The sequence below is a fragment of the Cupressus sempervirens genome, chromosome 6, assembly GCF_028749045.1.
Source record: "Cupressus sempervirens isolate cs-2001-9-10 chromosome 6, ASM2874904v1, whole genome shotgun sequence".
NCBI classification, from domain to species: domain Eukaryota; kingdom Viridiplantae; phylum Streptophyta; class Pinopsida; order Cupressales; family Cupressaceae; genus Cupressus; species Cupressus sempervirens.
Genome location: NC_143123.1, coordinates 624318698 through 624390786, shown reverse-complemented (window position 1 = coordinate 624390786; position 72089 = coordinate 624318698). Strand labels below are relative to the sequence as shown.

The window sequence follows — 72089 nt, the reverse complement described above, 5'->3', positions numbered from 1 at the left end:
TCATAATATATATCATTTCATGAGTATTGTCTTGTCTTTTTCAAAATCTAATTCTAATCTATAATTTTTTGCTAAACCCTACCTGGCTTTCCCTCAGAGTGCTTTGTGTCTCTCTCTAACATTGAAGGTGGGGGCATGGACTAGCTACTTTCTCCATGTTCTCATTGTTTCAGTCATGGGAGTGGCATATCACTCTAGGACCGTGGTCATTATATTCATAATGGTATGGCATGCGTAGTAAACTCTTGCTCTTCATCCATCTCATCATTCGGTGGAGGAATCTCCTCTGTAATTTCCTCCTCTACTAGGGGGTGTTGTCACTCATCTTCCCTCTCCTCTAGCTTGGGGATCTCTATTAGATAATTGAGAGAGGGATGAATCATTTATGTCCAATTATCATATAGTCCCTTTAAACTATTCAATACTAACAAAATGTTATAAACTTTAATAATAATCACTCGATGTAACCATTCAAGTTATCATTTCATTCTTTCAATAACTTTATTCCAAATTGTTAAGTCTCTATTCTCTGCATTACCAAGTATCATTAATATTACTTAGTGATTATCGACCATAAACTTAAATTATTACTAAGTTGTAGTAGTAAATAAAACATGTAAAATAACTTGCAACACAAATAACATTCACATATGACACCTTTATTTTAACATGGAAATCCAATGAAGGGAAAAACTACCTAGGACCAACAATCCAAAAATATTCACTCTTCTGAAGTGAGTTATGCTAGGAGCCAACCTTGTTAAAGGTCACATACACATTGTTAATATTACTTGGTTAGAGAATTTCACCAAAAGATCATCTAGACCTTATCACTCCTTGTTCCTGACTAAAGAGTGGCATGATTTAAAGGACTTACAAACACCACTAGTCGATGTCACCATATAGGATTTCATAGACTTGCTAGGTACACTTAGTTCTTCCAATATTTTCTACTACAATGGTTAAAAAGTAATAGTAGAACTGATATATCAAGGATAGAAACTACCTTTTCTTGTTTAGATCTTTGTTCTTGCTCTTTCTCTATCTGATCTCTCATTTGGAACTTTTTTCATTCTATACTTTTGACTGTTTGATTAACACCTTCTCTTTCTCCTTCCTCTTCTTTGTTCACTTGGCTTAAAAATCTTCTTTCACCTTCTTCAACTTTACATTCATAGCAACCTTTTCATTACTTGATCAACTTCCAACTAGCAACATTAAAAAAAATGAGCATAACAAACCAACGGCCTAAAACTATCTTGATTTCCTCCTTAATTAGTCATCTCCAAAGTTCCAAGTTCTTCCATCTTTTTCCACTTAGTCAAAATAGTCGACCTTAGGTGCATACTAAATTTCCAAATTCAAAACTTCATACAATTTATCTAGACACTAAGAAATTAAAACTTTCATATAACTTTGTGTCCATGCTTATCATTCTTCAATCTCCATCATCAAATCCTTATTGAATTTTCCTATTTTTTTATCTTGTAAAAAACTTTGACTTGTGTCTTATACCATCTCAAACTTTCCAAATTTCTATCAAAAGTCAACCTTAGATTCCAATTCTCTAAATTTGTTCATCTAGTTGTTACTCAGTAAACATAACATTTACTCGAGTAATATAAAACTTGATTATTACTAGACTTGCCCATGCAATACTATGTTTCCTTTTTTCTTTTCCAATCACTCGAGCAATATTGTAGTCACTCAGTGATTACAATTGCCCTTCATTAACCTTGTCACTTAGTTAAGCTTGTGTCCCTCTGTAGATACTTAAAATTTTCCTAAACACTATATTAATTTATTTAATATTTCCCTTGACATTATAATTAATTATTTACTAATTAATTATATTTGTCATATTCTTCTACTTATTTAATTAAATAGGTTCACTTTCTTAATGTATTTAAATTTAATTTAAATACTTCCATCCCTAATGTATTAAATTTATTTAATACATGATACCCCATAAATCCCTTTTTAAATAAATCTCATTTATTTAATTCCCTCCATTTCCATTAAATTCTTTAAATCTATGATTAAATTAAATAGTATTCAATCTATTCTTGAACCTATCCTAAAACCTAGTCTACACCCATCGCTTTCATGCTTCTAAGCCTACCCACTACTTAATCCCACTTATTTTCCTAAACACCTTGCTGAACCCCCTTTTTATTCCTAAGTGTGTGCTCACACATGTGTGAGGAACCTCACACTTCTCACACCTCTCATGCCTTCCACACTTCTTACACCTTTGTCCCCCACTCCTTCCTTCAAATTTGCTCACACATGTGTGAGCAAACTTTGAATGTTGACCATTGGCTTGACTTATCTCCATGTCTCCCTTATGGAACCTATGTGGATGCCACATAGATTCCACCTCACCAAGGCCTCTCTCAAGCCTATAAATAGAGCCCTTGTTTCAAGCATTTTCCATCTCCCTCATTTGCATTATTATCATGCTAGTTTTTTGTTAGAGCTTTTAGTTGTAATTTGCATATTTTCTACTATTTTGTGGTAGATGTTAGATATCTTGCACTTATGCTTGCATCTAATGTTGGATTATCATTGTTAGTTTAGTTTGCATTTTCCATCTCACATCCTAGAATCCTTTGAGGATTGGTTCACTCATAGCCATTTCTTGAAGATTTCTCTACTCATTTAGGTCTTAGGATCATATCATTTCATGTTGCATTGTTTATCAAGGGATTCAAATATTTGTGTTTTGGGAGAGCACACCCACATCCCTCCAATCTAAAGCACATCAACAGGACCTCTCATGGGTGCCTTTATTGATTTACTTTAGGGTTGCATGAGGACTTGTCTTTTTAGTTGCATTGAGTTGTAAAACTCAAGCATAGTGTTGGTTGTATTTTTCTTTGTTTTGAATATTTGATACATGTATTCAACTAATGTTTTCTTGTTTATGATTGCTCCCGATAGGTTCAGTTTTCATATATACATCCTCAATATATTGCAACAATATATGATTGTCAAACAATCAAACTAAAATTACATTATCAATGTCCAACTCATTCAAGTACCCATTGAATACCTTATATATCAATATTGTCTTCATCATGCATTCTTTCAAACCTCTTCATCAATCTAATGATATGGATTTCTACTGAGTTAGCATAATGTCTTGTCAAGTAAGACTTTGAAATCAATGACAATATAAAAACTAATATGACTCTCTTACATACATTCATAGCATTAACTATTACATTATTAGTTGGGATTAACAATATCCCACTTTGACATTGATGGCAACACATAATATATGATTTTACATTACATAACATTAGATAAGATAATCAAATGTATGCATTGTTAACAATACAACTTTTCAGCTCTTTTTTCTGCTACTATAGAAACTTTGTAACTCAATGTGTATCTTCAACAGTAACAATCAGCAATTGTCTTCAACATATCCCTCTCTTAGGTTATGATCTCCATTATTTCCTTCCTTCATTATATTTTGCCTTGTGAAAATTCTCTCCCCATTTAGGTATACTTCACCATTTGATAATATCTCATACCTATACTTCTCCTTCTTTTGTACACTTCTTCCCTTTGATATTCTTCTCCTATTCTCATACTTCTCCCCCTTTGATAGCAATGCCAAAGGTCATTATAAATTTCATCATAAAACTTATCAAATTTTGTAGTTATCCTTGTATCTTCATGTACTAATTACATCAGTTTCACCACAGTCACTTTTACAATTTCAAAAATGCTTGTAAAGCGTGAACTATATGCATCAACTTTATAGAGATATTACAATTCATCCATGAATTGATGCAACATGCCTCTTTACCTAATGATTTTTGGATAGGGGAAGGACCCCTAGTTCACCTCTTAGATACTCAAAAGAATCCTTAGTTAAAAGCTTGGTAAATATATTAGTAATTTTTTCCTTAGACTTCACATATTAAAGCTTCACTTTTTTCTCTTGAACTTGCTCCCTCAAATAATGATATTTGATTGTTATGTTCTTTGTTTTTGCATGCATCACTAGATTCTTTGAAATATTTATGGAACTAGTATTATCACAATAAATAGTAATAGGCTCAATTACCTCTTCTTGCATTCCTTCTAATAGTTGCTTAATCCATACAATATTTGAACAATTGGTTGCAAAAACAACATATTCAGCTTCAATAGTAGATTATGAAATAGAACTCTATTTTTTACTTATCCATGTTATCAATATTTCTTCTAAAAATAAAGGTCCACCACTTGTGCTTTTTCTATCATCAATATTACTAGCTGAATCAGCATATCTGTAGACTTTGAGATTAAATTCATTCTCTTGTTTATATCATAGGCCATAATCTTCAATTCCTTTCAAATATCTGAGTACCATTTTCATAGCATTCATATGATTCTCCTTTGCATTAGATGAAAACCTTGCAACAATTCAAACAAATATTACAATATTTAGTATACTACATATGACATATTATAGCTTTCTAATCGTAGATCTATATAGTGTTTCATTTACTTCACCAGTAGTTTCTTCTTTTGATAATTTTGTTCCAATCACCATAGGTGTACCAACTAGTTTGGACTCATTCATCCCAAATGTCTTCAAGATTTTTTTCACATACTTAGAAAAAGTTACATAGATACCTTTCTTTACTTGACAGACTTGTGATCCAATAAAAAAATGTATCTCACCAGACATAGACGTCTTTGATTCAGTACTCATTTACTCAACATATGTCTTAATATGTCATAACCTACAAATATTATGTCAACAACAAACAATTCAACAATCAATACCATATCTTTAGAATCATTTTTGATAAATAGATTATTGTTTTCTCTTGTTCTAGCAAATCCAATCTTAATTAGATAAGAGTGTAATTGTTCATACCATGCTCTAGAAGCTTGTTCTAGTCCATATAATGCCTTTTCCAACTTGGAGACCATGTTCTTCTTTTCAGGTTCAATAAATCCTTCATGTTGTTCAATATATACTTCCTCCTCAAGTATCCCATTCAGAAATGTAGATTTGACATCCATTTGACATACTTTGAACTTCTTGTATGTAACATAGGCAAGTAGTATCCTTACTCATTTCAATCTTTCTACAGGTGCAAAAGTTTCACCATAATTGATTCCTTCTTATTGTGCATAACCTTTTCAAGCCAATATTTCCTTGTTCATTTAGCTTGTTTATGAAAATCTATTTGGCTCCAATCACCTTTTTATCAGTAGATCTCGGTACTAGTGTCTAGGTATTGTTCTTCTTAATCTGATCAATATTGTCATTCATAAATTTAACCCAACATTCATCATCCAATGTAGTTTTTATTGTTCTTGGTTCAAAGTCAAAAATTAAACATGTATCTTCTCTTACATTTCTTCTTTTTTGTACTCCAACACTTCTATCTCTAATTATTTATTCAGGTGAATGATTCTTCCTCACATATTTGGCCACAGGTTCAGTTTTTTAATTTTTAACCTTTCCTTCACTCAACTTCCTATTCAGGATGTCTAGTTTGGTGCTTGGGTATAGTGGTATGTGACTTAGTTTCTACTATCTTGTTCTTGGCACCTCTATGTTGTAACTCAGGTAGAGTATCAGGTGCCTCTTCATAGATATAAACAAACTTGTTGTAAAATTTAGGGTTCCTTCTTGCTTTCCACATCATTCCTCTCTACATACTCATCAAATCTTATGTTTGTGCTTTCAATCATCTTGTTAGTATCTTTATTCAAACATTTATAGGTTTTACTCTTAGATGAACAACCAAGGAATATACCTTCAGCTCCTTTAACAATAAGTTTGTCATTCCTTTTATCTTTGTGAATATAACATCTACTTCCACAGATTTTGAAATAACTTATATTCAGTGTATGATCGTACCACAGTTCATAGGGAGTCTTGTTTGTTCCTTTCTTCAATTAAACTCAGTTGAGTTTGTAAACAATAGTGCTAATAGCCTCTCTCCAAAATATTTGAGAAACCTCCATCTCAATCATTGGTGTCCTTACACAATCCATAATTGATCTATTTCTCCTTTGAACAATACCATTCTATTGTGGCATCCTTGGAGTAGATAGATGTCTTGTAGTACAATTCCTAGCACAAAAATTAGTGAATTCAATAGACATAAATTCACCACCTCTATCAGATCTTAAACATTTCAAAGATTTACCATATTCTTTTTCAACTCCAGCTTTATGTAATTTGAACGTATTCAAAGCATGTGATTTCACCTTAATGAATGTTACAGTCATCATCCTTGAATAATCATCAACAAATAACATGAAATATATATCACCATAGTAACTATCAACATCAATTGGACCACATAAATTAGTATGTACCAATTCTAGGATGTCATTTGAAGTGTGTATCTTTCTAGAAAACCTAGACTTTTTCATCTTATTAAGCTAACAGTCTTTGCTCATATGATTTTCTAGTTTTTATAGATTCGATAAGCCTCTTTCTCTTTTCTTTCTACAAATTTTCTCTATGTTGTCAAAATTCACATGACACAACCCTTTATGCCATAACCACACATCTTCAACTCTAGAAAATAAGCATGTCTCAACTCTAGGATCAAGATACGATAAGTTACCTTTTGTTTTCATTCATGTTCCAATCAAGATACCTCCATCATCAAAGATATTGACCTTTCTTTTCTCAAATTCCATCTTGTGATCTAATTTATTCAACTATGCAACACTCAAAATATTATATTTCACTACAATATTTGGGGTTAAAATGCGATGATAATTTGTGACAGTGACGTAATTTGTGGGTGATTTTCATTTTTTTCACAGTTGTCCCTGACGTTGTCACAGTACTGATGTTAGCATCATAATTGTGATGTCGATGTGATTATAAACAAAAAAGAAAAGAAAAGAAAACATTACATTAATCATTCCCCATTTGTTTTGATCGATTGTGGAAAGTTGTGTGCAAACGAGGTGGATAGCTCCGAATGAGGGTGGATAGCTTTGATCATTGTCATGTCCTTGTGATCGATGCATTTTGTTGTCATGCCCTTGTGATCTCTACATTTTGTTGTCATGCCCTTGTAATCCCTATGCCCTTGCTCTGTGATTTCATTGTCATGTAATGCCCTTGTGATCTTTGTGCCCTTGCTTAGCGATTTTCTTCAAGGGGAGAAGAGGTACCTATGTAAATGTTCTTTTCTTTTCCTTCTAAACATGTATCTCTTTATATATACAGAGAGATCTTTTTAAAGGTGCTTATTACATATTAGCACACTGGAAAATTTGGGCCAAATACATACATATTTTAGAATCCAAATATTAAAACAATAAAACCCACTCAATCTATGCTAAGTGACTTACCTCAAGATCTTGCACAAAAATAATGTAGACCAGGAAAAATAAGCAAAGTTCGCAAGAAATTTAACAAAAACATATCATAGCAAATTTTTTAGAAAGAAACAAGCCATAACCTAATTAAATTGTTCTAGTTATTGATTAGCTGGGTTGATTATAAATTCATGTATAATTGTCATTAGATTAGGTATAATAAAATGAACAATCAGTTGTTCCCAGCTAGCAAGATCAAATATGGTTTTCCAAGGTGATAAAATTGCATATGCATGTGCATCATTTGCATATCGGGCATGAAGCACATTCCTCAACTTATAACAAATGGTTGGATATAAAGGTTTCATATGCTGGCCTAACAATGGAAGCCAAGGATGTAACCATGCATGTATTGGCACAGTCTCACTATGAGGATCCCAAGTATCTACTACTACTCTTAATTTGGGAATCATTGTATGATCCAAAATGTTATGATGTATTGAAGCCTGTACTAACTTCTCAGAGACATAGCATAGATTTAGGTCCCTTGGCTCCCAAATGTATCTTATGTAAGGTGCAACATTGACCAATTAAGTATATAAGGAAATATATGCATTGTAATACATGTGAGTTCTCATTATAATTGATTTTCTATGATGGAAAATGTAACATATCCAATGCAACTCTTTACAGGCAGAAGACATCATTTAGTGGTATATGATTGTACATTTATATGTGTGGGGAGTTATTTTTTAATCATATTCAAGGAAATTCAATAAAGGGAGGAAAATGGGTTTTTAGACAACAAAATCAATTTAAAAGGTTGTGAGAATGTTAATTGGATACAAACACCTATATCTATTTTTTACCAAAAATATGTCTATGAATGGAATTGAACTGCTCATGTTTGTTAGTAAAAAACTACCAACATCCATTTGGTTTGAGTTTTAAACATATGGGAAATCTTCGATGCTCACATTCTGACTTTCAAGTTTAATTGCCAACAAAATTGAGTGATTTGGATAGACATTGACCTAGTTTGGTGGCACATGTTATCCTTCTTGCTAGCATTGGACAAACTGTGTCAAATGTCAGCATAATGCAACAACCCCAAATATATATAAACAAATGCATTTGTTAGCTCCACTGACTTAGGCTACAATCCACGTATGAATCATATGGCTTACCTATTATACATTTTTTGGGTTCAAACCAAGAAAACCAATTGATGCATTACAAAAAACCCAATTGAAGGAATTGATTTATCTAGATCTACCAATACAAAGCATATATAAAATGGAAACCCTGATTAATGTTTTGTTTCCATACCCATGAAGAGCTACATATATTATATATTGTACTATAGATCTTGGGTCTTATGATTTCAATGAGAGGAGAGACAAGATCCTTGTGGCACATGCACAGGTGGATTTAATGGGCCTTTTTCATGAATGTTTTAATAAAGCAATTGAAGATGCAAAGCATACAAAATTTGTGTAGGATGCCCAATATTTTAATATGGTAGTCTAGTAAAATATGAGATCCTTGTCATGGCATCTACGTTGGACCTAATGAGGGAAATGATATGTGTCTTTTTCCTTTTCCATGAATATTTTAATAAAGCAATTGAAGACACAAAGCATACAAAAGTTGTGTAGGATGACCAATATTTCAATATGGCAAGCTATTAAAATATGAGATCATTGTCATGGAATCTACATCAGACCTAATGAGGGAAATCAAAACCATGTTCTTTCTTCTGAGCTAATAGTTCTTCGGTGCATTTTCTTTTAAAATGTTAATTTTGTTGAACAATTGTAAACTCTTAGAAAATGCATTGGTATTTTCTATTAGCATTGATGGGCTTCCATTGAACAAAATTAAAATGAAGAGGCATAAATTAAACACAAATTATGACATTTCTTTCATTGCACCCATATCTTCTTGTTATGTCCCTAAGATAGACAATAATGTCTATTGGTTCTCATCAACAACTAAGATAATTAGTTCTTTGTGACTACCAAAACTTATCAATGGGAAAAAGATAGTCCAAAGAAGTAATCAATATGAAATGGGAGTTGTGTTGATGCAATAGATGGAGATATAAATGGGGCATATTTATTGGTGGGAGATGGGTTGATCATTAGGTGAGAAATGTGATGAATAGGGATGAAATGCAAAGGTGGGATGTTGAAAAGGAATAATGGTGAATTTGAGCAAGGTGACCAAATTTTTCTTTCAAAACTAAATGTGCAAATATAAATATTAAGTACAACATGTCCAATATTTTTACAGATATCCACATTAATTACACAAAAATATTTATTCAAAACCATATGTGCATATATAAACATTAAGTACAACATGTCCAATATTTTTGCAGATATACACATTAATTACACCAATTTTTTCTTTCAAACCCATACATGAAGAAATAAACATTAAGTACAATATGTCCAATATTTTTGCAGATATACACATTAATTACATCATTTTTTTCTTTCAAAACCATATGTGTAGATATAAACATTAAGTACAACATGTCCAATATTTTTGCAGATATACACATTAATTACACCAAATTTTTATTTCAAAACCATATGTGCATATATAAATATTAAGTACAAAATGTCCAATATTTTTGCAGATATACACATTAATTACACCAATTTTTTCTTTCAAAACCATATGTGCAGATATAAACATTAAGGACAACCAACTCAGTAAGGGTACAAGAATAAGTTATTCCTGTGAAGAAGGATCATGTTAGATGATACAAGGGAATTTGATCAAAATAGGGAGACAATTGCTAGATTGTTGTCTAACTTTCAAAGAGAGGGCAATGACAAATGTTATTGTCCTTGCAAGAGTTTTAATGGCTTAAAGACAATAAGAATCAAAATCAAAATAGTTAAGAGACATTGTAGGGAGAATGGTCACATTTAAGGGGGGTTTGATTATTATCCATTGATAAGGTGTTTGTTATATTATTTTTGCAATTAATATACATATGAACCACAGAACGAGGGTTTGATTATTATCATTTTTATATAGGTCAATGTCCCCAGGGTAGTACATGATATGGACCACCACATTTCAGAGGAACATGGAGGTGTGAGTATTGAAGGAGAAGATCATGATCCCATGGAAGATAATGATCATGTACTAGAAAACACATTTGAAGATAATGGTATGAGTGCACTAGAAGACACATTGAAGATGATGGTATGAATGCATTGATCCATGACATATTTGGTACTGGTGTTGATGATGTTGATGATGATGATTATGATGAGGATGACATTGACGTCATCCATGATATACCTCTACTTGAGAAGGTAAACATGACCCTTTACGAAGGATTCCAAACAACTTTTCTCTCTATTGTTTTCTTGTTGGTGAATTTGAAGGTTATGAATTATTTATCCAACATAACAACATCATGTATGCTAAGGTTTGTCATATACATCATTAAAGTCTACAAAAGGTGAAATATGTACCATTAAGATTGTTTATACTAACAACTTATATTTTTTTCTTTAGATTGATAGGTGACTATTTGTTACCACCATCAAATTTTATTCCTCGCTCATATGAAGAATTATGTGCTACTATGAAACATATTGGAATGGAGTATCAACCAATAGATGCTTGTCCTAAAGTTCATGTTATTTTTCATAAAGAACATGAAAATGAAATAGAATGCCTTGAATGCCATATGAGTAGATATCGAGATGATCAAGGGAAAAAAAAGGTTCCTTGCAAGGTTCTTCATTAGATTCTCATTATTCCATGTCTTAAATGATTATTCAAGTGCAGTAGCTTGGCACAATTTATGGATTACCATGCACACAATAGAATTCAAGAAGATATTATTTGAATGCATGAAGATGGTTCATCATTTATGGAAATAGAGGAAAAGTGGCCACACTTTAAAGAAGAACCTCAAAATCTCAAGCTTTCTCTAGCAACTAATAGTGTCAATCCATTTGGAGAGATGAGATCTATTTACTCAATGTGGCATATTTTTCTTATCAATAATAACATTCCTCCATGGATGTCAATAAAGAGGGAGCACATTATGTTGGAAATGATTGTTCTAGGTATTTTATTATTTTATTTTTATCTACATGTAATTATAATTCTTGGAGTTAAATGACCACAATAATTATATGATGTTGCTCATTCAACTAGTTAAGTACCAAGTGAAAGATATGAATGTATATATTGTGCCTCTTATCGATGAGTTGCTAGTGTTATGGAATGGTTTCACTCTATATGATATCTATGTTGTGATGTGAATACCAGGATTGAACTGTGTGATTTTGAGTCAAACTCATTGACCCATGTTTCATGAGTAGTGATTCAACATGAATCCATCTCTCATGAGAATAAATGGAACACTTAGCACTCATTGGATGTAGGTGACCTCCTGGGAAGTCCCGGTGCTTCACCCCTATGAGCATCACCTAGATCCAATGAGTGCTAAGTGTTCCATTTATTCTCATGAGAGATGGATTCATGTTGAATCACTACTCATGAAACATGGGTCAATGAGTTTGACTCACAATCACATAGTTAAATCCTGATATTCACATCACAATTGACTTGTTGTGGAAATTATCTCCTACTTATCGATATCTATGTTGGTCTCAAATTGGTTTTGACAACTGGGTGTCAACACACTTAACCACTTTTCATATAGAAGCTGAGTCCACTATATATGCCAAGTTACAGTATATGCCGAGCCAAAATTCCAACAGGTGCCAAGTGATCTTCAAGTGTCAAGAAATCTTCAAGTGTCAAGTGAAGATCAAGTGTTGAGTGACATATAGATGTCGAGTCATAGTTGATGTCAAGCAAGGCAGATTGCTTCATGTGTTGAGTGAGCCAAAACTATGCATGTGCTGAGCAAGATAGAATGTAATAGGTGCCAAGCAAACTAGGATCAAACATGTGTCGAGCACCAGTAATCCAGTATGTGCCAAGTAACACAGAATCAACATATGACTTTGTGCCTTCACAAACTCAAATGTAAACCATTTTTTTAGCCAACATAGAAGGATCTCGAAGGATAATAAGGACGAGAATGAATCTTTTATATTTCCTATGCAATCAACATGCAACCAATAAGAAAAATGGAGAAGGCATGCAACCAATGAGAAAAGTGCAAGGAATGAGCAGGAATTAAAGATTCAATATGGATCATAGATCCATACCTAACCCTAAGTCTTCATAATATTTGAAAGGAGGGAAAAAACCCCATTGTATGTGTGGATGAGAATAGTGTATGGGTAAACTATTGCAAAATTTAGTGGGAAGTGTGAAAGACTTAGAGGAATAGAGCAGCAATTGCATATCTAGTTGATCAAAACTGAACAAGGGCTATGAACAAATATCAGATCAAGCAAGGATCACATCAGAATGAGAAAATCAAGTGCCTAAAATTAGAAATTGAAGATTGTAAGCAATCAGGTCAAAGATTTCTAATAATCTCTAGCAATTGTATTAGATAGTGAAAATTCTATGATAATAGGTTAGCTTAACAGGTATTTTGTAGATCCTTTGGAGAGGTGATTAAATCATTTAATAGGGTGACACTTCATGTAAAGTGTTTTAAATCCTTTAACCAGGTCACTATTGACACAACGTAAAGCCTTTAACATGGCAGGCCTTTAACAAGGCAGACCATTTGAAGTGGTCAAACAATTATTGTTGCAGTGATTTTGTGAGTATCATCCCCACCCCAGTTTTACCTTCTCATTTTGGAGGGTTTCTGGGTTACCAAATTTCTAGTGTTATGTGTTGTTGATGCATGTGTTTACTTTCTATTTATTTGATATGTTACATGCATGATGTTTATTTTTAATTAAAAGTTTTAATGGATAAAATGCATTACTTTTGATTCACCACCTACCCTCTCAGAAGTATTCTTCCCATTTGATTATTCCAACAATTGGTATTAGAAAAAGGTTCTCACAAGGAGAAACCTAACAGCTTAGAGAAAAGATGAAGATGGAAGTCTTCAAACTTGGGAAGATTATAGAGAATCAGGTGATTGATGTGCAACTTGCCCGACACAACTTGGAGCAAGCCAGAGAAGAATTGAGAAAATCCTCAAAAGAAAAGGAAGGATATAGCCATAGCTAAAAATGTCACACAATACAAGCAGATTGATACCACATAAGTTTTTTCCAATGGAGGTTCCAAGAAGTTTGATGTAGCAATAGTAGAATTGATGGAGAAGAACAAAGCTCAAGCAGAAGAAATTAGAATACTCAAGCTTGAACAAGAATCACAAGCCATAATGCTTTGTGAAGTGACTGAATAGAAGAAAAAAGCCATTGAAGACAAGGCTATGATAGAAGATGACAAGAGATCTTACCAATATACTGGAGGAGAAGACAATTGAGTTTGAAAGAATCTCAAACATGCAGCTTGACACCTTAAGCCAGATGATGAATGAACGTCATGAGTTGAATATGAAAGACATTGAGATCTCTACATTGAAGATACAAAATGATCAACAACAAAATGACTTGAAAAGAGAGAAGGAAGTTGTAGAAAGCTTCAAAAAACCAAATGAGGCTATCAAGTACTTTGAGCAGCTACTAAAATCACCGAGGGCTAGTAATAATACTTTAGGACTTGGTTACACCAGCACTAAACAAGGAGAATCATCCAAGACTTCAAAAGAAAGGTGTAACAAAGGTAAGAACACTAAACCTGCTTGTCATTTCTATGGAAAAAAGGGACACAATGCTAATGTATGTAAGAGTAAGAAGAACAATCAGCATGATAAGCCTAAGAATGTAAGCTACTTTCATAAGTGCAAAAAGCAAGGACATCAAGCACAAGAATGCAGGACTAGGACTATCAAAACACCAAGATTTGAGGGTCATTGCTACAACTGCAAGAAATATGGACATAGAGCATTTGAATGCAGATCAAATGCCATGTGGACACCTAACCATCCTTCAAGGAGAAATAATCATGGACACCACTAAAACTGGGATTACAATACTAGGCAAGGTTGTCATTATTGTCAAGAATATGGGCCTATTCCTGAGAACTGCATAAGAACACATTTTAGAGGGAACTACAGTAGGTGGTTAAGCCAAACCACATGTTTTAGTTGCTTGAAGACTGGCCATATCAGTAGGTATTTCCCAACAAGGTCCAAGGCACCCAAGTCAGAAGTCAACAAAGTATAAGAGAAAGTAGATGTTGAACAAATTAGGAGAAATGAATAAGACATAGAAGAGAAGGGATGGAGCTAGCACATCAAATGAACGGATCACTTCACCCAAGAGGTCAAGTGATCACACCTTGTCCAACTAAGCATGAATAGGTGTATGGGACTAATATACATATTTATATCATGCATAAGTCCCAAGACAAACAAGCACTTCAAAGAAGGAATCAGCATGATTAGAGATGCAAAAGTTAAAATTCAAGGTTTTCACCAGTGTTGTCGAGCTATCCTTAGATGCTAAGTAAAGCTCCAGTGGATACCAATTAGTCAGTAGCAACCAAGTTGATAGTTAGTGTTGAGTAATAGAAAACCAATGGAAGTCGAGTCAAGTTGAAACCCTCAAGGGTCGAGTTTACAGCTATATGCATTATGCATTTAATGCTAGGTTTTAAAAGGTATAAGGTTGATTTTTGATCATTTTTATGCCATTCAAACACAGAGAAAAGATGAGAAGAGCGCAAAAGAGATCAAAGAGCAACCTTGAAGCCATTTGCATCGATTGCAACAGTGATTCAGCATCATCTTCGTCGATCTAAGGTATTCATCAAGTGTCGACCTACACAGTTTTTAAAGTTTAAACTTTTGAAACCCTAGATCAGTATAATGGCATCTAGTTCTATGAACCCAAAGGATAAAGAAGGTTATGATGTCTAATTAGTCAATAATGAGGTCAAACAACCTGATTTTAGGCCAATCCCAGAAGTTGTCTACAAAAATGACCCTACTGGCACATTGTCCATCATTCCACCCAAAGTTGTCATGGTGTAGGATGTGAGAAAATGTTACAATTGCAAGATAGGTGCAACTGGAGACCTTTAGATTTTTCAAGCGTATGATAAACTATGTGATAAAAAAATACTCAAGGATGAATTTCAAATAGTTGAGAAAAAGGGTTTAACCCATGCTCTAGTTTACCCCACAAGTTTTAAAACTAAGTGAATCAGAATTGTTCTCAATAGAATACACAATGGATGTTTGTGGTTGGAAGGAGGACCAATTAAAATAATAAAGAAGATAGTGCATAGGGTTATAGGTTTTCCAACCCTAGATCGGCCCAAGAACCTGCATAGTGATTCTAAAGAAGCCATTGAAAAGAATATAGGGGCTAAATGGAATAAAAGGGGCATGACAATTGACACAATCATAGATCCCCTTCTAGAATTTGCTATAAGAATCATTTCTCACAAGTTCTACCAATCTAGAAAATTAAACAGTGTACCATGCATTGTTGTGGATGTAGCCTATAAGCTTGTAAAGAAAGATCACACATATGATCTAGTAGAACTAATGTTGCAGCAGATAAATGAGAACTTAGGAGCAATAAGAAGGTCAAAAGGAGCTCAATGCAAGTTTGGTTCAGTCCTTGTCTGCATATTTTTCTATTTCATGGAAGAGTTTCCTTCAATTGGAAAGGTAAACTAGAATTCAAACAAGTCTGCTATCACTCAAATCAATGAATACATTGAAAAGATGGGTGACAACTTTGAAGCCCAAATCACAAGCTATTTTGAGGATTTTAAGAAATCCATGAAAGAAAGAGTGAGAATACCAGTTTCCCTAGTGGAAAAACATATCAATGATATATGCTTCTTGGTAGACATTAACTACACTTATATCCAAGCAGAAGTTCCAAGGGTCTGAGCTATGAACTAGATGTGGATCAAGCATTAGCTACAATCACTACATTACTTGCAGAGGAAATAGATAAAGCTGCAAAATCCTTTGGTACATATGATGTTGTAAAGTCTAAGGTTGAAATAGAGTTGAAGATAGCCTATATAATTAAGAGGAAAGATAAAGTAGTAAAGAAGATAAAGAAGAAATTTGGTGCAGACTTTGAAGGGGCAGCAGGTGTTGAAGAGGAAGAAGAAGATGAAGATGACAATGAAGAAGAAGAAGAAGAACAAGGGCAAGGCCCTATGTAATTAACTCAAGGCTTAGGAGAAGATAAGGAGGAAGGTGTTGAGGAAGAAGAAGCTGAGGAAGCACATACACAAGCTGAGTCCAAGAAGAGAAAGGCTAAAACTCAGCCTCCAGCTCAATCCAAAGCCAAGAAGGTAACCAAGCCTGCACAAGCCAAACCAAAGACACCTGTAACAAGAGCTACCACAAGGGCATCTACACAAAAGGCCAAGCAGGAAAAAAAAGAGAAGAAGAAGGCCACTGAACAGACTAGTGAAGTGCAAAAGAAAAAAAGAAAGTATGTAGCACAACCAGATTCTGATGAGGAGGAGAAGACTGAATCAGAGGATATCAACCAATTCAGAGTGGTAAGTCATCCTCCCAAATCAGCCATAGATAAAATCTGTGATAATATTAGGAAAAATGCAGATTTTACTAATTTGAAAAGTGTTGATTTTAATAAGTTAAGTAGAGAGGACCAAAACAAGATAGAGGAATTAGTGTATGCCATGATGGCAGAGTTTAAGAACACACCTCTAGAGTTAGACAATACCATGTCTGGGGAATTATATGAGATCATTGAAAACAAATGACACTATTGTCTCAAGATGGAGAAGGAAATCAGAGAGTCAACACTAGCACAAGTGATGCCTAATCTGACAAGAGGTCAAATTACTAAGGCTACTAAGAAACATGGTGGAAAATTTGCACCAAAATATTGAGCCTTCAGTATTTTGCAAAATAAAATTGAAGATCTGATGAATAAGTCAACAAAATTGTGGAATTCAATATACAAATTGACTAATGACAAGGATGAAGAAGCAAATAAGGCTAAAGCTAGTGAGAAGGAAAAGGAAGCCAAAGCAGTGGAGGAGGAAAAGAAAACATAAGAGAAGGCAGAAGAGGAGGAAACAACAAAAGGAGATGAAGAGAAGAAAGAGGAAGAGAATAAGGAAAAAGGAGAGGAGGAAACACAAAAGGTAGAAGATATGGTAACAGTTGAGCAACAGCAGTAAGAAGAACAAAGTGTGCAAGACACACAAATGCCACCTCCTAGCCCTCCTCATGTAACCATCACACCTAAAGACACAATAACTATCAAGGATATTATTGACAAATCATGTCAGAACATCAATCCTCTAACTGTAAAGGATCTCTCCAAGATCCTTCACCAATCAACTCGACAAGCACAATTATGCACAAATCTTATATTGGTAAGTGTGGATGAGTTGAAAAAGGTTATAGCAGGACCAATAAGAGACAAGGTGAAACCACAAGAACCACCTTCCATCTTTATAGCCACTAGCACTAAGCTCCTAATGCTTCCACCACCATTTCCAACTGTTAACACATCTGGAATAGGTGATACCATGCAGAGGAAGCAGGGTGAAGCAGAGAATGAAACAACAAAGCAAACATGATAGATTGCTACATCTGATCCTACAGTATAGTCAACAAGTACACCTTAGAGTATTGTGACTAATCAAGGGAAAACTAATGAGGAAAAGGAGGATAAATCAAAAGAATAGGAGTAGGCTTCAATATAAACACTGGTAGAGTTACCAAAAATAGGCACTCCTACAAAAAATCTTCAGAAGCCAAGCACTAAAGCCATACCTTTACAAATATCAACACCAGGCTCGAGCTTAACCAAGGTTACCAGGGTACTTCATTATGGAGATCTTGAGCTAGATGAAGAGATAATAATACCTTCTTATGACTCAAAGACTATCACCATTGAGCAGATTACAGAGGTGCAAGATGCATTGAATAGAAGGAGAAGACAAGAAATACTCATAAAAGAGTATAAACATAAGCAAGCACTACATGAGATTAAGGAAATCTTTATGGATGCCTTCATCTTGTAGTAACCATATGAGTTAAAGCCTATAATGGAACAATTATCAGATATAGTTGACCAAGTGACAAGTGAAGACTAGGATACCAACACCAAACTTATGGAGTGGTCTGAAAGGAAGTTTCAAGGGAAAGTAAATGAGATAATATCCAATGGCATAGCACTTCAACAAGTTGAATTGGCCAAGAATATTGAAAAGGTAAAAACTATACTTGAGAATATCTTCTCAGTGTACAACAAGTTGTGTGATTTCACACTTTTCACATAGGAGACCAGCCAACGGATATTGAGCTTGGAGAGAAACCTTAAGATTTCTAGCATGCAGCTACCCACTAATCCAACTCAAAGTGAGAAGCATTTTTCTCAATCACTTCACACTCAAAAAGAATTAGCTACACTAGCAAGTGAAGAGGCCAATATAAAGGCCAAATTGATGTAGATATATTCCTCCATTACCCCACATCTAGAGGTCCTCCACAAAGAGCAAGTCTATGATGAAACTGATTTAAAGAAATGTCTTAATCTTTCTGCACTTGATGGGCTTGTACATCTTGCTACAAAGACCACCATCCAAAATAAGTCACTAGAAATTGCTTTGGAGAATTGGGATGCAGCTCTTAAAATGATAATGGAGGTAAAACAACACATTTTTGGCAAAATATGGTATTACTCCTTAGTACCCTTTGACATAAGTATCAAAAAGGGGGAGATAGATATAATTTTTAGGGGGAGAAAGAAAATAAAGAGGGAAATATAACTAAGGGGGAGAATACTAAGTATTCTAGTGATTACAGTCTTTCATTCATTCTTTTGGAGAATAAAAGGGAAAAGATTGCAAATAGCCAAAAGGGGGAGATAAGACATAATGTGTAAATAGTGTGGGGGAGATATGAATAAAACCTACAAGTGCAGACAGAGTAGATAGAACAAACAGAACAGCTCGACAAGTAGGCACATGAAATAGAAATAGGGCAAAGACAAAGAGTATCAGATACATCAGCACAAGAATTTTGGTTGCAAGAATGAAATGATACAATCAACTTAGGGGGAGTTATAAGGTATATTGTTCTTACAAAATCTTGAACAAGTTTTTTTTGAAATTTTGTATGTATGCATAGCAGATTGGATAGGGTACTCATAAGGTCAGATGAATAATGTCTAGATAAGTGTTTTTGACACTCATTTCAAAGGGGGAGATTGTTGATCTCAGATTGGTTGCTTAACCACTTTTCATATAGAAGCTGAGTACACTATATATGTCAAGCCACAGTATGTGCTGAGCTAGAATTCCAATAGGTGTTGAGTGATCTTCAGGTGCCGAGAAAGCTTCAAGTGTCGAGTGAAGATCAAGTGTTGAGTTACATGTATATGTTGAGTTACAGTTGATGTCGAGCAAGTCAAAATGCTTCATGTGCTGAGTGCACCAAAGCTATGCATGTGCTGAGCAAGATAGAATGTAATAGGTGTCAAGAAAACTAGGATCAAACATGTGTCAAGCACCAATAATCTAGCATGTGCTGAGTAACACAAAATTAGAATATGAGTTTTTGCCTTCACAAACTCAGATCAAACCATTTTTTTTTAGCCAACATAGAAGGATCTCTAAGGATAATAAGGATATGAATGAATCTTTTATATTTCCTATGCCATCAGCATGTAGCCAATAAGAAAAATGGAGAAGACATGCAACAAATAAGAAAAGTGCAAGGAATGAGCAAGAATTAAAGATTCAATATGGATCGTAGATCCATACCTAACCCTAAGTCTTCATAATCTTTAAAAGGAGGACAAAAGCCACATTGTATGTGTGGATGAGAATAGTGAATGGGTAAACTATAACAAAATTTAGTGGGAAGTGTGAAAGACTTCAAGGAACAGAGCAGCAATTGCATATCCAGTTGATCAAAAGTGAATAAGGGCTACAAACAAATATCAAATCAAGCATGGATCACATCAAAATGAGTAGATCAAGTGCCTGAAATTGGCAATTGAAGATTGTAAGCAATTAGGTCAAAGATTCCTAATAATCTCTAGCAATTGTATTAGATAGTGAAAATCCTATGATGATAGGTTAGCTTAACAACTATTTTGTAGATCCTTTGAAGAGGTGACTAAATCCTTTAACAAGGTGACACTTCATGTAAAGTGTTTTAAATCCTTTAACCAAGTCACTATTGACATAGTGTAAAGCCTTTAACAGGGTAGGCCTTTAACATGGCAAACCATCAGAAGTGGTCAAACAATTATTGTTGTAGTGATTTTGTGGGTATCATCCCCACCCCAGTTTTACCTTCTCTTCCCATTTGATTATTCCAACAATCTATAGACCAATTGGACAAAAAAAAAAAAAAATTCCATGCAATGCTTGTGTGGACAATTCATGATGCCTCAGGGTTGACACATTTTTTAAGTATGTTATGTTGAAATCTAGTTGTATGCGATAATATTAATTCCAAAAATGAACATATTTAATCCAATTGTATTGTTATCTTGTAGGTCTTCAAACAAAGGGAAAATTTGCATGTCTAATATATGGTCCACAGATGAAATATCATCATTCTAAAAGTTTAAGAAAGTGGGTGTTTGATGAGAATTTGCACTTCCTCCACAGAAATCATAAGTATTGAAGTTTCGAAAAACATCTTTTCAATGGGAAAGAAGAGACTACATCAAAGTCACAAAGAATGACACCTCACCTATGGAAGTTGAAATATAATAGAATTCGAGGTAGTATCACTCAACCTAATGGTTTATATTTAGAAATTATATACTTTGATTGTGTTTTGTTGGCTAATTATGTAATTGGTGTGTGTGAAGGTCGTCAAGGCACCATGAACACCTTGCAAAGGGACTAAAATGTTGTCCCAAAGAATTTAGTAGGCTTTGCTACTACAAGCAGCTACAAATTGTGTATTTGTTTGATACTATGCATATTGGAAATAATGTAATAGAGACACTATTGGATGCAAGGCATGACAAATAAAAACTTTCCAAAATTTGTAGTGACATTCATGATTCCAATCATGCAATGAAAAATATCATTGAATCAAATAGGAATGAAGACTAGATCAATGCAAGTGCCCTTTCTTGGTTATTAATGGAGCATCAAAGTAATGCCATAAAAGAATTCATACAAAAAAAATTGATTTCCTATAGAATTTGTTGTGAATATAAGAAATTTCATATCAAAGAAAAGTGAATTTGGGACAGGGCTAAAAATGCATGATTGACATACATTCATCAAAGTAAGTCATGGTCTTTTGTATTTACAATATATTTGTGAAACTTCATTCAATTTTCATTGTATTACATAAGAAAAGAATGAAATGATCAGTTGACAATTGTTGCAGTATGTACTACCCCTATCACTCCCAAAGAACTTCGACAATAATATCAAACAAGTAAAATATGATCTTGGAAAATACATGAGGTAAACAGTGATATTTGTTCAATATATCAAACAAGTAATATATTGTAAAGTATTATATTTATATGTTTTTGTATCTTGAGTCCCTTGTAGGTGGTTGTCATCTAAAGAAATCCATAAAGAAGATATAAAATATTGGAAGAAAAGAATTTGTTTACTAATGTGTGAAATGCAAAAGTGTTTACCTCCAACTTTTTTCAATGCATAAGAATACTACCTCATACACCAAGTTGAGGATATTGAATTATGTGGACCTGTACAACTTAGGTCAATGTGGATGGTTGAGAGATACTTGAAATTTTTTAGAGGTTTGGTTTGACAAAGAGCATTTCCCAAGGGTTCTATGGTTTAGGGATATATGGCATACCAGATGATGGTGTACATTACTCAATATCTTCCTAAACTTGTAGTAAAGACCCATATAGATTGCATTTGGGATCTCGAATTCATTAAAAAATTTGAAGGGGAGTACTTGGTGGGGAACGCTAGATTTAAGAAAGTGAAAGCTAATAAATTATGAGATGTTACTGTAGTTAACTAATTCTTAATATTCAAAATAAATATGTTGTAAGTCATCTATTTACTTTTTTACAGTTGCTAAAGAGTGGGATGCAATACATTTGTTTATTAAAAATAATCAAAGATTGGATGACGCTATGGATTGAATGATGTCAACATTCTAGTCATGGATTAAAATGGGAGTATGTGTCTTCGTTGGTTTGCATCTTCATTGGTTTGCATTTTTGTTAGAGGTCTTTAATTAGGTATTTTATGTTATAGACCATCATGAATATTGTAACTTTGACTCTTATAGGCAAGGGTAATGTCCTCGTCATGCAAGAAAATCAAGACTTTCTATATGTTGGCTTGTTGAGGACATTCTCTCCTCCATAAAAGCTAGAGTTCTAATGTTCATGATGGTCTATAATTTTAAAAACTTAATAGACCTATTCAATAAATGTAAACATGGTGGGTTTTTCCAGCTCTACCTATTGTCCATGCATATAGAACACAACTGCATGTGCATTCTTGATTTAGAGTGAAATTCACATGTTTATCAAATTAATGGTATGATGTCATTCACATCTACAATTTTGTATTAGCAATTTTAGTTAATTGCTATGCTATTGTTGCAAAATATACATATGCTTAAACTTAGTTTTGTGTTGTAGAATATTTTCTCGAGATTCATGATCCCTCATTAAGTAAGTGTCCTTGTCCCCCATTAATATATGATTGACTTATGTTGAAGTACAATCTAAAATGTAGGGTGGGCATCTGTAACTTGACAGATGATTCCTCTATGAGGGAGATGGTACTATCGGTTGAACCCTATAGCTTGGACACTCTATGGTATTTTTCTTTGCAATATGGAAATGTGGAGACCAATTTAAGGATGACTTGAAAAATAAATGGTTTAAGTGTATAAATCTTCTAGAACTTATGTCAATTTTTTTAATCTAAAACTTATGTCAACATTTTTTTAATTATGGTAGTTTTCTAACATTAGATTTTGTTGGTCCATTGCTTGTTGATAGTGACAAATGGATTGTTCTTGCCAGATATAATGCAAACAAGTTTACTAGGATTGCATCAAAATATGAAGTGAAATATGTATTATTTGGTACTTTTCTAATCTATATAGATAATGGTTATCAATTTTTTGAAATTGTGGATGAGTTAACCTTTTTTTTTTTAATTAATAAAATTGGGCATGTGAATCTTATTATCACATTCTCATTACAACTTTTTGTGCTGAGAAAAATGGTTATTCACAAGGATTAATGATTTTGGATATTTATCTTTATGGTTTCAAATGTACAAACCATTTATCCCAATATCTTGATTTTGCAATCTAGTTTCTTCAAATTTGACTTAATAATTTTAGCTTCTTCCTTAAAAGTGACCCAAGTCCCAAAGTATGATAATCATCTTGCCAAACTCATATGATATCTTTGAGAGCAGGTTTAAGCTATTGATTACATAATTTTTCATATTATATTTTATCTCCATTGGCTTTTCTCAACTCCACTACAAAAAATGAAGGTGTCACCTCAAAAATCTTTGCAAAAGATACCAAGTTACCTTTCTTCCATTCTTATTTCCTTGCATCTTCATTATGCAATCTATTTTCTTCATATTGAAGTTCAAAAGTTTAGTTGCTTCCTCAAGCTTTGTGCATATACTAGAAAATGATTGAGTAGATGTAAAGCGCTTCTCACCATTTGTTATTTTTTTCTCTTCAATTAGGTGTAATAGATGAAGCCATGAGAAAAATATATGACATCAAATACATTTTAAGCTTGATAACCTCTTTACATTGTGTTATAAGGGGATGAATTATGACTCATCTTGAAGCTCACTTTTTGAAAAATTCTACTAACAAGGTCATATCCTCTATCTCAAAATGTAAAGGCTTGCATTGTGTTTTGAATAATGGAACTTCCATCAACTATTGAATAGTGAGTCAGGTTTTAGGATGGGGATCTAATATTGTGTCCATTATCCTTCTAACATGGTATTTATGAAAACTAAGATGGACATTTAATTTATCAATTATATATCTTATTGTACATGACCATCAGATTGGGATCTTGAAAAGGTAGACAACTAGCCATCAAAACAAACAAAATAGCCCCTTATGACCATACTATTGAAAACAATTGATCAATTATATATTGTCTTTGATGTATGTCAATGTATGTCGAGCTCACTTTGGCGATGAAGATAATTTCCTATGTTTGTCGAGCATTCCAGTGTTTGCCAAGTTTAGAAGATAGTGTCTATTGATTTTATCGGAGTGTCAAAGAGAAGTTCATAGAAGTTGAGTGTTAATCGAGCTCACTCGATTAACAAAGGAAATTTGGATGGAACTAGTGTTAATCGAGCTCACTCGATTACCAAAGAAAGTTTGCGAAGATGTAGTGTTAATCGAGTTCACTTGGTTAACATGAGAAAATCATTTCAATGTTAGTGTCTACTAATCAAGGTCGGCTAATAAAGGATTTTATTGTTTTGGCATATTGAGTTTAGTGGATTTGTTTGTTGGTTCTAATAAACCGAGGAGATAAAGTATTGTTTTTATAAGCTATATTCAAGCCAACTTGAAAATGTATATGATATAAGGTCAATTTGAGGACTGAATAGAAGTTAATGTGTAGAAGATAAGATGATGCTTAGAGGAAGTGAATTGGAAGGATAACAAGAATATCCTTGTTGGGTGACAAAGATTAATCTGATAAAAAGGGATCAAGTATTCAAGCTAGAATTGAGATATGAAATCAGCAATACAATTGCATCAGTAATCAAGTCATTTCATTGTTACTCTCTTACCATTGTAGTAGTGAACTAAATCTCTTAACAGAGTTAGCCTAACAACTATTTGCCAAATCCTCTAACAAGGTGGCATTTCTAGATTGAAGTGTTTGAAGACCCCTAACAAGGCCACTCCTAACAGGGTGATTAAATCATCTAACAGGGTCACAACTAATAGTGTGTTTTGTAACTTTTAATAGATAGGGTTCACTTTAGAAGAGTGAAAAATAGTAACTAGTTGCAATTGGTATTTTTCCCAAATTGGGTTTCCACATTAAATCTTGGTGTCACTTGTGTTCATGCTATTTCTTTTATATATGCAACTAAGTTAATTAAGATTAATCACACTTAATATCTTAAGATCTAAATTTTTATTATTTGTTGAGTTCTAGTTTATACTATAGTGCTTTCTGAGTTACAACATATTGTTAGTGTTAACCGAGTGTCTGTGTGTAAACCGAGCAACAATAGTTTCAACATAGTTTATGTTTTGTACTGACATCTAAGTGATCTTGAATTTTATTTTGTGGTAATTGATTCACCCCTCCCCTCTTAGTTACTCTTATTATATTTCCAACAATTGGTATCAAATATTTTGGTACTTGTTGGGAAGGTTTCAAGGACCTAAGCTAAAGATCAAGATGTGTTATAGAAGAGAGATTCCCAAGTTGAACAAAGATAACTTTGAGGCATGGAAAGAAATTATGAAGCTACATATAGCAACCATTAGTAATTCAGGTCCAAAATATTTGAATACTTAGTATAAGGCTCGTTCTAGAACATTGACTATGGAGGAAATTGTTGAGAAGAAGAATCATAACATTATGATGATTGATATTGCATGTACTCTTAACTATGTTGAATTTGATGAGGACAAAGGATGTGCTACTACTCATGAGATGTAGATCAAACTGAAAGATATCTAAGGAGGTGATGATAATGTGAGAAGAGACAACGTAGAAAGCTTGAGAGGTCTGTTTGATCAGATGAAGATGAGGAAAGATGAAAACTGTTGGTGTTTTGAAACAACATGATTTCAAATTACTCCGATGAGAACAAGATACATCTAGGGGCAGCTAATTCCCATCTTCAATATACCATTTCAAACACCATGCCAACTATAAGGCTAGACCCTTCTTCTACTTCATGCTCTGCAAAACCTAGGCAGGTGGACCTCTGATTTAATTTATATGGTACCCGTGATAAAACATATTCTTGAATCTAACAAAGCAGATAAAAACCCTTAATCTCCTATACTTATGCAATGCCAAAGATGTGCAGTAGCAAATTGCAACTCTATGAAATTCACAAGCTGATTGAGGGCATCCTTTTCAGCTCTTCAACATGAAAGGGAAAGATATTTGATTAATGATGTTGAATATTAGCACAACCCCAAATATGCAACAGTATGAACAAGTGATCCCATAATTGATCAGTGCCTTATCTATTGGGAAATTCCATGAATTAAATACATACATCTGTGATATCAAGGAAATATTTCATACACCCAAACATCAAATCTATCCTATCACTTTGTGAATCAAACATCGATGTTCATAAAAAACTCATTCTTATGAAGTATCCTTCTCAAAATAACTAACAATCCTATCAAACACATCAAGCATTTACTTGACCCTTTGTTCCAATAGAAAAACATATCAAATATCTAACCTTAAAGGGATGCAAATGGGTCTCAATTCTTTGTCCTTAAACCACATAAGATTGCAGATTACAAAGATAGGAGATGAGAATCAGAATGAAACTAAGAGATTCTTGCTTATTTGTATTCATTTCTTTGAAACTATACATTTAGATGCATGAAATTAAAAACATAAAAACACCTAAGAAATTAGAACTAGCAATATTATCTTCACTATTGTTGTTCATAGAAGAGAATTATGCTAAACAATGTGGTGTCAAAATGATGAGAACACATCAAAACTGGAACCCTAGTTTCACAAATCTGAGAAAACTTGAGATTGGAATACACATGGTATCACAGCAGTAAGTAAGTTTTCTCCAAAACTGGAACCAACTAGTTTCACAGTGAAAATTTGGAACGCTTATAATGAGAAAGAAAGAGAAAGCTATAAATCAAGAATGGAATCTTGGATTTGATATGAAAACAACATGTGTCCACTTAAATCTCCATCCTTTTTAGTTGTAAAACCTCTCTCATCTTTCTACCCATGAGATCTAATTATGTTTTCATCTATTTTTTTTAACAAACTTGAAAAATCTCATGTTCAATGATGAAAACCATAATGTTTTCCAAGATATCTAAAAACATCATGAAATGCTGATAATGCTTTGATTTAATTGATTTGGAGATGACAAAACTTGCCTATAATTGCATTCATGTTGCCTTTTATATTCATTCAGGTTATTATTTTACTAGAAATTGAATTTAAAATGCCTCAATTGAACAAAACTACAAATTGGGTACCTGAGACAAATCCTTACATAACTTGAACCAGTAACCACCTATGCAAAAAAAAACTTCAAAATTGGAAAGTTTGTCTTCTCTCAATTTTGATGATATATAATATGCCTATATTCACTTATCAAGAACTCCCAAGCTCTTGGTTTGAAGAATCGGCTCCTACTATAGCTTTGAAATTGCACTTGGGCAAATATTTAACTTTTTCAAAAGTTAAAACTATAGCTTTAAATTCAAATCTTATTTAAATTTTTGACCCTACATGTGATTTGTGGGAGAACATTTAAAAAAAAATTATTTTTGAAACCTATCTGAATTTTTCCTCACTTTTCAATCTGAGTCAAACCTAGTTTGACCAACCTCGACGCATTTCATCACCAAATTGGCTCATTTCCTGCATAGTCACCTGACAACCTCCATCTAGGCACCATGTGGCACCATCTTATTTGCTGCCTATTTCACCACATCACTATGCCATGTCATTGTGCCACATCATTGGTCACTATGTTGCATGATGAGTCAACATCGTGCCACATCATCACGACATAGTAACCACATGACACATGTCACCATTTTGCCACCTCAGCATCTAATCATCATTCCATCTCAACTCACCACATCGTCAGTCCTCATCAGCACCAGTTGGTTGGTCGCTATGTCACATGACTAACTATCAAGCAGCTTCACCTTAACAACATAACGACCACCCTAAGATCTACCACCTGGCATGATCTAGTGCATCATTGAAATCAAACTGCCATGTCACTTCTTAGTTGATCAATATGTCGTCACGTACTGCCACTTGTCAAATTTTGATTTTGTTAACCTCATAATGGTTTTTGACACTTGAGTGCCAACACACTTAATCACATTCCACATTGGAACCGAGTACACCATGCATGCCGAGTAATCTTCATGTGTCGAGTAGTTTTCAGATGCCGAGTGAAGATCAGATACCGAGTAAAGACCAGATATCGAGTGAAGATTAGATACTGAGTAAAGATCAGGTGCTAAGTAACATAAGGTGTCGAGTGATACAATTTTGTTTAAGTGTCGAGTTATCCAGGAAACAGCATGTGTTGAGTATTAGCAATACTTCAAGAGCCAAGTAACTCAGTATATCAGCATAAGAGTTTGTGATTGCACAAACTATGATGCAAACAGTTTTTGTAGCCGACATAAGGTAAATCTCGAAGGATTTAATGATGAGATCGAATCTTTTATTTTTCCTACGCAATCTACATGCAACCAATAAGAAAAATGATGAAGGCATGCAACCAATAGAAGAAGTGCAAACAATAAGCCGGAAATGAAGATTGAATATGGATCATAGATCCATACCTAACCCTAAATTCTCAAATGTCTTTATAAGGAAGACAAAATTTCATTGTAAAAGAGAGGTGTGAAAAGACATACAAGGGTGCACAAGGAATTCTATTTTCAGAAGCGAGGATTATCAGATCACAAAAGGATCAAGACCAAAGAAAGCGGAACAAGTGCTTGCATTCAGCAATCAAGGATTGTAATCTATCAGGTTCATGGTACCTAATACTTTCTAGCAATTGTATTAGAATGAAAATCTTATGGTGATAGGTTAGCTTAATAGCTATTTTGTAAATCCTTAATTAGGTGACTAAATCCTTTAACAGGGTGACACTTCATGTTAAGTGTTTGAAATCCTCTAACCAGGTCACTATTGACACAGTGTAAAGCCTTTAACAAGGCAGACCATCAAAAGTGGTTGAACAATATTGCTGTAGTAATTTTTATGGGTATCATCCCCACGCCAGTTTTACCTTCTTATTCTTGGAGGGTTTCTGGGTTACCAAATTCCAGTGTTTTGAGTTATTGATGCATGTGTTTAATTACATGTTTATTTAATGTATTTACATGCATGCAATTTACTTTTAGTTAAAAGTTTTATTGGTTAAAATATGATACTTATGATTCACCCCCCCCCCCCCCCTCTCATAAGCACTCTTTCCATATTTGAATATTCCAACAGATTCACTAGCTGGTCACTTGCGGGTCCTACAGCCGTTACAATGTCTTGCTAGATTCTTAAGGTTTTTCGAGAGGTTGCCATGTCGCTAGCCAAAAAACCTCCCATTTTTTGATCGTGATATGGAGACCACCGAAATTCTCAACATAAAAATCTTTGGTTTATGCATGTTTGGTCAAAATTTTGGTCATACATGGGTGGGGTCTTTGCTCATGAGCCTCGCCTTGTAAAAATTGCACGTCTTGTAGACACTTAAGAATTGTGTGGAATATTACTTAAACACTTAAAACTTCTCTAGCACAAGCAATGTGGGAGTAAATTCTTGAAGACATACTTCAAGAATCCACACATTTCTATGTGGAGATAGAGGAGGATGAAGAGAAGCAGTTGTAGATGATTAAAATCATCCCAAAAGACTATATTAATTTATTTAATATTTCCCTGAATATTATAATTAATTATTAATTAATTAATTATATTTTTCATATTTAATTAAATTTATTTAATTAAGTGGGTTCACTTGCCTAGTGTATTTTAATTTAATTTAAATAACCCCCTCCACCCCCCAATTTATTAAATTTATTTAATGCATGATCCTCCATAAATCCCCTTGTTAAATAAATATTATTTATTTAAATCCCTCCATCTAATTAATTCCTCTAAACCTATGATTAAATTAAATAAATTAAATCTTGTTTAATTTAATCTTTAACCTAGCCTAAAGCCTAGCCTACACCCATCATTTTCATCCTCTTAAGCCTATTCCTCATTTAATCCCACTTAATTACCTTAATCATCTTGCTAATCCCTCCTTAGGATAAGTATGTGCTCACACATGTGTGAGACCACTCCTCTTGCACTCTTGTCTCCCACTCTTCCTCTCAAATTTGCTCACACGTGTGAGAAAACTTTGAATATTTGACCACTTGCATGGCTTACATGTCACCTTATGTGGCACCTACATGGATGCCACCTCACCAAGCCCTCCCTCAAGCCTATAAATAGAGGCCTTGTCTCAAGCATTTGCATCTTTCATTATTGCATTGTTATCATGTTGGTTTGAGATTTGAGCTTTCATAGTAGTTTGAGTTTAGAGCTTGCATAGTGATTTCTAGGTTGCATACTAACTTTTTGTAGCTGATTTAGAGTTCATTTGCATTGTTGAGTAGATTTATGGCTTGCATTTCTCATCTCCATTTCATTTGCATCTTAGTTTAGCTTGCATCATAGTTTGGATTCCTTTGTTGAATTTCATATCTTCATCTTTGAATGCCTTCAAGCATGGCTTTCTCCATAGCCATTGTTTGAGGTGTTCTTCATATTCATATAGCATAGATTCATAGTTGCATTCCTCATACTTGCATATCCACATTCAAGAGATTCACTACCTTGTTGTGTTTGGGAGAGCACACCAAACATACCCCACATCCTAACACACCAACAAGGCCTCTCATGGGTGCCTTTGTTGAGATGTAAAGGTTGCTTAAGGGCTTGATTTGTTGGCTGCTTTGAGTTGCAAAACACAAGCAAGCATTAGTTTGTTTTGTAAGCATTTGATGCATGTGTTTTAACTAATGTTTGTTTGTTTATTCATGCTTCCAATAGGTCATTTCTTCTAGCATATAGGAGCACCTAGCTACGTATTCTCTCATGATTACTAGTCACACTCATGGCCTAAGCTCCATTGTCATTAAATTCAGTAGTTCAAACAAGAAGAAATGCATATATGTTTTGCAATTGAAAAGAAAGCCTACTCCAAATAGCTTTTTCCTTGATTTTATGGATTCCTCTATTCTGTGCATCAAATCCCCTAATTGCTTCCCTACCTAGTGTACCACCTAAAACAAAGCCACTAGCTACTGCCCTTTGATTTCCTATAGTACTAAATGATTGACCACTGCTTGATGTAGGAGAATTAGATGATGCGAGAACAAAACTACTTTTGAACTATGCCATCATCCCCATCTTTAGAGCATTTACTATAGCTCTACGATTAGGAATTATAGATTGAGATTATCTATTTGCAGATTCAGGATTATAACCTATGCCAAGCCCAAAATCTACACCCCATATGCTTTGACTAGAGTTAGCGTTGCCACCGCTTCCACCTTTTCCCCCTTTTTTCTTTCTAAATAAATCCTCTCTACCTCTTGTCTCATTTTATGAATGGGATCTGTTTCATTGAAGCATACTCCACTAGTCTTCTTCCCCTACACCGTCCCATGAAAATGCACAGGTGAGTAGCCTCTAAAATAAACTCGCATCTTGTTAGGGTTAATGTTGGTGTATATCCATTTGGTCCATGTCTAGAGTGCCTTGTTGAAAGCGGTGAGCTCTTCCATGTAAGGGGTGACTTGTCCTCCTTCCTCGAAATAATGTTTCCCTTAATAGGGCTACTTGTGAGTCTATGATTGTCCTCTATTGAAAACCAAAATGTTTGCATTGTTCTAGTGCTGAGATTATTCATCAATCATATCAAGCTACAATGTTTTATTGCCACTGTTCTGATTCTGTTGCACCAAGAATGGGGCCCATGAAAATTCTATAGGGAAATTATAATCCTTTATAAAATACTCAAGCAATTGGCCATTATTTGTAGCCTTCATTTTTCCTCCATCATGTGGTGCCACAACCCTCAAAAGACAGAGCATGGACTCCCACTAGTTCCAATTAATTGAGTCTACCACATAAAGTAGTCTTTTGTTTCTCAACATTTCCAACATTAGTGAGGCATTAAACCTGGAGTAGAAATATTTTGAACAACAGGCACTATTATTTACTATAGTATCAAATCCTAATTTATTTTCTTGCACAATTGCTTTCATTGTCTCATTTGTTAAAATTCCACTGAGATTAAAGGTATCAGGTATAGAAGTTATGCAAGTTGCAAAAAACTCTGAAAGGACTCCCAATTGACCTATCTTATTTACATATTGAGCTATAGATAGTCCAACTAAAGCATTCAAATATCAACATCTTTTAAAACACCTTCATTTCCCAATATCTTATTAATTTGATGCGATTAGTCGGGCCCCAAAGTAGGTCTAGCTAAAAAAAAATTCATTTTCAAATGACTAAAGTGCCAAACTAATCCATAGAACATTTGATATTGATTCAAAACAAATTCAACTACTGAACAATCATTTAAAACTTATCATTGATCTGCAAATGCTCAATATAGTGCTAGAAGGTCCTTTGATTACCCTTAAAAACTGACAAAAACACCTAACTGGGCTCTGAAATTAAACACAAGGATTCTTTGTTCCACATACTCATATCCTATTAAATCTTGTCTCATGATGAATTCTCAGTCAAAAGATATTGACCGCCAAAGTTGCCCTCTCAAAACTGCCTACAAGAAAACATGTCAGAAAACAATAAATCGTGTTTAAAATCGACTCTAAAAATAGGGCAAACTAACACTTGGGGGAATGAAAACTAGGGAATTAGTTCACTATCATGAGGAAAACATAAATATGTCATTGTGGCTCATGAGGAATAACTAGGCGCAAATGGAAAGCGGTCAAAGTAGGCTACTCAAAATTTACAGATTGGAAACAATGTCAGAAAAGCGATTTTTGCAAACGGAATGGACCTAGGAAAGTGTGCAGACAAATTTGTCAAGACTTGCAAATTGGCACACTTAAATTATTTTTGGAGTAAAATGAAATGGTACAATCCATTTGATCTCATCTATCACAAATTCTAAGTTATGACATCATGAGCAAGGGTATTGATCAATCTGCATTTTATGACACCAGTAAAACTTTACAAATTGCATTTGGAATTGCATTTGAAAGCTAATCAAATAGATTCTTCATAAGATCAAAATTGAAAAATAGGCTCTCTATTATGGATACTAAACACTCCCAAGGTAGTGAGTCATGAAATATAACTGGGTGCAAGATATTCAAATGCAAACACAGCCTCCTATTGCTATTTGACAATTGGGCAAAAATGCAAAATTGGACATTGCTCAAAACAAGACTTTAAGGAATGGCTTTGAGTGGAAATTTGTCTTTATAAAACAAGTGGATACACTAAATGCAAGGTGCTAGAAACATTAAACACCTCTTAGGCCTCAAAAGGATAGTCAAGTACATATGCATTAAAAGTGCTTAAAAGGGCTCAAAAGCTTGGAATGGTGCTCAAATTAGGAAGGCGATTTTGAGTTCCAACAAAAAAAATTACAAAATATGTTTAGAGAATCAAAGCTAGTGTAAGTACAATCAAAGCCTCTAGAGGGAAAATGATGATGCAACAATGGTCAGCAAGGTACTTAGAACCCTTCATCCTACTATGCAATTAGAGTGTCACCTATTCAAGAGATGAGATGTGATCTAAATAATAAAATAACATTGGATGCTCTAATGGAAATATTGATAGTATTTGAGCTAGATAACTATGATAATTATGTTCCTAGTTTTAGAAATCTTGAGTCTGCATTTGAAGCCAAGTTGTCACTCAAAAACAAAGTTACAAAGTCTAAAGGCAAACAATTTGAAAGTGAAGAAGAAGACAGTTTTGATAGTGATCTTGAAGCCATTGAAGCACTACTTGCAAGAAGATATCCCAAAGGAAAAGGAAAGTACAAAGGTAAAATTCCTCTAATCTATTTTTCTTGTGAAGAAATTGGTCACATTGCTACAAGGTGTCCAAATAGAGAAGACAAAGATGAAAAGAATAACAACAAGTATAAAGGTAAAAAGGATTTCAAAAACTACAAAGACTACAAGGACATAGGTAAGAAATCCTATTTTATGATGAAAGATTCTGATAGTAGTGATGATGATGAAATGGTTTACATTGTTGTAAAAGATGAATTAGATAATGAAGAAGATAAGATGACACTTATTCTCATGTTAGAAAAAATGATACATGGATTATTGATAGTGGTTCTTCTTATCATATGGGTGGTGATAAAACAAAGTTTGAACATATGGAACACTATGATGGTGGAAGTGTAAGATTTAGAAATAATGAACCATGTTGCATAAAAGGAAAAGGTTGTATTTCTTTAACCGATGAACTCAAATGTGACAATGATTATTGGGTTGAAGGTCTGAAATATAATCTACTAAGTGTGGTATAGTTGAATAACATTGGATTCAAGGTAGAATTTGTGAATGAGAAGGCCAAGTTGCTATATGGAAAAGGAAATCTAGTTGGGTCCAATAATCAAACAAAAGGTAACTTATTCTACCTAGATCTATGTGAAAGTTCATGTTTCATTGCTCAAGTAGAAGAAATTTGGTTATGGCATAAAATATTGTGTCATGTAAACTTTGATAACTTGGTCAAGATAAGAAAAAATAAAAGATTAAGAGGTATTCCTAGTTTGAGGAAACCTAATATGGGTCTATGCAAAAATTATCAAATTGGCAAGATGGGAAAGACAAGTTTCAAGAGAAAGAACTATCATTCTGAAGAATTCTTGGAGCTGGTTCATACAGCCCTTTGTGGACCTATTGGCATAGAGATATATAGTGGAGATAAGTATTTAATTTTATCTATTGATGATTATTCTAGGATGATGAAAATAATGTATCTCAAAGATAAGTTTGAAGCTTTTCAAAAGTTTAAGTGGTATCTAGCTAGAGCTGAGAAGGAAATGGGAAAGAAGCTGAAATGTTTGAGATCAAATAGAGGAGGGGAATTTGTTTCTAATAAATTCAATGAATTTTGCACTAAAAGATGAATCAAAAGACTTAATAATTACTTTATGAAGATTGGTTTTCAAAGGACAAAGGATAACAACATCCTATACATCAGAGAAGTACCAAACAAGAAGATTGTGTTAGTAGAAATTTTTGTGGATGATACATTATTTACTGGAAATGATGATTTGTAGAAATATCTTTTAGAAGAAATGAGTGAGGAATTTTAGATGTCAATGTTCAAAGAAATCAAATTCTTTGTTGGATTGGACATTCAACAGAAGAAAGATGGTATCTACAGTACTCAATCTAAGTATATCAAGGAGATACTAAAGAAGTTTGGAATGGAAGATTCAAGACCAGTTGGAACACCTATGTCTACTAGACATAAGCTTTCCAAAAATGATGATTCCAAGGAGGTAGATCAAACCACATATAGATCAATGAATGGTAAACTTCAATATGTAGTACACATTAGGCCTAATATTTCTCTTGTAGTTGGTATGGTGGCAAGATTTTTAGCTAATTCTAAATAAAATCATATGATGGAAATAAAGAGAACCGTGAGGTATCTAAAGGGTATTGAAGACTATGGATTATGGTACAAGAAAGAAGGCAATTTGGATTTGAAATCCTTCACTAATGCAGATTGAGTAGGAAGTGTTGATGACAGGAAGTGCACCAGTGGTGGAGCATTCTTTCTTGGTAAGGGACTAGTGTCTTGGATAAGTAAAAAGAAGAATTGAATTTCTTAGTCTACAATAGAGGTAGAGTATATGATAGCAACAGTCAGTTGTTCCAATATTATTTGGTTCAAATATTTTTTGGCCAATATGAAGGTAGAAATCAAGGATCCGTTGGTTATCTTCTGTGATAACACCAGTGTAATTAATATATCAAATAATCATGTAATGCATACCAAGACCAAGCATATTGTAATAAAATATCATTTTCTAAGAGAATTGGTACAAGACAAAGAGGTGAGATTGGAATATGTGAATACTAAAGAAAAAATTACAAACATATTCACAAAGCCATTACCTATGGATACATTTTTGTATCTTAAAGGTAAGTTAGCAGTTGTTCCCCTATTTGAAGCTCACTAAATGAAGTTTAGTGATGCATCAACTAGAGCATGTTGAAGATTAGTCAAGTTGATGCAGTAATGAAAGGGAGGATTGCATATGAATCAATACGTCAGGTACATTAAAATTCATTGAATATTGTCTTTGACATTAGATGTCAAAGAGGGAGAGTTTTTTGTGTCATATCATAGAAATTTTCTAAAGAGGGAGAGTATACATATCACAGAAATTTTTTTTGAAGATGTCAAAGAGGGAGAACCTATGAAAGATGTCAAAGAAGGAGAACTTGGTCTAATATCAAAGACAGAGAGTTTACTATCAAAAGAAGATGTTGAAGATGGAGTTTCCTGACAGAGGGAAAAACTGAAGTGTGAGGAAGAGATTGATGTTAGAGGGAGTTCACATTGATAAAGGGAGTTCTCATGGATGAGAATCAGAATGAAACTAAGGATATTATCCTTTTATTTTTCTCTAAAAAATTTATTGTATTATGGCATGTTGTGTTGCCATCAATGCCAAAGAGGGAGATTGTTGAAAATAATTGATCAATTGTATATTGTCTTTGATGTTACACAAAATTTCATATCTTTACCAATCAATGTATGTCAAGCTCACTCGGGCGATGAAGACAATTTCCTGTGTCTGTTGAGCATTCCAGTGTTTTCCAAGTTCAGAAGACAGTGTCTACTGAGTTCATTCAGGCATCGAAGAGAAGTTCACAGAAGTTGAGTGTTAACTGAGCTCATTCAATTAACGAAGGAAAGTTGAATGGAATGAGTGTTAACCAAGCTCACTTAGTTACAAAGGAAGTTTGCAAAGATGTAGTGTTAATTGAGTTCACTTGGTTAACACAAGAAAATCATTTTCAAGTCTACCAAGAAGAGTTAGCTAACAAAGGATTTTCTTATTTTGGCATATTTAGTTTAATAGATTTGTTCATTGGTTCTAGCTGACTAAGGAGATGAATTATTTATATTCAAGTCGACTTGAAAATGTATATGATATAAGTATAAGGTCAAGTTGAGGATTGAATAGAAGTAAGGATATGTGGAAGATAAGAAGATGCTTAGAGGAAGTGAATTGGAAGGATAAGCAGCATGTCCTTGTTGGGCGAAAAAGATTAAATTGATCAAGAAGGATCAAGTATTCAAGCCATAATTGAGATCTAAAATTAGCAATATAGTTGCATCAACAATCAGGTCATTTCATTGTTACTCTCTAACAATTGTAGTAGTAAACTAAATATCTTAACAGAGTTAGCCTAACAATTATTTGCCAAATCCTCTAACAAGGTGGCATTTCTATATTTAAGTGTCTAAAGACCTCTAACAAGGCCACTCCTAACAGCGTGATTAAATCCTCTAATAGGGTCACAACTAACAATGTGTTTTGTAACCTTTAATAGGGTTGGCTCCTAATAGGGCTCACTTCAGAAGAGTGAAAAATAGTAACTAGTTGTAAATGGTAGTTTTACCCAAATTAGGTTTCCACGTTAAATCTTGGTGTCACTTATGTTCATGTTATTTATTTTATGTATCCAACTAAGTTAATTTAGGTTAATCACACTTAGTATCTTAAGATCTACATGTTCATTATTTTCCAAGTTATAGTTGATATTATAGTGATTTTCGAGTTACAACATATTGTTAGTGTTAACCAAGTGTCTATGTGTTAACCAAGCAACAACAGTTTCAACAGAGTTTATGTTTTGGACTGACATCTAAGGGATATGGGATTTATTTTTTTGGTAACGGATTCACTTCTCCTCTCTTAGTTACTCCTCTTATATTTCCAAAACATACATCTTCCTTGGCACCATCATAGCCTTTTCTTGTAATCATCTCTTGTGAAACATATATAGGAGTACCAAAAAAATTATGCAATAGACCACCATGCTTGAGTTGTTTAGTCATTGAACTTAATCCAAAGTCTAAGACATTTAGATTGGTGCTCTAATCTAGACTCAACTTTTGCAGTTTCAAATCTTTGTAATAAACTCTCATGTTGTCACAGAAGTTCACTACAATGATAACTTGTTGGAAGTATTTACTTGCTACATCCTCCTTTATCTTTCCTTTGGAAAATTTTTTGAAGAGTTCTCCTAAAATAAATTCCATATCAAAATGGATTTTGGTATTTCTTTCCATGACTTAAAATAGTTGTACAATGTTGGGATGCTTGACTAGTCTAATCATAGTTGTGCAATGTTGGGATGCTTGACCAATTTAATCTTAATGTATGACTTTTCACTATTTCCAGCATCCCCACCTTCAATGTAGTGGTTGCATTTCTTCTTTAGTCCACCAAATTGGGTGTTGAGTTTAAATGGCCACAAAAATTTGTTCACTTCTATGGAGTTGGGGCCAACAATAACAATCTTGTGCATAAGATATTCAATACGAATTATGCCATATTTACCTAAAAGTTGTTCACAAGAAACAAGGTAGAAATAATAAGCACTAGGAAAGCATACTGACTAACACAAAAGGCATCATGGACACAAGTACCTTTTCGATGACAGAGTTGTTAGTCATAGGAATCCACTGTTTATCAACCTTTCTATAACCTCTCTTGTAAATCAACTCTCTTATGCTTTTTAAAGAGATATCTAGAAAGATTTAAGCAAGAGAATTAAATAACAATAGACACAAGAATCTATGAAATAAGAAAAAATAGATCTACATGACACTTATAACTAACCAAGAACATACACAAAGGTCAAATATGGCTCAACCTAATGCAACATGTTCATTCTTGTGTTGTTCACTTTTAGAAACACGCCATTGAAGATTTGAAATGAAGTGCCATAGCAAGTCAATATCACTAGAATATTCTATATACATCCAAAAGTGATCACTAACCACTATTTTAGAAACAAAAAGTGAAAAAGAGATAGGTCAAGTTGAAAAAAGACCAACCTGCCTCAAATGCAAAAGTTGCAAAATAGTTCTTGTCTTTGGATGCATATCATTAATACTATATAAGAAAAATATGAAACTCAATAAATGAAAAAAACTACTTAAAAACTTATATTAGAATTTGGGGAAGACTAATAATTTTTTGTTCCTCTTTATTTAAAATAGAAGAGATGTAAATATATTATAATAAAATCTGGAGAAAAAAACATTTTCTTTTTTTAATGAAAAATAGGCTAGAGAGCTAATAGTCTACCAAATCTATCACTATATAAAGACCAAAAAAGTACAAGGTATATAAATACTACAAACTAGTTACTTACCCTTGGATAAAAATAATGAGCAATAGCTCAGCTTTTGGCTCAACATAAATGTCTCCTTTCATTTTTGCCTCTCTCTTCAATCTAATAACCTCTCATTCTTGATTTTTTTCACAAAGTACACAAGAAACTTACGAAGGTACATTCCTCAACCCTAGATGGTATGATGTGTTGGATACAATTGTTCAATTGTGTGTTGTCTTTGATGTCACACAAATGTAATATCAGTCATCAGATAGAGTCTACTAAGCTCAGAAGGTCGGCAAGGAAAAGGACAGTGTCTACCGAGCTCAAAAGGTTAGCAAGACAAAGGACAGTGTCTACCGAGCTTAGAAGGTCAGCAAGGTAAAGGACAGAATCTATCAAACCCAGAAGGTTAGTAAAGAAAACTTGCAGTATCTACTGAGTAAACAGTTCTTACCGAGCTCACTCGGTCATCAAAGAAAATATGGCAGAAACAGTTCTTACCAAGCTCACTCAGTCATCAAAGGAAATGTGGTAGAAATAGTTCTTACTAATCTCATTTGGTCATCAAAGGAAATGTGGCAAAAATAGTTCTTACTAAGCTCACTCGGTCATCAAAGGAAATGTGGCAGAAACAGTTCTTACGGTGATCACTCAATCACCAAAGGAAATGTTGCAGAAATAGTTCTTATCGAGTAAACTCGGCAGCCAAAGGATTTTAAGGATATTGCAATGTTAACTGAGTCAAGAAGGTTAACTTAGGAAATTTTTGGAAGCAAAATTTAACGAGCAAGGTTAGCCAGTAAAGGATTTCATTTTTCTATGAAACAAAATTTATTTGTTTAGAGTAATATTTGTAGCTGATTGATGTATGGTTTATTGGTAAATGTAACATGTAAATGGGCCTACTTGACAATTTGAATAGTATAATTAAGAGGTCAAGTTGTGAATTCTAAGTGTGAGTGGGAGTGTGTGTGGAATTAATGTGATATGAGGACTGATTATTGTGGAAGTGAATTTGAAGGATGATCAGAGATCATTGAGGAGTGACAAAGCTATATTTGATCGAGGAGGATCTAATGATGCTAAACAGAGGCCTGTAGCCAGCAAATTTAGTTGTATCTTGTTCAGATCAATTCATTGTTGCTTTCTAACCATTATAGTAGTGATTTCAAATCTCTTAACAGAGTTGGTTTAACAGCCATTTTGTAAATCTTCTAACAAGGTGACAGTTCAGTTGAATTGTTCTAAAGACCTCTAGCAAAGCCACTCCTAACGGGGTGATTAAATCCTCTAACAGGGTCACACCTAATAGTGTGTATTGTAACCTTTAACAAGGTTGGCTACTAACAAGGCTCACTTTAGAAGAGTGAAAATTTGGTGACTAGTTACCTGGTGGTTTTTCCCATATTGAGTTTCCACGTTAAATCTGATATCTCTTGTGTTCATTTTTGTTTTTATTTACATGCATGAATGCTTGAAGATAAGTAATAGTTTAATTTACTGAGATATAGGATTTGTTTATCGAGTATCAGTAGTAACTAGATCTTTAAGACATCTAAGGGATCTATGGATTAATTTTTGTTAGTAACTGATTCACCTCCCCTCTCAATTACTCTATCTTTAATCCCAACAATTGGTATCAGAGCTTTTGGTGCTTATAGGAAAAGATTTCAAGGATCTAAGCTAAAGATCAGGATGTCTTACAAAAGAGAAATTCCAAGACTTAATAGGGACAACTTCTCAACATGGCAAGGATTGATGAGGCTTCATCTGGCTTCTATTGGTAATACAGGGCTAAAGTACCTCGATGAAAAATATGAAGAACCTTCTGGTACATTATCTATCAATGATATTACTGAAAAAAAGACTCACAAAAACATGATGATAGATATAGCATTTGCTCTGAGTTATGAAGAATTTGATGACATCAAGGATTGCAAAACTGCCTTTGAAATGTGGAACAAGCTGAAAGAGATCTATGGAGGAGATGATAATGTGAGAAGAGCCAAAGTAGAAAGTTTGAGAGGACAATTTGATCAAATGAGGATGAGAGAGGATGAAAACATTGCAAAGTATGTTGAAAGAGTTAAAGCATGTGTTAGTGAAATCAAAGCATCTGGAGGAGATATCAATTATGAGACAGTTATAAGTAAAGTTCTTAGAACTCTACTTCCCATTTATGTAGTCAGAGTCTCTGTAATTCAAGAAAGAAGATGTAAAGCAAATCATAAAATAAATTTAGAGGCCATAGTTGGAAGATTGATAGAATTTGAACTAGACAACTATGACAATTATGTTCTAGCTGCCAAGAATATTGAATCAACATTTGAAGCCAAGCTTTCACTCAAAGAAAAAGGGAAAAAGATAAAGGATCCACAATTAGATAGTGATGAAAAATCAAAACAAAGTTTAGACAGTGATCTTGAGGTGGTTGAAGCTCTACTAACAAGAAAATATTTAAGAGGCAAAGGGAAATACAAAGGTAAGGTTCCTCTTATCTGCTTTTCTTGTGAAGAAATTGGACATATTGTTGCTAGGTGCCCAAATAAGCAAAACAAGAATGAGAAGAAAGGTCACAAGTACAATGGCAAGAAAGAAATCAAATCATTCAAGGATAAAGGTAAGGAAACATGTTTCATGGCTAAAGATTCTAATTATTTTGATGATGAAGAAGAAGATGAAATTGTCTACATTGCTGTGAAAGATGAGTTTGATAATGATGAAGAAATGACACTCATTTCTCATATGAGTAGAAATGATACATGGATCATAGATAGTGGTTGCTCTCATCACATGACTAGTGATAAAAATAAGTTTGAATACTTTGAAGACTATGATGGTGGTAGTGTAAGATTTGGTAACAAGAACCTTGCTGTATAAGAGGAAAAGGAAGAATCTCACAAACCAAGGAACTTGTATGTGATAATGCATATTGGGTAGAAGGATTAAAGCATAATTTTTTGAGTGTGGAATAGCTACTCAATAATGGATTCAAAGTGGAATTTATGCATGGAAAAACAAGATTGTTGGATGGCAAAGGAAATTTGATTGGATTAGGCACTCAAACAAAAGGTAACTTCTTTTATCTTGAACTCGGTGAATGTTCATGTTTCATTGCTCAAATTGAAGAAAGTTGGTTATGGCATAGGAGGTTATGTCATGTAAACTTTGACAACTTGATAAAGATCAATAAATTCAAGAAAGTAAGAGGTATTCCTAACATAAAGAAACCTGAGGTTGGTCTATGCAAGAATTGTCAAATTGATAAAATGGGAAAGACTAGTTTTAAAAGAAAGAACTATCAGACTAAAGAAGTTCTATAAATTGTGCATACTAATTTTTGTGGACCTATTGGCATTGAAAGTTATATTGGTGAAAAATTCTTCATTCTGTTTTTTAATGATTATTCAAAAATGATGACTATCATGTACCTAAGAGAGAAAGCAGAAGCATTTGAAAAGTTCAAATGGTATTTGGCCAGAGTAGAAAAGGAAACAAGCAAAAGATTGAAATGCTTAAGGTCTAACAGAGGTGATGAATTCATTTCACATGAGTTCAATAACTTTTGCACTGAAAGGGGAATCAAAAGATAGGTTTTAGCACATGGAACTCCTGAACAAAATGGAATAGCAGAAAGAAGGAACATATCTATCATGGATTGTGCAAGAACCTTAATGATTGAGAAAGGCATTGCTATCAAATACTGGAAGGAAGCTATCAGAACTACAGTTCATACCTTGAACTGAGTATAGCTTAAAAAGGACTCATTCAAAACACCCTATGAGTTGTGGTATGGCTACAAACCCAACGTAAGTTATCTAAAAGTATTTGGAGGAAAATGTTACATTTTGAAAGAATCTAGAAAAGGTAAATTTGATGTGAAAAGTGATGAAGGAATATTTTTGGGATACTCTTGCAAAAAAAAATCATATAGATGTTTGAACTTATCTACTCACAAAGTCATAGAAAGTGCACATGTGAAAGTTGATGAGTTTGTAGAAAGAATAGAAGAAGAAAGCAAAAAGGAACCTGAAGACTATAGAAGATTTGTTTACATGGAACCTGATACAATGCCAAGTATACCTATTAATCATGAATCCTCAACTCTAGAGTCTTCATTAATCGAGTCACAAGAAGTTCAAACCGAGTGAGTACCTACCAAGCTGCAAGAACCCGAGTTACAAATAGAAGCTACTGAGTTAGCATCTACCGAGCCTAAGCAACTAGAATCAGAACCAGAAGTTGAGACACAGAATGATAACAATGCAATTCATTCAAAAGGCAAGGAGCCCATGTTAGCCAAGTATGTCAGAAAGCATCATGCACCAGATCAGATCATTGGAGATAAATCAGAAGGAACAATGACAAGAAGTAAGTTGAAAGGCACTTGTTTACTTGTTGATTTTGAACCTAGAAATGTCAAAGATGCACTAGAAAATGAAAGTTGGATTGAAGCTATGAATGAAGAGATAGAACAGATAGAGAAAAATAAAACATGGACTCTTGTACCTAGAACTAAAGACAAAAATGTGATTGGAACAAAGTGGGTATTCAGAAACAAACTAAATGAAAATGGTAAGGTATCAAGGAACAAAGCTAGATTGTTATGCAAAGGATACTCTCAAGAAGAAGGTGTAGACTATGGAGAAACTTTTGCTCCTATTGCAAGATTGTAAGGTCTCAAAACCTTACTTGTATATGTTGCATTCAAAGGATTCAAAGTTTATCAGATAGATGTCAAGTCAACATTTCTCAATGGCATATCGGATGAAGAGGTTTATGTTAAACAACTTGAAAGTTTTGTTGATCCAAACAAGAAGGACATGATCTTCAAATTACATAAAGCATTATATCGTCTGAAACAAGCCCCTAGAGCATGGTATGAAAGATTGCATAACTATCTTATTCAGATTGGTTTTCAAAGAACAAATGACAACAGTAGTTTGTACATAAAGGAAGGACTAGATAATAAGATTGTTTTGGCAAAAATATTTGTAGATGATACTTTGTTCATAGAAAATCATGATCTTTGCAAAGAATTTTTAGAACAAATGAATAAAGAATTTGAAATGTCAATGTTTGGTGAAATCAAATTCTTTGTTGGTCTTCAAATTTGACAGAGTAAGAATGGCATCTACATCACTCAATCTAAATACATCAAGGAGATACTTAAAAAAATTGGTATGGAAGACTGCAAACCAATTGGGACTCCTATGTGTACTAGACTAAAACTTACCAAGGATGATGAATCAAAGGAAGTGGATCAGACATTGTATAGATCTATGATTGGAAAGTTGGAATATGTAGTGCACACAAGACCAGACATTGCCCTTGCAATAGGAATTGTAGCAAGATTCTCTGCAAAACCAAAAGAAAATCACATGATGGCAATCAAAAGGATCATGAGATCCTTAAAAGGAATTGAAGATTACAGATTATGGTATAAACTTGGAGGAAATCTAGATTTAAAAGGTGTTCACTAATGCAGATTGGGCAGGAAAATTGATGACAGAAAGAGCACAAGTGGAGAAGCTTTCTTTCTGAGAAAAAGGTTAGTTTCCTGGACAAGCAAAAAGAAGAATTGTACATCTCAATCCACAGTAGAGGCTGAATATGTTGCAGCAGTAGTAAATTGCTCAAACATTGTGTGGTTTCAACAATTATTGGAAGGTATGAAGCAAGAAATCAAAGAACTTGTTGTTATGTTTTGTGATAACACAAGTGCAATTAACATCTCCAAGAATCTAGTGATGCATTCAAAAACTAAGCATATTGCCATAAAGTATCACTTTGTTAGAGAATTGGTGCAAGAAAAGAAAATAATATTGGAAAATTTCCATACAAAGGAACAAATTACTGACATATTCACAAAGCCTTTACCTAAGGATGCATTCTTGTATCTAAGAGGTAAGTTAGGGGTTATTCCCCTATCTGAAGCTCACTAAAATACAGTTCTAGTGATGCATCAACAGGAACAGAATTGATGATCTATCAGTTGATGCAACAAACCAATGAAGACATTGCATATGAATCAGTACATCAGGTACAATGCTATTTAGTTGTTTTGAGTTATCTTTGGCATGTGTTATCAAAGAGGGAGAGTATACTATCATATCTTTCTGAAATTTTCAAAATAATAAGAGTTTGTGTAAAAGGAAGAGATTATTATGAAAGAGGGAGTTTGTTGTATTTAAAGAAGAAAGTGAAGTATTCTATCAGTAAAAGACTTGTTTTCAAATTTCATTTTGCTATGACATGTTGTGTTGCCATCAATGCTAAAGAGGGAGATTATTGGATACAATTGTTCAATTGTGTGTTGTCTTTGATGTCACACAAATGTCATATCAGTCATCAGATAGAGTCTACCAAGCTCAAAAGGTTAGCAAGGCAAAGGACAATGTCTACCAAGCTTAGAAGGTTAGCAAGGCAAAGGACAGAATCTACCGAACCTAGAAGGTTAGTAAAGAAAACTTGCAGTATCTACTGAGTAAATAGTTCTTACTGAGCTCACTCAGTCATCAAAGGAAATGTGGCAGAAATAGTTCTTACCAAGCTCACTCGATCATCAAAGGAAATGTGGTAGAAACAGTTCTTACGGAGATCACTTGGTCATCAAAGGAAATGTGGCAGAAACAGTTCTTACCGAGTAAACTCGACAGCCAAAGGATTTTAAGGATATTGCAATGTTAACCGAGTCAAGAAAGTTAACTTAGGAAATTTTTGGAAGCAGTATTTACCGAGCAGGGTCGGCCAGTAAAGGATTTCATTGTTCTATGAAATAACATTTATTTGTTTAGAGTAATATTTATAGCCAACTGATGTATGGTTTATTGGTAAATGTAACATGTAAATGGGCCTACTTGATAATCTTAATGGTATAATTAAGAGGTCAAGTTGCAAATTTTAAGTTTGAGTGGGAGTGTGTGTGGAATTAATGTGATATGAGGACTGATTATTGTAGAAGCGAATTTGAAGGATGATAAGAGGTCATTGAGGAGCAACAAAGCTATATTTAATCAAGGAGGATCTAATGATGCTGAACAGAGACCTGTAGCTAGCAAATTTAGTTGCATCTTGTTCAGATCAATTCATTGTTGCTTTCTAACCATTGTAGCGGTGATTTCAAATCTCTTAATAGAGTTGGTTTAATAGTCATTTTGTAAATCCTCTAACAAGGTGACAGTTCAGTTGAATTGTTCTAAAGACTTCTGGCAAGGCCACTCCTAACAGGGTGATTAAATCATCTAATAGGGTCACACCTAACAGTGTCTATTGTAACCTTTAATAGGGTTGGCTCCTAATAGGGCTTACTTCAGAAGAGTGAAAAATTGGTGACTAGTTACTTGGTGGTTTTTCCCATATTGGGTTTCCACATTAAATCTGGTGTCTCTTGTGTTCATTTTTGTTTTCAATTACATGCATGAATGCTTGAAGATAAGTAATAGTTTAATTTACTGAGTTATAGCATTTGTTTATCGAGTATCAACAGTAACTAGATCTTTAAGACATCTAAGGGATCTGTGGATTAATTTTTGTTAGTAACTGATTCACCGCCCCTCTCAATTACTCTATTTTTAATCACAACAATTGGTATCAGAGCTTTTGGTGTTTATAGGAAAATATTTCAAGGATCTAAGCTAAAGATCAGGATGTCTTACAAAAAAGAAATTCCAAGACTTAATAGGGACAACTTCTCAGCATGGCAAGGATTGATGAGGCTTCATCTGGCTTCTATTGGTGATACAGGCCTAAAGTACCTCAATGAAAAATATAAAGAACCTTCTGGTACATTATATGTCAATGATATTGCTAAAAAGAAGACTCACAACAACATGATGATAGATATAGCATTTTCTCTGAGTTATTGAGAATTTGATGACATCAAGGATTGCAAAACTATGTTTGAAATGTGGAACAAGATGAAAGAGATCTATGGAGGAGATGATAATGTGAGAAGAGCCAAAGCAGAAAGTTTGAGAGGATAATTTGATCAAATGAGGATGAGAGAGGATGAAAACATTGCAAAGTATGTTGAAAGAGTTAAAGCATGTGTTAGTGCAATCAAAGCATCTGGAGGAGATATCAATGATAAGACAGTTATAAGTAAAGTTATTAGAACTCTACTTCCCATTTATGCAATCAGAGTCTCTGCAATTCAAGAAAGAAGATGTGAGGAAAATCATAAAATAAATTTAGAGGCCATAGTTGGAAGATTGACTGCATTTGAGCTAGACAACTATGACAATTATGTTCCAGCTGCCAAGAACATTGAATCAACATTTGAAGCCAAGCTTTCACTCAAAGAAAAAAGGAAAAAGATGAAGGATCCACAATCAGACAGTGATGAAGAATTAGATCAAAGTTCAAACAATGATCTTGAGGTGGTTGAAGCTCTACCAGCAAGAAAATATTCAAGCGGCAAAGGGAAATACAAAGGTAAGGTTCCTCTAATCTACTTTTCTTGTGAAGAAATTGGACATATTGTTGCTAGGTGCCCAAATAAGCAGAACAAGGATGAGAAGAAAGGTCACAAGTACAATGGCAAGAAAGACATCAAATCATTCAAGGATAAAGGTAAGAAAACATGTTTCATGGCTAAAGATTCTAATGATTTTGATGATGAAGGAGAAGATGAAATTGTCTACATTGTTGTGAAAGATGAGTCTGATAATGATGAAGAAATGACACTCATTTTTCATATGAGTAGAAATGTTGCATGGATCATAGATAGTGGTTGCTTTCATCACATGACTGATGATAAAACTAAGTTTGAATACTTTGAAGACTATGATGGTGGCAGTATAAGATTTGGTAACAATGAATCTTGTTGTATAAGAGGAAAAGGAAGAATCTCACTAACCAAGGAACTTGTATGTGATAATGCATATTGGGTAGGACTAAAGCATAATTTGTTGAGTGTGGAAAAGCTACTCAATAATGGATTCAAAGTGGAATTTATGAATGAAAAAGCAAGATTGCTGGATGGCAAAGGAAAGCTGATTGGATCAGGCACTCAAACAAAAGGAAACTTATTTTATTTTGAACTTGGTGAATGTTCATGTTTCATTTCTTATCTCCATATACTCCTTTGAATATTCCTTAGCCTTCTTAAATATCAATTTGTAGTTTGCAGCATTTTTTACTTTTCCAACTTCCAACTGTCGCTTCTTGTCATTCTCCCATCCTTCATTTTTTTTCCTCTTCTTGAGAACTGACTCAGGCAGAAGATTTCCCTCCTCCAAAATCATATATGAAATAATAGAAAAAATTAAATCATTTGGTAAACATTAAACAATAAAATGCTTTCTAGAAGTAGTAAGCAATTCAAAATTTTTGTGGCAAATCATCACAATATATTATATAATTAAAAAACAAAGACAATTATAGTTGTTAATTATACACTAGATGTGTTGATATGGGTCTTTATGGGAGTTGGAGATTTCTTTAAAATGACAATTAACTCTTAGAAATCTGACAAGTGAAAAAATCTCACTGGTCTCTCTATGCGTAACACTACTACAAAAAAGGCATTGCTTACCATAAAATATTTGTTAAAGAGTTTTAACTATTCTAGATTTTGAATGCAGAAACAAGCCAAGAAAGGTAGAATCGCTCTCCAAGTATGCAAGTAATATTTTAAGGGAGGTTGAGATGTTCTCTCCCAGGAATTGTTTCTAGCAACCTGATAATTATGAGTATTTAGCTTGCACAAGGCTGATTCTAGTTGATAAAATACTAATAACTATGTCAATATGTTGATGTGTTTATTATTTTAAATTTTTACTTTCATGTTGATCAAATAAGTTATTTCTATTGAATATCATGAGGGAAGGGATCTAATCATTTTGTCAAACTAGGTTCGGTTGCTCTGGTTTTCAACAACCCAAGTTGTTGGCTATTAAGAAAACCCTTGAAAAAACAAATTCCTTGTGATATGTAGAGTGAGTTGATTATTAAATTTTATTTCTAAGTAATTTTTTGTGTGTAGTATTGTATCTAGTGTAAAGTGAAGATAAAAGAAATTATTTGTCACTAGTAGCTACTAATCTTTTACAGCCCATGAATTCTTCATTATGCTTGTGTAAGATATTAGGTTTGGGTTTTTTTAGAATTAACATTTTGAATCACTCTCTCTGATTCGTCATTAGAAAGAAGTACAAAATTATGTTTTCTAGTATTATAAAAGGCAACAAATTTCTAAATAGAGCTAGTTATACTTTCATAGACATACTATGTAATATATGTTCAAGTATTTTTGTTTTTATTTTATAAAATTTTCATGTTTTATCAAGATGTCATTGCATACTCTCAAAAGTTGAGACATCAATTTTTTTTCAAGGACTGCATGCTTTTTAACAAAAAATTTAACTTCATTAATTTTCATCAACATCTCAAAGGAGAAGATTTCTAGATCTTGTTGAGCAGTAGAATCTTTGAATTGGTAAATACATTTGACAAGTTTAGGAGGTAGGCAATAGAAACAACTTTGAATCTTCAATGCACTTTTGTGTAAAATTTTATAACCTTTCTTGAACCTTTCATCTTAAGTTGTCAATTTTGTAATGTTTTGGAAAAATCATATAAAGATTCGAGGGAAGAAGGAAAAAGATAGATTGCAACATCGATGAAAAATTCAAGGCAAGACACTTATGAAGAGTGGAAGGTGATGGAAGATCAGTGGGATGCCAATCAAGACAAGATATTTATATCAGATCAAATTCAAAGATGAATTATATTTTAGAGAGATCCGTTAGAGATAGATTTTAGTCTAAACGAGTGTAGAAGTCATTGTCATCATCATCATCTTGAAATGAAATCTTAGTCTAGAAAAATACTTACCACCATAATTGATCTAGATAGATCTTTAAGCATATTTTGGGACTTTTAATCTGGAATTTAATATTTAAGATCATACAAAACAGTATACCTTTCAAGGCAAGGGTAGAACAACGAGAAATATAATATGGACTCCAAATTTTGTGGAAAGAATAAATGGTAGTGAATTGAGAATGATCAAATATATGAGCAATATTAACTATTGTCACTATTTGGCATTAATTTTTGACATTATGGTCAAAGTTTATTTGTTAGTGACTCGCACTTAGTCAATTGGTTAAACAACTACTAAGCTTATCTTACAATTTTCTATGTTATTTGAGTAATCCAGGTTCTACTGAATTCTATAGTTGTTACTGAGTTCCAAAATTAGTATTCAATTCATGCTAAGTAGTATTTACCAAGTTGAGCAGTGACAGTGCTAACCGAGCTTCATAGTGTTAATTGAGTTGTATAGTGTCAACCATGGTCTCCAGTGTCTACTGAGGTTGTAGTTTTAGTGATGTGAATCTAGTGTTGACCAAGCTAAGGAGTGTCAACCAAGTGATTCAATTTATACCAAGCTCATAGTAGTAGTGTTGACTAAGCCATGCAGTTTCAACCAAGTGATTTAATTTATATGTCAAGTTTCATAGTATTGATCGAGTTTAGACTACTTTGAAAGTGATTAGTATGAATTGAGCTTCTAAATATATCAAGTGCATGATGATGTTGAGTGTTGACAATGGTTGTTGAGTATCAAAACCTCACTGAGTTTATCTTCAGAACCCAAGTGCCAGCAGTTGGCCTAACTTTGCAATCTTGATGGAAACTTATGTTGTAGTAGACTTTGATGAATTATAATTTGGATTGGTATATATGTAATGTATTGTATCACATCCAAATAAGAAATAGTAGAAATAATGATGTGAATATAGAGAGCAGAAGTGTGAAGTGAAAAGGCTACAAGTAGTAAAAGGGATAGTAAAGATTTATCTATCACAACAAGGTGATCATTACATTTCAAAAGAATCTCAACTAGCAAATCAGAGTTGTAGATCAGAGATCAGACACTGGTTCATCCTAATAGGTGTATCAGTTAAATCCTTTAACCAAGTAGACTTAACAGTCTTTGTCAAATCTCTTTACCAAGTGCATACTTCATTTTATGTTTTGTAATTTCTTTTACAAGGTGGACCTAGCAGTCCTCATTGCTCCTAATAGGGCAGATCATCAAAAGTGGTCAATTGTAAGCCTTAACTAGCCAATTTTATATTTTAGTAATAAAGCTTGCGGATATCATGTTTTACTTTCTATTTGGAAGGTTTCTAGGTCACCATATCTTGTGTCAATATGTTATGTATGTTTTACTAATTTCATTCTTTCACGCATGCAATTAGACCAAAATATTTTACGAAGGATTAATTGGTGAATTAAGTTGAAGTTTCATTGGCTCCTAATTCACCCCTCCCTTCTTAGTAACCTAGCCTACCTTACATTTCCAACAATTGGTATTCAAGCTTTGTGGTTCTCAAAGAAGAATTTTAACAACTTGAGCAAAGATCAAAAGCAATGGAGGTATACAAGATAGATAAGACTATTAACAATGAAAAGTTGAATCTTGAAATGGCTATTGGGCATCTGAAGAAAGAAAAGGAAAAACTCTCTTAATCACTGAAAAGAAGGAAAGACCTTGCAATAAAAATGAATGAAAATCTTTACACTAAAGAAAAAATTGAAGATATTTGTCCTGAAAGAAACTCAGATGAAGTTGATGAAGCAATCAAAGATCTACTTGAAAAGAATTCCAATCTTTAAGAAGAAGTTAGAAAGTTGAAAAGAGAATAAGAAATCCAATTAGTAAGATTATGTGAAGTCATGGAAGAAAAAGACAAAGCCAAAAAAGAGATAGAAGGAAAGAACAATGGAATTCAGCATCTATCCTTCAGCAGGCAAACTTCATTGATCAGCTCACCAATGCAAATGAAGAAATCATGAATCTAACATCAGAGAATGAAAGATTGTAGAATGATCTAAACATTGAAAAGCAAACCAATGAAAGAATGTTGAAATCTCAAATAGACATGAATTAGTTGAATAAGAAAAGTTAGTACAGACAAAAAGGCAAAGCTAGAATAGGATATACAAAAGAAGGTGAATCATCCAAGCAAGGAGCTCAAAAGAATCAAGGCCTTACTTGCAATCATTTTGGTAAGTTAGGTCATACATCAAACAAATGTTGAAGTAACAATAAATAAAAATTCAATGTAAAGTGTTATAATTGCAATAACCATGGTCATAGATAAAGTAAATGCAAGGAGAAACCTAAGTTTGAAGGTAAATGTCACAATTGCAAGAAACATGGACACAAATCTTCTGAATGCAAAACTAAGATACTGAATTTAGCAAAACAAATTGTGAAAGTGATGCAGGAGCATCTTGGTTTTGCTTGGTGGCTACTTTGGCGTTCATGGGAGGAGGCTTGGTAGTTGCTTTGGTGGATTCTTAGATTGGTCCTTGGTTTCTTGGCATGGTCTATGGTTGCTCGGCATGGTCTTAAGACTCGGCATGGTCTTTGGTCACTCGACATGGTCTGAGAGGAGCTCGGCTTTGCTTGGGAATTTGGTTCCTATTGTAGGATGTTTATCTAATTTTATACAATGAGTTATATGATGAAAATTTTAGGGATGGAATAGGGCCTAGACTTCTACCTATGGTTCAAATCTTGAGCTCTAATTCATTTAGAGCTAGGAGATATTGCTATTTTACTAAGACATCAATATTGAGAATTTAATTGTTGTAGTAGGCTGACTTTGGCATTTAATTTATGTATTTGTATTTAATTTGTATTCTGGGCCAACCTGTGGCTTAGATTGGTATAAGTAGGGGCTGTGGGGAAGTTTTTAGGCATTATTCATTCATTCAGAAGAGAACTATTAGAAATAAGGTGTCTCAACCTTGTATAATTCCTATTCTTATTATTTGTTTTGTAAAATGTATTTCTTGCAAATAATGTTGATGTGTCGACATCTTGAATTGTGTGTAAGGAGATCATGGCTAAAATGGCTATGACAGATTCCTATGACACATAAGAGCTATGTTAGGAAGATTAAATGACAGGTGAAGACATGTGGCAACTGATAAATTGGAGTACTGTACACTCTACCCCAATAGTGGGGTTTAGGGCATCAGCTCAAAAAAAAATTTAGGGTTCATATTTTCTCGGAGAATGGTAAAACCCTAATATGGTTTATCTTTGGGAGTAGCCCTAAAGTGAAGCGCATGTTATAAGCATTTTTTAGGGTTACAAAGAGAAGTGATGTGTGAGGGTGTATTGTTGGTACTACGAGTTGCTATTGGAGTCTTCTATTGTCGCTGTTGAGGTTGCACTACAAGTGTATTGTAACCTTTTGTTGAAGATAATACATTGTGTAGGTTCTAGAGGGGTGGGGTTGTTTTACCAAAAGGTTTTTCCCCACCAAAAAATCTTTGTGTTATGTGTTTCTTTCTCTGTCTATTTTCTGTATGCATGGTTGGCTGCAATATTGTTGTTTACATGATTTTGAATCTGTAAGTGTAGAAGATTTTAATAGGATTTGCATCATACTTTCCTTATGAGATTAGTGTAGGAAGTTGTTTTAAGCACCTGAGTTTTCTTACAAGGAGTGGGTGTGGGAAATAGTTGAAGAGCAAGTTTTCTTGAGTCTCTAAGAAGAGTGTCGAATGTGAGGTAGTTTACAACAGGATTGTGATGAGGTTGTGAATGTGTGGACAAAGCGCCGAGTGAGAGGCAGTCTATACTTGAATTATTCATCTGTGAAGGAGAGGTAGAGGAGCTCGAAAGAGTAAATTTTGAGAAGTGCTAGTAGTTGCGGCTTGGAAAACAAGGAGATTTCTTGGTGAGCTTGCGAGCACAAGTTGAGATCTTCCTTGGAGGTTTCTACCAGAGTGTGGATTCAAACTAGCTGGGGTTTGGATTTGGATCTTGAGGGATCTTGCAGAACTATTACTTGCTTTGTATTTGGCCGTAACCAGCAAGGCCTTACAGCCTGGCACATTGCATGTAATCAGTTATATTTTATGAATATATTATTATGATTTGGTATCAGATCTTGCATTGTTGCTTCTTGTTATTATGTTTTCACTGCATAGTTTTATAGCAAGGGGCTAGCAAATCTCCTTTGGGGATGCTCCTGCCTTGCATTGTGTCAAGTGGTATCAGAGCGAAGGTTGTTCCTGAGTGTGTAGATAGATCGCCGAACCTGAGGTAGTTTACACCAAGACCTTGGGAGGACATGCAAATTGATCGATGAATGCGAAGATGGAAGTTTGATCATGTTGAGGCATGATCATAGAGAGTTTGTGGATTGCAAATCTGTGGTCCTAGACTTGTGATGTGGTTCCTGATTATTCATGCAAGGTGGTAGGTTGCGATCTGACTTGCAAACAATTCAAGGTTGTCACAAGGAGCGTGGGAAGGATTTGTTGCAAAGGGTTTTCAAAGATCTTGGGAGATGGCTCTAAGAGGATTGGACCCTAAGATGATTGAAAAACTCCATGATATAATGGAGAGGAATTTTTTTAAGATGTTTTCTTGGTTGGATGCTAGATTGGTTGATCAAGCTAAGAAGGTCAAGGTGGCAAAGTTTGGTTTTGTTGATCAGTTTGTGGAGTCTAATACAGAACCTACAGAATAGCTAGAAGTTTTTGCTAAAGATATTCCTAACCTTTTTGATGCTGGGATGGACATTGGTTTTCACGATCAATTGGATGAGTCTGACATGGAAATTGCAGAGCACTTGGTCGTGGATGATCTAGTTGCTATTGGTGGTGAGTTGTGTGTTGCAGAGCATCTTGTTGTGAGCAATGAGATGGTTGGTGTTGAGAGTTTGGCATGTGTTGATGGAGATCTTCATGTTGCTACTAATGTGGATTTTGTGGCTGATATGGAGTTCGTTGCTACTGGTGTGGATTCACTAGTTGTTGTGGATGAGGATTTGATGTTGAAGCATTATGTTCAATTTGTTCCTGGGAGTGAGCATGTTGATTGGATGGTTGAGATTCTAGTGTTTGATAGAATGATGTGGATGTGGATGTGGATGATGTGCAGATTGGTTTTCTAATCCCTTTTGGAGTGGAAGCCTTTGGTGAAGATGAAGTTGGTTGTTTCTCTTTCTTTGGGCATCAAAGTGTGGGACACACTTTTCTATTTACCTGGGGAGTCTGATGCAAGAGCATCTTGATTTTGCTTGGTGGCTACTTTGGATTTCATGGGAGGAGGCTCAATAGTTGCTTTGGTGGATGCTTGGACTAGTCCTTGGTTTCTTGGCATGGTCTATGGTTTCTCGGCATGGTCTTGGGACTCGGCATGGTCTTTGGTCACTCGGCATGGTCTGAGAGGAGCTTAGCTTTGCTTAGAAATTTTGTTCCTATTTTAGGATGTGTATCTAATTTTCTACAATGATTTAGAGGATGAAAATTTTAGGGATGGAAGAGGGCCTAGATTTATACCTATGATTCAAAGCTTGAGTTATAATTCATTCTGAGCTAGGAGATATCACTATTTTAGTAAGACACCAATTTTGGGAATTTAATTGTTGTAGGAGGCCGACTTTGGCATTTAATTTATGTATTTGTATTTAATTTTTTATTTTGGGCCAACCTGTGGCTTAGATTGGTATAAGTAGGGGCTATGGGGAAGTCTTTAGGCATTATTCATTCACTCAAAAGAGGAGTGGGTGTGGGAAGTAGCTAAAGAGCGATTTTTCCTGAGTCTCTAGCAGAGTGTCGAATGTGAGGCAATTTACAGTAGGATTGTGATGAGGTTGTGAATGAGTGGACAGAGCGTCGAGTGAGAAGTAGTCTATACTTGAATTATTCATCTGTAAAGGAGAGGTAGAGGAGCTCGGAAGAGTGAATTTTGAGAAGGGCTAGTAGCTATGGCTCGAAAAACAAGGAGATTGCTTGGTGGGCTTGCGAGCACAAGTTGAGATCTTCCTTGGAGGTTTCTACTAGAGTGTGGATCTGGACTAGCTGGGGTTTGGATTTGGATCTTGAGGGATCTTGCAGAACTATTACTTTCTTTGTATTTGGCCGTAACCAACAAGGCCTTACAGCCCGGCACATTGCATGTAATTAGTTATATTTTATGAATATATTATTATGATTTGGTATCATATCTTGCATTGTTGCTTCTTGTTATTATGTTTCCGCTACATGGTTTTATAGTATGGGGCTAAGAAATCTCCTTTGGGGATGCTCCTGCCTTGCACTATTTCAGGTGGTATCAGAGCAAAGGTTGTTCCTGAGTGTGTAGACAGATCACCGAAGCTGAGGCAGTTTACACCAGGACCTTGGGAGGACATGCAAATTGATCGATGGATGTGAAGATGGAAGTTTGATCATGTTGAGGCATGATCATAGAGAGTTTGTGGATTTCAAATCTGTGGTCCTAGACTTGTGATGTGGGTTCTTGATTGTTCATGCAAGGTGGAAGGTTGCGATCTCACTTGCAAACAATTGAAGGTTGTCACAAGGAGCGTGGGAAGGATTTGTTGCAGAGGGTTTTCAAAGATCTTGGGAGATGGCTCTAAGAGGATTGGACCCTAAGATGATTGCAAAACTCCATGATATAGTGGAGAGGAATTTGTCTAAGATGTTTTTTCGGTTGGATGCTAGATTGGTTGATCAAGCTAATAAGGTCAAGGTGGCAGAGTTCGGTTTTGTTGATCAGTTTGTGGAGTCTGATACAGAACCTATAGAATAGCTGAAGTTGTTGCTGAAGATATTTCCAACTTTTTTGATGCTAGGATGGACATTGGTTTTCATGATCAGTTGGATGAGACTGACATGGAAATTGCAGAGCACTTGGTCGTGGATGATCTAGTTGCTATTGGTGGTGAGTTGTGTGTTGCAGAGCATCTTGTTGTGAGCAATGAGATGGTTGGTGTTGAGAGTTTGGCATGTGTTGATGGAGATCTTCATGTTGCTACTAATGTGGATTTTGTGGCTGATATGGAGTTCGTTGTTGCTGGTGTGGATTCACTAGTTGTTGTTGATGAGGATTTCATGTTGAAGCATTAAGTTCAGTTTGTTCCTGGGAGTGAGCATGTTGATTGGATGGTTGAGATTATAGTGTTTGGTAGAATGATGTGGATGTGGATGATGTGCAGATTGGTTTTCTTATCCCTGTTGGAGTGGAAGCCTTTGGTGAAGATGAAGTTGGTTGTTGCTCTTTCTTTGGGCATCAAAGTGTGCGACACACTTTTCTATTTACCTAGGGAGTCTGATGCAGGAGCATCTTGGTTTTGCTTGGTGGCTACTTTGGACTTCATGGGAGGAGGCTCGATAGTTTCTTTGGTGGATTCTTGGATTTCTCCTTGGTTTTTTGGCATGTTCTATGGTTTCTTGGCATGGTCTTGGGACTCGGCATGGTCTTTGGTCACTCGGCATGGTCTGAGAGGAGCTTGGCTTTGCTCAGGAATTTGGTTCCTATTGTAGGACGTGTATCTAATTTTCTACAATTAGTTAGAGGATGAAAATTTTAGGGATGGAAGAGAGCCTAGAATTATACCTACGGTTCAAAGCTTGAGTTCTAATTCATTCGGAGCTAGGAGATATCGCTATTTTACTAAGACATCAATTTTGGGAATTTAACTATTGTAGGAGGCTAACTTTGGCATTTAATTTATGTATTTGTATTTAATTTGTATTCTAGGCCAACCTATGGCTTATATTGGTATAATTAGGGACTGTGGGGAATTCTTTAGGCATTATTCATTCACTCAAAAGAGGAGTGGATGTGGGAAGTAGCTGAAGAGCGAGTTTTCTTGAGTCTGTAAGTAGAGCGCCAAATGTGAGGCAGTTTATAGTAGGATTGTGATGAGGTTATGAATGTGTGGATAGGGCACTGAGTGAGAGGCAGTCTATACTTGAATTATTCATCTATGAAGGAGAGGTAGAGGAGCTCAGAAGAGCAAATTTTGAGAAGGGCTAGTAGTTGCGGCTTGGAAAACAAGGAGATTGCTTGGTGGGCTTGCGAGCACAAGTTGAGATCTTCCTTGGAGGTTTCTACCAAAGTGTGGATCTGGACTAGCTACGGATTGGATTTAGATCTTGAGGGATCTTGCAGAACTATTACTTACTTTGTATTTGGCTGTAACTAGGAAGGCTTTATAGCCTGCCACATTGCATGTAATCAGTTATATTTTATGAATATATTATTATGATTTGGTAACATATCTTGCATTATTGCTTCTTGTTATTATGTTTTTGCTGCATGGTTTTATAGCAGGGGGTGAGGAAATCTCCTTTGGGGATTCTCCTACCTTGCACTGCATTAGGTGGTATCAGAGCGAAGGTTGTTCCTTAGTGTGTAGATGGATCACCGAAGTTGAGGCAGTTTACACTAGGACCTTGGGAGGACATGCAAATTGATCAATGGATGTGAAGATGGAAGTTTGATCATGTTGAGACATGATCATAGAGAGTTTGTGGATTGCAAATTCGTGGTCCTAGACTTGTGATGCGGTTCCTGATTGTTCATGCAAGGTGGCAAGTTGCGATCTAACTTGCAAACAATTAAAGGTTGTTACAAGGAGCATGGGAATGATTTGTTGCATAGGGTTTTCAAAGATCTTGGGAGATGGCTCTGAGAGGATTGGACCCTAAGATGATTGCAAAACTCCATGATATAGTGGAGAGGAATTTTTCTAAGATGTTTTCTTGGTTGGATGCTAGATTGGTTGATCAAGCTAAGAAGGTCAAGGTGGCAAAGTTTGGTTTTGCTGATCAGTTTGTGGAGTCTAATATAGAACTTGCAAAATAGCTGGAAGTTATTGCTGAAGATATTCCTAACCTTGTTGATGTTGGGATGGACATTGGTTTTCATGATCATTTGGATGAGTCTGACATGGAAATTGCAGAGCACTTGGTCGTGGATGATCTAGTTGCTATTGGTGGTGAGTTGTGTGTTGTAGAGCATCTTGTTGTGAGTAATGAGATGGTTGGTGTTGAGAGTTTGGCATGTGTTCATGGAGATCTTCATGTTGCTACTGATGTGGATTTTGTGGCTGATATGGAGTTCGTTGCTGTTGGTGTGGATTCACTAGTTGTTGTGGATGAGGATTTGATGTTGAAGCATTATGTTCAGTTTGTTCCTGGGAGTGAGCATGCTAATTGGATGGTTGAGATTCTAGTGTTTGATAGAATGACATGGATGTGGATGATGTGCAGATTGGTTTTCTTATACCTATTGAGTGGAAGCATTTGGTGAAGATGAAGTTGGTTTTTGCTCTTTCTTTGGGCATCAAAGTGTGCGACACACTTTTCTATTTACCTAGGGAGTTTGATGCAGGAGCATCTTGGTTTTGCTTTGTGGTTACTTTGGAGTTCATGGGAGGAGGCTCAATAGTTGCTTTGGTGGATTCTTGGATTTTTCCTTGGTTTCTTGGAATGGTTTGTGGTTGCTTGGCATGGTCTTGGGACTCAGCATGGTCTTTGGTCACTCGGCATGGTCTGAGAGGAGCTCGACTTTGTTTAGGAATTTGGTTCTTGTTGTAGGACGTGTATCTAATTTTCTACAATGAGTTACAAGATGAAAATTTTAGGGATGAAAGAGGGCCTAGACTTATACCTACGGTTCAAAGCTTGAGTTCTAATTCATTCTGAGCTAGGAGATATCACTATTTTATCAAGACATCGATTTTGGGAATTTAATTGTTGTAGGAGGCCGTCTTTGGCATTTAATTTATGTATTTGTATTTAATTTTTATTCTAGGCTGACCTGTGTCTTAGATTGGTATAAGTAGGGGCTATGGGGAAGTCTTTAGGCATTATTCATTCACTCATAAGAGGAGTGGGTGTGGGAAGTAACTGAAGAGCGAGTTTTCCTAAGTCTGTAAGTAGAGCACTGAATGTGAGGCAGTTTACAGCAGGATTGTGATGAGGTTGTGAATGTGTGGATAGAGCGCTGAGTGAGAGGCAGTCTATACTTGAATTATTCATCTATGAAGGAGAGGTAGAGGAGCTTGGAAGAGAAAATTTTGAGAAGGGCTAGTAGCTGCGGCTTGGAAAACAAGGAGATTGCTTGGTGGGCTTGCGAGCACAAGTTGAGATCTTCCTTGAAGGTTTCTACCAGAGTGTGGATCTGGACTAGCTGGGGTTTGGATTTGGATCTTGAGGGATCTTGTAGAACTATTACTTGCTTTGTATTTGGCTATAACTAGGAAGGCCTTACAGCCCCCCACATTGCATGTAGTCAATTATATTTTATGAATATATTATTATAATTTGGTATCAGATCTTGCATTGTTGCTTCTTGTTATTATGTTTCCGCTGCATGGTTTTATAGCAGGGGGCTAGGACATCTCCTTTGGGGATTCTCCTACCTTGCACTGCATCAAAAAGCTATATTTAGTTGGGACTAAAACACATGGTGTAGATGCCACTATCGTGGTGAATTTGGGCACATTGGAGCAAATTGTGTGAAACATCACATGAGGAAAAGAGACACTACTAGAAGATGTTTTATTTGTACAGAACTTGGACATCTTGCCAAGAATTGTATGAACACTAAAAGGATTGAAGATGATAAGAAAGCCAAAGCTAACAATATCAGAAAGTAGATGAGGCAACAATGGATTTCTAAATCTTCTAAGAATGCAAGTCTAAGTCATGAAGAAAATGTCACTCAAGAGTTAGGTGACTCAAGCATCTCAACTTGAATTCCCTATAGATTGACTGGAAATGAGACTCTAAAGCAAACATCTCACATTAGTTCTAGCTAGCTAGAAGGAAATATCTATATCAAAATTTAAGATGTACAGGGATCACCAAGTGATTGCATAAATTCAAGACCTTATCGAGCTAGATCAGGTTGCAAGACCCTACCAAGCAAGGTCAGGATACATTGAAACATTGTGTGGACATCGAGCTATGAATGAATCTACTGAGATTTAAGGTTGAACTAAGTGGAAGAAAATTTGTCACCAAATGAATGGTTGTACCAAGCATTTATGGCATTTGAAAAGTGATAATTGTTAAAAGGAAGGAAACCAAATTCATTTATCACTGTGAATTTTTAAACAGCTAATTGCAAAGAGTGATTTCTATGCTTCCAAGTGATCTATGTGTTTTCTGTTGAAGATTTTTGTGTTTTCATAAACCCTACTAAGCATGACATCTTCCAGCAACAAAACCAAGAAAAGATCTAAGATGTTGGTTTGAGGAGTCAATTGGAAGGCACCAGATTTCAAATTGAGCCCAACAATTGTAGAAGCACTTGACCCAACTGGAGCTCAATCTTAGATTCCACCTAAGGTATTACTCATTAATGATATACATTCACATTTTCATTGTTCAATACAAGAACTTGGAACTCTATAAATGGATGAGTCTGTGAAGATGTTATGTGTGAATGGTGTGTTGAAACTCGAGCATCAACATTTGGAGACCAAGGGTTTAACACACATTTCTTATATGCCCTGAGACTTTTAGATAAAATGGATAAGGTTTATCCTTAGTTTTGTACACAATGGGTAGTTATGGTTGGAGCAGCCTATTCAAGTCACAAAGAAAATGATTCATAGAATAATAGGGCTCCCAAGGTTGAACAAAGTCAAGACTACCAAAACCCTGAGTCGAGTAGAACTAGAAAACAAGACTTGTCAAGTGGGATGGAAGAGAAATAAAGATCAGCAATGTGACTAACATGGAGCTAAAATTTTGAATTCATGTGATTGCTCATAAGATCTACAGCTCCTATCTTCTCAACAACATGTTGTGTGAGGCAGTTGATCTGGCTCTAGGGGTAGTGAAGAACAACATATCCTTTGACCTTAACAAGTTAATGTTGAATCAGTTCAATAAGAACATGGAGTACATCAAAACTTGAAGAACAATTTGTGTAAGTTTGGTGCACGCTTAACTTGTTTATTCTTCTTTGTGCAAAAATTTGTCCCTTCTAAAGTTTAGTCATATGGAGAAAAGATGTACTAGTGTTATATCAGATTAATGAATATATAGCAGAGATGGGTGAAAATTTTATTAGTATCATGGAAAACTATTTTGATTCATTTAAGGAAAATATGAATAGAAGATATAGAATACCAAAGAAACTTGTAGAAGATTACAAGGATGATATTTTTTTCATGGTAAATTGTGACAAAGTGTACATTCAAGCAGTCAAACCTAGAGTGGTGTGGGTTAAGCCTCTAAGCTATGAGGTTAACATTGATGACACCAAGGATATCATTGAGGTGCTACTAAATGAACTTGTGGATCCCAAGGCCACATATTTTGGCACTTTTGATGAAGCCAAGGCAAGGATAGAACATGAGATTAAGCTTCCTCAAGCAGTTAACAAAGGAAAGAAGAGGGTAGAAAAACTAAGGCAAGCAAGTTCTACTCTTCTATTGACTCAAGGAAAAAGACATGGTGTGGAAGAAGATGAAGCAAGGGATGACACAAAAGAAACAAAGTCTAAAGAAGAATAGCCTATAAGGAAGAAGGGTAAGTTTATGATTACTCGACCCACCAATTCATCTACTGTAGTATTCACAAGAAGAGAATCTAGATCCAGAAAGAAATTGAAGTTAGGTGATGAGGATGCCGAGGAAATTATTTTCAAGAAGCATCCACCTACATTTCAAGAAAAGTTAAAGGAAATAGAAGGAGGATTTGGAATGGTAAATTTAAATCTCTAAGATATGAAACAAGAAGTGCATATGAGAAAAAGCAAGTTGAAGACATGATGATGTCAAAATTGGGTAAATGGAAATACTCTCCTAATCAACTTGTATAGTAAATTCCAAAAGAGCTTGCTAAGAAGACTGGAAAAGATATATATGAATAGACTCTAAGGCAACTCATGCCAAGTCTTAGTGAAAAAAAAGGTGAAAGATTCTATGAAGAAAAATCATTCTTAAATTCAACACATGTCTTTTGCTGATGAAATACATAGAATCTGTGGTGGAGACAACTACTACCTCATGGAAGAACATTTACAACCTTCATCAACCAAGTGATTTCATTGTTCATGTTAGTGATAAGGAAGATGAGGAAGATATCAAGGGAGATGATGATAATGATGAAGAAGAAGATATGGAAACAAAATATGGTGTAAATTTGGATAATGAGGAGCAAGAACATGAAGCTACAGAGGAGAATCTTCTTGAGATTCAGAGTATTGAGGAAACTAACCCAAAGAAGATTGCAGCAGCAGTGATGGCCTCATTTCCTCACTCTCTAAGCAAAGCTTCTATTGAGTTGGTTATGGCAACCATTGCAACACCATGCATCCAACCAATCTCTACACCTATTCAATTAAGTACCATATTGGCTGAAGTTATCAACACTTCATCTACTGAGTAGCAAGTGCCTTCACCATCATCATATTTGGCAATACAACAACAAGGTAGTTCTACTGTTACTGCAATATCTAGTTTTTCTGCTAGCCCCTCTATTTCTACTATTATTTCTATTCCATATTCTATTAGTACAAGGATAGTTAAGATCAAGACTCAACCGAGTACTAAAGTTTCAAGCAAGGATAAAGGTAAAGAAGAAGACATTGATGTTGATGAGGATATAGTTATCCCAAATTGGGATATCTCTACTCTGAATCTCGATCAAATGAACATAATGGGTGAACTATTGCAAAAGAGAGCTAGGCAACATAAGCTTAGAGAAGAAAAGAGCAAAGAAATCCAAGTGCTTGAAGATGTAAAGAACATACTTATGGATGCATTGAGTATTGAAGTTTATAGTAAACAACTTATTTTGGATTAGTTGGTAGAAGTTGTCCAGAAATTGAATGAAGATCTGAATGGACAAGAAAAATTGCTACAAAGGGTAGAGAGGAAATTTGAGAACAAAGTATCGGAATAGGTAGCACAAAAGAGTGTATGAATCAAGTAGAATTGTCTATTGTTCTCAATTCATTGCAAACCTCTGTAAATAATGTAACTTCATTATTTAGTAAGTTGTGTGATATATCTATCTTCACCCAGGGAATCAAAGATAAATTATCTAAGATAGATGAAGACTTGAAGGTAAGTGCACCCTAAAGGCAAGTGCACCCCAGTTGTCACTTGACCCGAGCTATAGTACTTCTCACTACTCAAAGATCAGATTTCTAACTAATTTGAAAGCAAACTTATTAAGGGAAGAAGTTAGGATCAAGGCCACACTTGTAGACATCCAAGGCATGATTCTTCCAAACATGGATGCATTGTAGAAATAGATTGCACATGCCAAAACTCTCATCCATGACAATAACTTCTCCATAGCTAATCACATGATGGAGTTATCAACAGAAGTACAGATTGCATGTCATGTAAGCAAGGTATTATGAGAAAACTAGGACAAATAATGGAATTAATTTTGAAGGTACATCTTGACTTCTTGTCACATTTTGGCATTACCATGTAGCATACACCTTTGGCATTTATGTCAAAAAGGGGGAGAAGTATAGTAAATTATGAGATATATATAAAGGAGGAGAAGTACATATAAGATGAATGTATATGTATATAAAAAGTATTGGGGAGAAGTATAATATGAAATATATTGTATCGGGGAGCAGCATAGTATTATACAAATACATGTATAGATAATTAGAAAACATCTTTTACAAAAGCAATTTTTTGTAAAATCTCAAAACAGAGTATGTTACCGAGTTGAAGACACTGGATGGAGATAAAGAATGTTTTGGACTTGAAATTTTGAGAATTTAGTTTTGGATTGATAAATTTTTTTATCACTCATGCCAAAGGGAGAGATTGTTGACATTATCTTCAAAGTTTGTTTTTTAGTGACTCGCACTTAGTCAATTGGTTAAACAACTACTAAACATATCTTGCAGTTTGTTGTGTTAACTGAGTAATCCAAGTTCTACCAAGTTCTATAGTTTCTATTGAGTTCCAAAATCAATATTTAGTTCATGCCGAGAAAAATTTATCAAGTTGATCAGTGATAGTGCTAACCAAGCTTCATAGTGTTAACCGAGTTGCATAGTGTCAACCGTGGTCTCAAATGTCTATCAAGTTTGCAGTTTCAATGATGTGATCTAGTGTTGACCAAATCAAGGAGCGTCAACCAAGCAATTCATTTTATATTTAGCTCATAGTATTAGTGTTGACCAAGCCATGCAGTGTCACCCAAGTCATTCAATTTATATGTCGAGTTTTGTAGTACTCACTGAGTCACCTGTGTTGACTGAGTTTAGACTACTTTGAAAGAGATTAGTATGAATCAATGTTCTACATCTATCAAGTGTATGACAATGTTGAGTGTTGACAATGGTTGCTGAGTATTAGAAACTCATTGAGTTTGTTTTTAGAACCCGAGTGCCAACAGTTAGGTCGACTTTGTGATCTTGATGGAAACTTATGTTGTAGCCGACTTTGATGAATTATAATTTGGTTTGGTATATATGTAATGTATTGTATCACATCCAAATAAGAAATAGTAGAAAGAATTGTGCAACTATAGAGAGTAGAAGTGCAAAGTGAAAAGGTGACAAGAAGTATAAGGGACAACAAAGATTTATCTATCACAATAAGGTTATCATTACATTTCAAAGGAATCTCAACCAGAAAAGTAGAGTTGCAGATCAGAGATCAATCACTGGTTCATCCTAACAGGTGTATCAGCTAAATCCTTTAACTGGATAGACTTAATAGTCTTTGTCAAATATATTTACCGAGTGCATACTTCATTGTATGATTTGTAAATCCTTTTACAAGGTGGATCTAGCAGTCCTCATTGATCCTAACAAGGTAAATCATCAGAAGTGATCAATTGTAAGCCTTAACCTACCAACTTTATATTGTAGTACTAAAGCTTGTGGGTATCATTCCCACCCTAGTTTTACTTTCTATTTGGAATGTTTCTGTGTCACCATATCTTGTGTCAATATGTTATGAATGTTTTACTATTTTCGTTCTTTCATACATGCAATTATATCAAAATATTTTATGAAGGATTAATTGGTGAATTAAGTTGAAGTTTTATTGGTTCTTGATTCAACCCCCCCCCCCCCCCTCTTAGTAACCTAGCCTACCTCACATTTCCAACATAAATCACATCAAGGATACTAATAATGATCATTTCAATCAAAAAAATGGAATCACTAACAAATAGTTCTAAGGCATTTCAAAAGGAAAGGAAACCTTGGACTAAGAATAAATATGACAATGAGATATTTGAACATAGCAAAAAGACCTTTTAAACTTAGGTAGAAAACAAAACTAATAATCCTTATAGAAACCAAAAATTTGAAAAGAAATGGTTTGAGAAGACTCTCTTATGGGTCAACATCTTTAAGAATAAGTTAGAGATCCATTGAATACAAATGCATATGATGGAATGCTTTTGTGGAAGACCTATAGTATTAGAGAAATAGATTTACAATTAGGATGGTCATAAAAATAAATAACTCAATTTATTAAAGTATTTACAAAAATATAAATTAAAAGAGATTTGTCATAAAATGGCATTTGTGAAAATGGTTGTAAAATTAGTCATATATAGAAACCTTTGGTCGACTACTTTAGTTAGATTAATATCTCAATATTATCTTGGATTTATAATGAATGATAAACACTTTCAACAATTCTATGGAGAATCATTTGGCATAGCCATAGAGGTTACTATCTACAAATTAAGATCAAAAGTTAGATGACTAAGGAAGAAATTTGTAGGCTTTTGTAAACTTGAATCTAAAAATGGGGAAAATGGAAGTAGACATGACCTCCTATAAAGGAAAAGTAGATTAGATTGTCATCCATTAAATAGAATTTGACATCTCAACTTCCAACAAACCAGGAAAATGTTATAAAAACAAATGCAAGAAAAATACAGGACCATATATTACTTAACATACCTGGTTCAACTATTTTTATGGAAAACCTTAGCTCCAATAACATTAGACATGCTTTTCTTTAGGTGTTTAGGAGAGAGTTGGATTGACATTGTTTCACGCGACATTGATTTTTTTTACTATATTTGTGAGAGCATAATCTAGCATCTACTCATATGTTGCTCTTCTTTTCTCAAACATATGATGTCTCAAATCAACTTCTAAATTTTGTGAGTTGAATGAGTAAGGCTGAAAGAAGGGCAACTGCATTTTCACTTCATTGTGGAGAGGCTTTTTTCTTACTAAACATAATTGTCACACTCCATCATTTGCAACTTCACATGGACAATTTGCCCCCAAACTAGACTATAGTCCAAATTAATTGGAAGGCTTCTTATTAACTACAACTAACTCACTTAACTACAATTGATTGGAGATCTTGAAGCCTCTCTGATAGTAGAAGCAACCTAGGAATTACAAGCAACATTTTTTAAATAATTCAACTAGTCATCACAATTGCGATGACATGTTCCAACGACTAGCCATCACTTGCATAGTACAACTATCGCAAGAGCCTTATAAAAATATGATGGCTATTCTCCATGGATCAACATCACTTCCATAGCACAACTGTCACATGGATGTCATAATTGCGACAGTGCACTAGAAGCTTAAGGTGTTGTAATTATGACAACATACTATCACAATAGTGACATCATCAATATGAACTCTTGTCCCTTCCTTCTTCCAAGTTACAACAATTTTATCCATCACAATTGTGACTGATTCCCTTGCCATCACAATTTATGATAGTAAAAGTCTGACGAGAGCCAATTCATGGTTCTATCACTCGGGTGATGGGTGGTTGTCGCAATTGCAGCATCTTGCCATCCCAATTTGGGCCCAAATGTAGTAGTGTTTAAGTCCTTAAACCCAATATGAATCATCAAATTTGATCTTATCAATCAACATTAGTGATCCTTTACCTTTCATCAGGCATGGAAGATCATTTCTTAGCTTAATAGTTCCAATATCATCAATTTCTTCAAACCAGTCATATGATGTGAGCAACCACTATGAATAATTCATGAGTCATTCTTACTAGCATGTGAAATTATTAGATAACTAAGGGGAGGGGGGTGAATCAATTATGTATAGTTATCTTATTGACCCTTCAAACATTTCAACACCATCAAAGTGTCAATACTTCACTCATGCATCCACTTCTTTATAAACTATCATCAAATTGTTCCTTACATTACTGACTCTCATTACATTTTCCATTATTACCTAGTGATATCTTAGTTATTATTGAGATGCAATAAATTATTAAACATGTAAAAACTTGCAACACAATAACATTGACAAAATTTGACACCAAGATTTTTAACGTGGAAACCCTATTAAGGGAAAAATCACCTGGGACCAACAACCAAAATATTTCACTCTTTTGAAGTGATCTCTATTAGGGTAGGAGACAACCTTGTTAAAGGTTACATACACTTTGTTAAAGTGGCCTTGTTAGAGGATTTCATTAAAAGATCATATAGACCTTTTCACTACCTATCCTTGACTAAAAAGACTAGCCCAATTTAAAGGACTTACAAAAACCACTAATCAATGTTACCATATAGTATTTCATAGACTTGTTAGGTCCACTTGGTGCTTCCAAGATTTTCTGCTACAATGGTTAAATAGTAATAGTATAAAGTGATCTATTAAGAATAACAACTACCTCTACTTGAACAGATCTTTGTTGTTACTCCTTTATATTTTACTCACTTGGTTGATTATGTCTCTCACAAACTCTTATTTTTGTCTTCTCTACTCGGTTCTCTTGGATCAACTTTTCTTCTTTTTCTTTCTTCACCTTCGCACTTTGATATTTTCTTAGCTATACATTTAGTAGCATGCTCAACAACATCTACTAGCAACAACAACAACTTTAAACCAATGAGCTAAAATTGTCTCGTTCTCCTCTTTAAATTATTTTCTCATTACTTCCAGATCCTTCCATCTTTTTCCACTTAAAGAGAATCGTCGATCTTAGGTTTACAACAAAATTCCTTCATACAATGAATTTAGGCACATAGAAAATATAATCGTATGTAGAACTTTGCATCTGTCTTTATTCTTCTTCAATTTCCTTCATCAGATCCTTCTTGAATTTTCTCCATTGTTAATCTTGCAACAAACTTTGACTCTCACTTTAGACCTTCTTGAATTTTTCATATTTTCATCAAAAGTCATCCTCAAATTCCAATTTTCCAAACTTGTTCATTTGGTTGTCACTCAGTAAATATTACATTTACTCGAGCAATAAATAACTTAATTAATACTCACTCACTCATGCAACATTGTGTTCTTCTTCATCCTTTACCAATCGCTAAGGCAATACTGTATTCACTTAGTGAATATAGTCTCCCTTCATTAACCTTGTGACTCAGTTATCCTTGTAATCTTCAATTCATTACAATAATAGATGATTATAGAATAATCAAACTAGTATTACATAATCATTGACCAACTCATTCAAGTACCCATTGAATATCTTGTATAACTCTAACTTCATCGTACTTTCTTCGAATCCTCTTCATCAATCAAATGATATGACACTTTCTTGAGTTAGTATAATGTCTAGAAAATTAATACTTTGACATCAATGATAATATAACAATTGATATGACTCTTTTAAATACATGCATAGCATCATCACCTAACAATCTCCCACTATCAATTACAATATTAGTTGGGGATAACAATTTCCACTTTTAGCATTGATGGCAATACATAACATAAGATTTTACATTACAAAACATTGCATGCGATAATCAAATGTATGCATTGACAATAACATAACTTTTCAATTTTGGTTCTTCAAACCAGTGCTCTGGAACTTGGTCTGTATCTTCAACAACAACAAAATGTTCAACATTTTCATTATTACTTCCCCTTTGATTATAATCTCTTGTTTCAGGTTCAATATTATGTCATCTTCTTCATCTCTATAGTACTTGTCCATGTAGCTTCATCTTTGTAGCTTTATCTTTATTCCTTTACTCTCTCTCCATTATTTTTCTCCCTTTTTCATTATATATCTCTTCCTTTACTCTCTTTCCATTGTTTTTCTCCCTTTTTCACTATATTCTCCCCCTTTGACATAGATCGCTCCCCCTTTGAAAAAAATTTCAAAGGTCATTATAAATTTCTTTATGAAACTTATAAAACCTCATAGTTACCCTTCTACCTTGCATGTGCATATTTCATCAGATCCATCATACTTAAGTTCACAACTTCAGAAATGCTCCTAAAGTGTGAATACTTATGCATCAACTCCAAAAGATATTCCAATTTATTTATGAATTGGTGCATCATGCATCTTCACCTAGTGAACTTTGGATAAGGGTAGGACCCCCAGTTTACCCTTGAGATACTCAAAAACATCCTTAGGAAATGGCCTGGTAAATATATTAGTAAGTTTCTCCTTAGAATTTACAAGCCTTCCTTTTCTTGAGATTTTTCCCTCAAGTAATGGCACTTGATTGATATGTGTTTTGTCATTGCATGCATCACTGGATTTTTTTATATATTTATAGAATTTGTGTTATCATTGTAAATGAAAATCTCATATACTTCTTCTTATATTCATTCATACAATTGTTTGATCCATACTATATTTGAATAATTGAAGGCAACAACAACATATTCAGCTTTAGTAGTAGATTGTGAAATACAACTTTGTTTCTTGCTTATCCATGTAATCAACTTTTCTTCTAAAAAAGAATGTTGTTCCACTTGTGATTTTTCTATCATCAACATTTCCAGCCCAATTAACATGAGTGTAGACTTTAATATTAAACTCATCTTCTTGTTTATACCATGGGCCATAATCTCTAGTTCCCTTGAGATATCTTAATATCCTCTTCACATCAATCATATGTGTTTCCCTTGGATTAGATGAAAACCTTGCAACAATTCCAATAGCTAGGGCAATATTTAGTCTACTAAGTACATCATATTAAAGCTTTCAAATCATAGATTTATATTGTGTTTGATCAATTTCTCCAGTAGTGTCTTCTTTTGACAATTTCACTCCAGCCTTCATAGGTCTACTGACTAATTTAAACTCATCCATCCCAAATATTTTCAAGAATTCCTGCACATACTTGGATTGAGTGACATAGATAACTTAAGGTGTTTAATAGAGTTGCAAACCATTGTAATTTTTTATCTCTCCAAACATTGACATTTTAAACTCAGTATTCATTTGATCAACAAATGATTTACTCAACATACCATCTCCTCCAAATATTATGTCATCAAAAAATATTTTTAGAAATCAACAACTTGTCTTGTGATTCATTCTTCAAGTATAGATTATTGTTTTCACTTATTCTAGGAAATCGAATCTTGATAAAATAAGAGTGTAAACTTTCATACCATGCTCTTGGGGATTGTTTCGGTCCATATAGCACTTTTTTCAACTTGTAGACCAAGTCCTCCTTTCTAAGTTCAACAAATCCTTCAAGTTGTTAAATTTAGATTTCCTCTTCAAGTATTCCATTAAAAAATGCATATTTTACATCATTTGATATACCTTGAATTTCTTGTATGTAGCATAAGCTAGTAGCATTCTTACACCTTCCAATCTTGCAATAGGTGCAAAAGTTTCACCATGTTCAATACCTTCTTCTTGTGCATAACCTTTGTAAACTAATCTCGCCTTTTTTCTTACTACTCCATTCTCATTCATTATTTTTTCTTCAGCAAATCCACTTTGTTCCAATTACATTCTTATTAGCAAGTCTTGGTACAAGTGTCTAGGTATTGTTATTCTCAATTTGGTCAATCTCCTCATTCATAGCATTAATCCAACATTCATCTTCCAATGCAACTTTAATTGATATAGGTTTAAAACCATCTATTAAACATGTACCTGTTAGGATTAAACCACAGAAAGAAATA

At 34.4% G+C, this 72089-nt stretch overlaps 2 pseudogenes; both read right to left on the bottom strand.

Annotated features, from left to right (window-relative positions):
- Nucleotides 1–23611: 23611 nt before the first annotated feature.
- LOC149553777 (CBL-interacting protein kinase 5-like) lies at nt 23612–38441 on the bottom strand (annotated as a pseudogene).
- Nucleotides 38438–48696, bottom strand: LOC149553776 (large ribosomal subunit protein uL30y-like; annotated as a pseudogene).
- Between the last annotated feature and the right edge of the window lie 23393 nt (nt 48697–72089).